The sequence below is a fragment of the Aplidium turbinatum genome, chromosome 4, assembly GCF_918807975.1.
Source record: "Aplidium turbinatum chromosome 4, kaAplTurb1.1, whole genome shotgun sequence".
Lineage (NCBI taxonomy): Eukaryota > Metazoa > Chordata > Ascidiacea > Aplousobranchia > Polyclinidae > Aplidium > Aplidium turbinatum.
Genome location: NC_137475.1, coordinates 38,337,566 through 38,400,413, shown reverse-complemented (window position 1 = coordinate 38,400,413; position 62,848 = coordinate 38,337,566). Strand labels below are relative to the sequence as shown.

The window sequence follows — 62,848 nt, the reverse complement described above, 5'->3', positions numbered from 1 at the left end:
CAGTCGGTTTCAAAAATATTGTGAGTTCCAACATTTACGCGAAAACAATGTTTATTTTTCTTTAGTGATTGCCTACTATGTTTGCCTTTATTTTTGAAAACATTATGTCAAGGTCAGTAAGGCATATGAAACTGAAAGTCAGGTTCATGGAATCATGGTGGTCACATGTTTTAGACCTCAGCCATGTTTGGCATAGATTGTTTTTTGTTGTAACGGTCAAAAATAAAAACAAGCTGAACTAATGTTTTCAAGGTTTGACTTTGCATCAATTTTGCCACCACATTTCTTATCAGTCAGATACTAACTCACGACAGCTCATACCATGTGTTCAGTTCAGTTTTTAGGAGCATGTTTTTGTAATTTGAATGTTGTATTACTGCTTCTTGCTCACTGAGTTTTCGTGATACCAAGATCTTCTAAAAACAATGCAGAACCATATGAAATTCTAGAAGGCTTATATTTGCCTCTGAAGATCGGTTGACTACATTGTCTTCGCTCAAACTTTAAGGAAAAAATGTGCCAACTAAATAGTAAAAAAGCAGTGTGATGATACAAGGTCCTTTGGAGGCATAGCGCACTGAAATTTGTTTTTATAAAATGTTAACTAGAAATGTAGCTTATAATCCAGATTTTCTAAATAGCAACAATACTGTAACTTTTGTTGAATATATGGTTTTAGCAGGCTGTTTTAACATTAAAAAAATGCCTACATCAGTTATAAACAAAAATCTTTGCAGGTGATGTAAAATAAAACCATGATGATATCCGTGATAAGTTGAGGCAAAGAAAAAACTGTGTCATATCATCGGTAAAGTTTGTTTTAACGGGCTGCTGCCTGAAACGATTTAAGGCAAGGTCACTAGAAAAGGAAATATTGAAAGCAGCAAAGCAGGAAAACAAACATTAGAGCAACAGAAACATGGACTTTTCGCACGAGATACGAATGAAGCTGTTGCTAAAAGAGGAGAAGATTCGAGAATTGGAAAGCTTGCTGGAAGAAAAAGATCTTATCATAGAAGATTTAACTGCCAAGTTGGACAAGTTTCAGGTAAGCCACAATACCTGGACTGCCTTAGTCACCAGCGTCATTAATTCGTTTTGAAATTGGATCTGACGTTATTGGTAGCTTTGATTTGTTTCTATAAATCATTGTTTTGTCTTACTGCATAGATGCAGCAAGTAATCGGTTAGTTTGATGTTATTTTCGCTTGAGAGGCCACGCTTGCTGTGAGATATCATCTTTTCACTTAGGCTACACAGGGATTTTCAACTTTTTTCCTATGGTTTACTTTTTACCGGCTGTCTAGGAATGAATTTATTTCCAGCTTTTTCAGATAAGGTTTTGGGCATTTATCATGTAATATATTTTTTCTTTGCTAAATGTACCTTCTTGATAGATCAATACAACTCCAGAGGAGTAAATATCCAATTGGATGAAAACTCTTAGTGAAAATTTAATGACTACACTTAGCAGATGCTTGCATAAAAGTAAACAGGATACAAATTGTCTACTTATTTGCTTACAGCTTGACAATAGATGTATCAAATTCCAAAACCAAGACAAGCACTATAGTTAGCAGCTTCAGTAGGCTACACTGCCAAGTTATTGCAATTGGTTATTCAGACGGAATTGAAGTTTTGAGAAAAAAAATAAGGCCAAAGCAATATTAGCATTTTGAAACGTTAAACAAATTTATGCACACTTGCAATAGAAAAGCAACATTTCGTAAATAAATAGGTCAATTGAGGTAGCAGAGTAGAGTCGTTTTGGTGTGCACATCCCATAGTCTTTGGCTGCAGTGTCTTTGGCGCTTCAACCATTGTTTAAAAATGTCACCACATGAGTGCACTGTTCCATATCCACCACTGATTTTGCTGGCTGGGCAGTCCTTGACGAGGTGATCTACATCCTGAATGCTGGATTTGCGATGTGGGCATGCAGAGCTTCTGACAGTGCCCCATCTATGTAGTGCTTGGGTAGTGCGGGCGTGTTTGCTGATGATCCTATTATCTGGTACCCATTCTTGTCTGTTTGTTGTGTGAAATCCTGGAAGAGCCGTTGTTGGGTCAGTGATGACGTCTTCTCCCTTTGGCAAGTCTGCGTGCCAGTATTGGTTCCATTTATGATCAATTGAGGTTACTTAGACTCTTAGAATAAATAAATCAAATCAACTTTTGCCAAGTGTTGGAGTAGTTGCAGAAAAGTGGAGATTGAAAAAAACATTAATTCTACATTGTTTTGAATACTGAAAAGTTTGGGTGTTCATCCGGAGAAGTATCGTTTCTAACACTTGTTGCAACGTTCACCTGATGAAAGTAAAAGTAAAAGCAACAACAAACATGTTGATTTCTTGCTACACTGACGTTTCGCGCACCATGACAATGCGCATCCTCAGAGCGAATAAGACACAAAATAACATTTACACAGTTATATACTGCAGTGCGGTTGAAGGCAAGAAAAGGTAAAACATACATTATTTTAAAGGTTGGCCAAAAGATGTGTGAGCGGTTACTTTCCACGTTAAATAACGTAAAACTTCCAACATTAAACAACCTGTTTGTTGTTGCTTTTACTGTCACCTACATTGTGTTTTTTCTTTGAAGTTTGATTAAGCTAACAAACTACTAAAATAAACAAATTAGACTAATTCTAGTAAAACTAGCGTGCTGCTCAGCTTACAGCCTCACACGTAACAGTCATGTCGTGGTGACCGCAATTTTTTTTTTCAACGCAGTCAGTCTTCTCAACAACTCCGCAGCATCAAATAACGACTAATTCTCACAATGTTCGACGGACACAAAGGGCGCAAGGGATCAGCGCAGAACCCAACACTGTGAGGCTCAGTGATCCAGCAATGGCAGAAATGGAAACTTTTCCAAAGTCACTTCAGTGAGTTCAATATTACTTTTTTTACAACAACATAAACGTATCGTTCCATCATATCCATAAAAAGTTTAGAAAACGTAGCATAGTGCAGTTTCTTTACAATATCTTCATTTTTTCGATATCATGTTTAGGTAAAACTGAATTGTTTTCATCTTCGTCAAAAGACGGTTTATGGCCTATAGGCTTATAAGATTAAAAATTAAAAACGTTTAAGATCTTACCATATTCGAGACTTTGGCATGGTATGCAAACTGAGTTTTTATTTTCTCTTTGTTGCATTGAAAAGCAATGGAGCTTTTTCAAATCGTCGAAACGAGTTTTTATTATTTTGGGCTGAAAGGTTGAAAGCTGTGCGACATTATGCTTCCACGATGAGTTAAATATTCACTGAATTTAATGAGTTTCGAAGAGAACATTTCTCTGAGGACCAGTGTCAGTTCCTCTGGGTGGTTTAATATATCACCATCGATCTAAATTAGAGTTCTAATGCACATTCTCTTGTCAATTACGTAAAATATTGTCAAGAGATGACATCACGAATTCGGCAGGCCCAGTTCAACAGCATTGGAAGCTCCGCATGCGCATGACATTTTTTTCTCATTTGCAATGAGCGAGTATCAATTTTGCAATGATGTTGAAAGACAGATTACTCTGTGTTCAGTTGCTTTGCAGCATTTTCAATACTTCATGTGAAAGAAGATTTTTACTCAATATTGTATTTAAGTTTTTTGTTCTTAAAATATCTATAAAATTGATAAACAAAAGTTAATAAAACCAGCCAATTGAAAACTACGTAGTTTAGTAGGCTGCTTAGGAGATATGAATAAAAAGTTATCCCAGACAGAAAAATCCGTCTTTTTATATTGATTCAACGTCTGCAGACGTTGAATCTATATAAACATGACGAATTTTGCTGTGTATGATGATGTGTATAACAGAAATCACGGAACTAGTTCTTGTAAATTGCTTGTTTATTGAAATAGGAACTCTCAGGGCCAATCTACACAAAAAATCATTCGTTTTCAGCGTTTGCAAGATTTGTAGACGTTAAATCAACGCAAAAAGCGTTCACTTTTATCCAGAAGCAGTAAGTAGATGTGATCGCAGAAAAGTTTTAAAAATTTTTGAAAAAGTTATGTTTCAACTCAAAATTTTTTGTCTTGGTTTCACTTCGAAGAAAAAGTAATTTAGTTTCGTGTTAGCAAGACAAAACGGATTTCTGTAACATGGTCACGTTCATAAGTGTTCATTACGTAAATTTGTGAATATTTTGAAACACTCAGTTTGGCTTCGATGCAAATATTTTGTCCGAAAGCTCAAATATTTTTTATGAAAATTTCTTTTGTGTTAGCTAAAAATACAATTGTTTCTCACAGTCTCGACTGCAAGCAAAAGCTTTGAGATGATCCAACGCAGAAAGCAATACAGTGATTCAACGTTTGTAGACGTTGTAACAATGGCGGATTTTGCTGTCTGGGGAAGAACTACTTCAGTTCTTTCAACCTAGTTTAATCTTTTATTTCTGTGCAAACACCAGCGTGTGTGCAAGCAAAATTAAGCGGTTTTTAAATCAAAATTTGCGCGAAGACAGGCATTGACTATCACACATCATATTTTTGGAGACAACTCAATTTCCGCAAAATTAACTTAAAAAGTTCTGCAACTCAGGTCTTGACATATTAAAGGCGGAAAAAAGGATTGTCGCTGGACTTCAAACTTATTAGTTTTAACAAGCTTGTGTGTATGCCCAACATGTGTTAGCTGAAAGTTAAAATTGGATGGTGATAAAATCTTTGTTTCCAGACAATAAGCTAAATCGTAACTCTAATAAATATGAAAGGAAGATCTATGGATGTTTTTAGAAAGTTCTTAAAAAAGAACAACTTTTGGCTCCGGGCGTGTAATGGTTTATCTTTTTGCTGCCACAATCGGAAGTCTGTTCGCCACATTTTATGCTAGCTTCGCACAAATGCTAGAACATTGCTTAATGTTTGATGCTTGTCATACTGTAAGAAAGAACACCTGTGCTACAAGTCAAGATAGCAAAATCAGCGCTTTTTGGTTTTCTAACAGTAACAACAACGAGTTCGTGGAGTTGCACTTTAATTTGTTAGAATCTTATCAACTAGAAAAATCACGACCCGTTCCAAAAAGAATTTTATAATTTCAGGTTATTACAAGCTATTAGCGAATCATCATATCAGATTATTTGACTGATATTTCCACACTTGTTATCTGCATAACTTAGTATCTTCTAAATTCGCAAATTTAGTTACTTTTCCCTCAACATGTAGTGTCCTGTAATCGGTGACCTGAACAAGCTCTTGCGTCCGAAACAACAGAACGCCATAAAAAGCTGAAATGTCCTTTAAATCTCTGAGTGATCTGTTCTGCTGTTACCAAAGGAAACACGTGCACTTTTGAAAAAATGGTCTCAATTAATAATTTTAAATTTCATTGAATCTATGACTGTATTGAAACCAATTCGATTGCTCAGCTGCAAATTAAAGCGCCAGGTCTTTCTGTAGCACGCCCGGTTGAGTTTTGTTTTACAAAGGAGCACATACTCGAATTTTTATATTATTTTTAAACTGTTTGTTTAAAATCTTAAGCGAAACGTGTTTTACATGAATTCAGCTTTTAATAATTTCAAAAAAACCACATCAGCTTCACGTACACATGTAACATCCTTCTTCAATGTGAACCTGTATTTTCATGGGCTAATATGAGCGTTTGAAATGTTTATTTGGATTAGGCGTTAATAAAAAAAACTTGACATGTAGTTTACTTTAAACACTACATGGTACATGGGCAGGACAGTATTTTTGTTTATGTGCGGTTTTTGCAAAATGCCGTATTTTTGAATGTGGAGCGTTTGGTGGGTGTAAGATTTTACAAGGAGTTCGTTTTGTCCTCTTCTTGAAGCAAAGATGTTTATCTTGCCACGAACTGTATATTGAATTATCTGTTTCTTTTATTTCAATATATACTGGGTATAGGTTATAGGCTATACAGCAATATTTGTACATGAATGTGTGAACTTGAAAAATATATATTGCAAGTAAATTACAGGCAGCTTCATGAACTTTGAACCGATTTACGTAACAATACCAGGAAAAGCATTTTTTATGTACAACATTTTTTATTACCTACCGAAACGGTTTAAAATGCGGTGCAAAGTTTAACAGACCAGTATAGAATGGTGCCTTTATAAATATTTCAAATTTTAAAATATTTTAATCAGTCTTCTTCTTCTTGCATTTGAGGGGATTTCTCTCGTTGGACACCGGGGCCGGGGGTTTATCCTTTTACCACCCCAGGTGCTCTGTGAGTTGCGGTCTCTGATTGCTGCCATTCGCTTCATAACTTTGAATTACCAGGACTCACCACGAGGAGGTTGGCAACATTCAGTCAAGAAAGCAAAAATAAAATAACGACAAGAGTTTTTATTTTCATTACTTTCAGAAGAACATTGTCAATTAAAGCTTTATCGAAAGTTAAACTTTTTAATTGCAACACTACCATTCATGCATGGATGTTTGGTGTTTGCACATCACTCATTTTGACTAAAAATTTTTGTAGCACTCCTCAACCAACAAAAAAATTTTTCAGTCCTTGCTTTTTCACAAAAAGCATATTTAAAGACGTTAAATCCACACAAAACATAACCGAGTTGGGTCGTCCAGCCAGCGACGGTTGCCGTTTTTACATCGTTTTTAAGTCGAACTATGTCGGTACGATGTAGAAAAGGTGCGTTGCTGACTGTCGCGCTCATGCTTCCAAAGGCTGTTTCTGATGTACTTTTAACTCCAAATCGCTTCCAATCAATGCCAAGATACAATTTTAAACGTTACTTAATGTTGCAGTGACTGTAGGTTAATACCACTGTGGGGTTCAATTGTTTTGTTTTTAATTTTTGATGACATCTACATGGCAAAAATGGTCCATTATGTCATTAAGAAGTCGAAGGATAGGAAATGCAGTCCAGGTTGCCGACTGTACTTCGTTTGCTGCCATGTTCACTTGAAGCAGCTGTGTCTATTTATTCTGGTAGTAAAAAGAAAATTTCTTCGTTGTTTGTTGGTAAAACAGTGCAGAGTGAGGCAAAAGATGAATTTAATTTATTGAAGACTACGGAAAGAAATACTGAACGTCTGCAGCTCTCTAACCTAAAACTTTTAGAATATTTGCAAATGTCAAGCGAATACACGTAAAACGTTTACTAAAATGGATCATGTGTGAATACAGGCGTAGAACGTTGTCTTTTACGAAAGCATTAATGGGTGTGCAGAGATATGAATAAGAATTTCATGCCAAACTAAAATCCCCGCGATTATGTGGAAAACAATCGTGATCATTACAGAATCAAACTTAAAGTGTCGGGCATTAGTCCTATTTTCCGGGCATTTGTCAGGTTCATTAAAACCAGTGTTGGAAACCAGATGGAAAAGATTGGTTAAACGTACTTTATTAGTTTTTAAACTCTAGTCTTTAATTGTTTATTTGAATGTTTTTTTAATCTCTAACTGTTGAGTATACAATAGTTTTCTGAGTGCTAAGGAAAAATAAAAATCTTTGGTATGACCCGACACTCCGACAGGGTATTGAACCTGTGTCTACCGATTTACAAACGAACACTGTGACCAGTGACCACTTCATCTGCTTTCGCTCAATAGTTTTATTACCTTGTTAATTGAGTGCAGTTCACTGAATTGTCCAAGAACCATTTCATGTTAATCGATCATTTCCAAACAGAGTATCATGACAGGCAAATTTTATACCATTTCTAGCGTTACCTATCGCATAGCTGATAACTCTTCATGTAGATGAAAAAAAATTAACCATTAGCCTTGTTCTTGCAATGCATAGCGCTGCAGAAACTTGTTTCTTGCAGTGCATAAACAAAATTTGTAGAAAAAAAGTAGAAATTAACAGTTGGTCATGAGCTGTGAATCATTGTAAATTAAACTGTCCCACGGTATAACTACACGAGGTAATCTGCCAAATCATTCTACAAAAAGTGGCCTGTACTTTTAAACACCAGCAGCTGTGCATTTCACTTGAAGAAGTCAATCACACCTAAAGCTTATTCAATTTCAAACTAAAGAGAAGAGAAAAAATGGCCGGGTTACGTCAACTCCAATGCCTCGTTCGCCAGTACATCACAGAACTGAAAACGAGAGACCTTGTCATCAAATCGCTCAAAGCAGAATTGTTAGAAAAAGTTGAGACTATAAAGCAACAGCAGTCGCAGATCGACAAGTACAGATCAGTCATGAATAAAACTGTAATCGGTGACAGAGGTTACTATCAGTTTCCAACTAACACCTGCATTGAACCATACTTTTTTGGTCATCGTGAAGCAATAAGCAGTTCCTCAATTAGTCCGAAAGAAAAAGAAAGTTGCTACGCTGACGAAGTAGACTCACTTGGAGGAAGTGTCTCTGACGAACCTATCAATGAAACAGGTTTATCAAACAATACAGAAGTCAACTATTCTAAGGACAGCGTACATCACAAACAGCAAGACAGTCAGTTAAAAGAAAATAAAAGCAGCTCTTTCACGCCATCCAGCTTATTTGGGGCCCCGGCGTCTTCGCTTACAACAGCCAAGAACTCAGTGACAGAAAGTTTGAAAACCAAGTGTGCATTCAATCAAACACAGCAAGTACCTAATTTTCAGTACCGATTGCAGTCCTTCTCCGACTTCAAACTTTGTTATCAGAGACGTTCCGAGCCCTCTGTATCAGAAACTCCCAACAAAGAAAGCCGTAAAAATTATTTGGCACCATCCAGGACAGCGTCTTCTTTTCCTTCCATAGATTATACTGATCCAAAAAAGATGGCGTCGATTGACGAGAGACGCAAAGACGAATTATCTCCTCCTCGGGGAAAAGAAAACCAAAAAAGTAGAAAGAAATCTAGCATTCACACTTGGCTGAAGAAACATGCTAAAATAGGAAAGAAAAGTCATAGCAATAATGCCAACAATTGTGTGAGAACCTCTGAGGCCAGTGCCGTTGATAGTACTGCAACAAGTGATTTAGAAAAACGAAAAAACAGTATTTGGAAAAAGGGTTTAGCCTATGTCAGGTCACCAAAAGCTCCATCTTCTAAAGCAACAACCCACAGAATGCCTTCGATGCCAGCACACTCCCAAACAGTACCAAGTCTGTACTCAAATGTATACGATTACCAGCAAACCCCACTGATGACAGCAGTTGCGGTGCAAACATCTTCTTATCTGTCAGGTCATCCTTATCAGCATGATCCTAGGTCCGCCTTTTATGCTGCTGACATCGAGCAAACATACTTTTCCCATTGTCGGGCAGATGCAGCGTACATCCAAAGGTTGAGAGCCGAGCAATATGTAATAGCAAGCATGCAACAAGCAGCTGCTCTTGCTGAGCAATCAAGGGCAGTAGCTAGTTTTACGAATCGAGTTGCTTCAGAGCGAATGAGCAATCCTTGGGACTTTTGCAATGTTGAACCTATGGAGTGCCAAGCGAGTAAGCCGCTCCAAGCTATGGAAATAGATACCCCCACAGAAGAAACGGTGATGCAAGCATCAGACTTCAGTGAATATGCCAGATGCAATGTCACAACAGCGATGCAGAGCAGCGGTGTAAAACTTGCCGCTATAAAAGACGTTAACGCGTGTGTACAAAGCAGCCTTGAAAATTTGGCTGGCTCCTCTTTCAGCATAAACTCAACCAGATCGCTAAAGACTAAACCATCACAATTAGTAAAAAACAAAAATACAACGGAGATTTCCAGAAAGAACGTTTCTTCTCGACAAGATAAACTGCTTGATACTCCGAAGAGAAACCACAAACTTAGCCCGGAGCGTATACACGCCGTACCCACTGCGAACCACAACACTTTGAAAACAGACGTGATTAGCACCGGCGAAAGAAACAAACCGACGAGATTACCCCAAAAAGAAAATCTTCCTCGGTGTGGGAGTCCTGCGTCAATGTGCAAAGCAAAGCATCCTAAACGCCTGAAGCGTAACGCTATCTCTGCTGAGCCCAGTTCCACAAATGCAGCGGCGGTCAACCCTGGGTCTATCAGCAACTTCAACTATCCCAAACCCCTCGAGTAAGCTTATGGCAATGATATAATAACATCACTTTTACATTTAATTAATAATACCGTAGGTCTACATAAAATCAACATAATGTAACTAAGATGTAAGCTAAAAGATACTTATCGTTTGTTGTTGATGCTGCAAGTTAGCATATTTCGAAATCTCTCTCCTTGTCTGCTTATTCAATCTTATCAGTAGGTTGTTGGCCGTCTAGAATACCGTGGCAAATTTTATTACATTTTCTTGAATCACAATGGTGAATGTAGCCTCCACAATGCCGGAATTGCATGCTTGAAAGCATGATAGCCATGGGGAAAATTCCTTTGGAAACACGATCTTAGGTTTGTTGCGGAAGATTCTATCACAGAACCACTACAGCGCTTTTACTTGTAAAATTTGAAAATTAGTGATTTAATCGCAGAAGAAGAAAAGAATGATTTAATCGCAGTAGAAGAAAAGATATTTTTCAAAATTTTATCTGATTATTATCTGTAATTACTGCCTGCATAAACAATCCAGCTTAATTATTAAAGACATTGGGGCCATGTACATTGTTACCTATCAAATATGGGTTGGGTTTATTTATTTTCTAACTGCCCTGGAAACATATTTTAGTGTTTTGGTAACAACGTTTTTTGCTATGAAGTTTGAAAAATATTTACTTATCTAATATAAGAGCAACCATGACCATTAATTACTTCTCTTTTCCTTCCATGAAACTATCTTACCCAGACATTTTTAAACTGCAGAAATCTTGCAATTAATATTGGGTTGGCCCCTACGGCCTCAGCTTAGGAGCAAGGTGATTGATACGATTTGTCAATCTCCATTTGTAACAATAGGCTACAGTATAATGCTAGGTTTTGAGTTTACGTTTCTTAATTTGGGTCTTGTTTGTACCATTTTTTTTTGCTATCTCAGTGCTGAGGTGCGAGTTGGCTTTATGTGTTATGCGCGATTCTAGCTCCAAAAGTAATTTAAGTTCAGTAGAGGTCCAAACGTTTAATGTTATCAATTAATCAAATTGGCCATGGTCTCGTCCACTTTTTAAAAAATCAAACGCAATCCGAAAACCCCGACATGACTTACAACAGTACTGTACTATATACCAGTAAGCGTAGTTTGCATTCTGGATACTGCCTCGTTTTGTTTGATCGTTCCACTTGAAAAATGACTGTTTCTGATGATTGTTCCGTGGCATGAAACTTTATATTTTTTTGATATTCTGACTTTCTTTAGAAATGGAGTTGTGAACTTGGATTCTCGTTATCGCAGTTGTTGAACTCAGTTTATCATGTACTTTGTACTGGGTTGATTTGGGTTTAGGACCCAGTGTTGCCAAGTTTCCTATGTTGACAAGTTATTGATTTAATCAAAAATTTGTTTTTTTTTTCATTACATTTTTTACACTTTCTATGCCACTTTCATTCCCACGAATCGGTGCCTCTGTGAAATCAGTTGTGATTCGGAGTGCAATTACATGCAATCGAATATTTGTTTTGATGAAGCGTTAATGAGCATTTTGTATAAATTGCTTCGTTGCACCATTTATGTCGATTTTACGCGTCATTACGAACCACAGCTAACAAGAGAATATTTATTTTGCAAAGAAGATTCAATTTTACGCGGATATCAAGTTTACTAATTAGGTTTGATGTGTTTATTGCCGGAAACAAAGTTGTATGAAATTATCTTTACATGACGTTAATTCACGCTTTAATAACGTGTTTCAGAACATCTAATCTCATCCGAAAAGCCATCTTGGAGAATGACTTCATGAAACATCTTGAAGATGTGCAAATTGAGGAGATTGTGGAGTGCATGTATCCCGTTGAGTACAGCAAAGGGAGCTGCATCATCAAAGAAGGGGATGAAGGATCTCTTGTGTATGTTTTGGACGGTAAGCTATCTTTATCAATAGATGAAGTTACGTCTTTAACAGCATGATCGTAACTTAAAACAGGAGCCCATGTAAATCAACGACACACCGACTCCAAGACACATGACTAGGGAATTGTGTCCCGAAAGTTTGTGAAAAAACATTGTTACCACAGCGAACCCGCAGCGTTAGGCTGAACATAGATAGTTCAATCTACACTTGTGGAATATCTTCATCGCATTCTTCTATAGGCATACAATCCTGGCTGTTTCTTGTTCTTTTCTAGCGGGGTAAGGGTTATCAACCCGTAGTAGATTTTACCTATGGGTGTAAATGGAATTTAAAAAGATTTAAGTTGCTAATTCTAAAAATGTAAATTGTATGACAAATGCATACACATTCGTTCGAAAACTGTTTTTGGTACAAATTTGTTAAAAATAAATTGAATCTGTCGTTTGTAAATGTAACTTACATGACAAAGCTGAATATGTCTGTTGTGTCGGCTTCGAGCGCACTCACGCAGATTCAAAAGAGCTGCAGCTTCAAAACTTTCATCTCGAATTTAGCGTAACCGCAAACATATTCCTATCGCCATTTTCTCATGAACGATTTTGAAGCACTGCTCAATTGCACTAATCTTGAATGTTTGATCTTGTCTTTAATTCGTTTGCACGTTGTACAGCGGAATCCAATATATTACAACTGAACTATCGTGATCAACTGAGTTGTCATTTGATTTTGGCCACAATGTTGCAATAACTAATATAGCTTGCCAGACAAGGCCGCACAAGTTAAGGCCACGACCTATATAGCCAAAAATAAATAAGTTATTTTTTAATTTCCTCATAAGTTCTTAATGGGTTGTGCTTTTTGGTGAGACTTATGTAAATTATCGGCTCCATGATGTCATCATATAGGCGCGTTTTTTGCATTTTCAGTTTCAGTTTCACATTCAATAGAACAGTTCTTGTATTCCCGTTTGGACCGATTTAATGACGTAACCAAACAATGGCGGTCGAAACTGATCGCATGAAGTTGGCTGGTGTAGCGCATGAAGTTGGCTGGTGTAGCATATTCAACAAAACAAGTCCTACTTCGTCATCAGGGTTAACAAAAAATTTAAATGTATAGAAATTTGTAAGTGATTTTTTTCGCTCGCCAACACTTCAGTAGCAATGTGATTGCGAACCACAAACTTTTTTGGCTGGGTCTGGATAGCCCTGCAGTCTTAGCGTAATACTCCAACAACCATTTAATGAAAGCTATTCGGTTTTCTTTTCAACAATTTTTTTCTGAACAAAACGCTATTGCCTGAATTAAGTGAGTATAAGAAGAGATTGAAACGAGCTCACATGTTATAAAATTAGGCAAAAGTTTGTCAAGTTGCAAAAGCAAGCTTTTGCGAACATTTTTGTTAATTTTTAAAATTCCGCAAAAAAATTATATCAATGAAAGCTTAAACTGTGAAACGTAAAGGAAAATTACTTTGCCTTTCTCTTATCGTTTTTATTGTGGATTAAGGTACCAAGCACACACGAGACGGTAATAAACATTCAATAAACAAACGGCTACCGTAGCTAATACGATTTACTGCTCGCATTATTAAAGCAAAGTAATTTGCATTGAAACACAATCTGATTTGCCTGTTGCAGTCATGCAACAGGTTGTGCGCAGATATACAAAAGATTCGAGTTAATTTGCTATACGGCTGTCAGTTATTACAATCTGCACAACACTTGATCTGGATCATACACTTTGCATCGCTAACTTGTCTTGCTGAATTGGTTACCGATATACGTCATTATTAAAGAGTTTTGTTTGATGGTAAAATTAATGTCAATGTGACAAAAAAATATTATTTTTATTAAGCTTAAAATATTGGTTTTATAAAGCATTTTTAAAGGAAATTTTTAAAGATTGCATTAATGTTTGATACGTGGAATTGAAATAGTGGGTCATGTTGGCTGCATAACTGAGTGATGAGAGCCCTGGTTCAACGTTCCAAAGAGTGCGCTACTAGTGCGCTACTTTGTTGGTACAGTAGAAAGGGCAGAGCCAATTTTTATTAGAATAGCAGCTGAAGTAGCGACGCTACTTTTTTCCCAAGGTAGCGGGGAGGCGAGAAATTTGTGTCAATCGTACTTCCGCTAATTTCCAAAGTAGAAAAAAAAGAATCATTTTTAGAGATTTTCAAAGTAGCGGATGTCCACTTCTGGTTGAAAGATTTCTTGAATGAAAAAAGCAGAGAGTTTCACCCTGAATTGACAAATTCAAGTTTATTGCAGAGCTTTCGTCACACAAGTTTGGCCTCGTCAGTGCTATCATTCTTATTCAAATAGAGTTTTTGCATCTTGTGAGAGAATGCATTACGGGGAAAAACAAATTTCTGTTAAAACTTGTTCGGTTTTTTTAAGTTTCACCAATTTATTGATGACAATCGGACAATAAAATCATCTGCATCTCTATGGCAAGCACTGCTTTTTAACGTTTCAACAATACAAAAACAAGGAAGTTTTAATTCTTTACATTTTGTTGTCTAATTCGTCAAGTAAAACATCTCACTACTTTTTTATAGCTGCAAGAAAGATTACTTTTAATTGCGCGCGATAGAAAGTTTTTTGAGTCAAAACAATTTTGAAGAAATACGGTAAAAGCTTTGGCCTGCATACGTTTTTTATTGTAACTTAACAAATCATCCATTGTACGTCATCCTTGTAAGAGGAAATTCTCACAAAGACGTGCTATGCCAATCTGTTGCAATTTGAGTCTAATTGGCTGGGTTTTTAATTCTTTTTTAGAAGGCACAATTGGTCTTTAAAATTCACCAAGTATGTTTGACATCCTTTCCATGCTTCTTAACCCACCTGGCAGTTTGTCTATTGACGCACTAATATTATGTTTGACAAGCCATATTCCCATAAAAATGCTGTCAAAATTCTTTTAAATAGTTTTTCTTGGTATCATCGTTTGCTGCTGCTATTAAAGCCTGAACAACAATAACGAAGAAGATCGACTCTCAATAACTCAACTCAGAAGAGATGTTTGTAGCAGAAAAACGAAAATGTGTCAAGTCAATAAGTTTCCACACCCTTTTGAGTTGAGCGCATTAGCAGTTGCTGTTGTTGTTTATCTCTGAACTAAATCCGTCGAAGTTCTTAAGCACCTTGTTTTTTCGCTCCAGTTTGTGTTGTCTAAACAAAATCGGACTTTTCTGTATCGTTTACTAGTCAATTTGTCTTTGAGTTTTCATTGTGGCAACGTTGAGAAACAATAGGTTTACATTGCGGATAGTTGCAAGTGTTGAAACGGCTTTTAATATTTTACTTGTGACTTGTGGAAAAATAGTTTCAGACAATGTTATGGCTCGTACCGTAGTCCACTTTTGCATCAGTTTTGCGTTGCCAGACTTCAGTTCAACGTAATATTAACGAATGTTTTAACCAAATGTAACTGGGTGATTAGTTTAATAAGCAAACCTTATAAGGTGACTCAGAGTGGTGTTCATTCCCATCTTTTTTGCGTGGATTATGTGACATCATTTTTCCGTGATATTCCTTCCTCACGTACTTGGTCCAAACACGGTTGTTCTAATAAAGTCTGTTTTGATGTCCGGTATACAAAGCAAACTTGTGGTGTATAGAACGCCACTTAGCTGCAAATACTGAATAACTTTTACAAAAATATGAAAAGCAATTGAACTTTATTTAGACACTCATGGCTTAACTCACTCGTTTGTATATTTTGTCTATTTAGAGGGAAAAGTTGCTGTGACCAAAAACGATTCTCATCTATGCAATATGGGTGAAGGCAAGGTGTTCGGAGAGCTGGCAATCTTGTACAATTGCACTCGTACAGCCACTGTCAAAGGTAAAGCAGTTTTAATTACTACATTTCAATTAACAAGAAAATAATAAAACAGAAGTATTTGACCTTTTGAGAACCAAAATCTGATCTTATAATTATAACAATAGCAGGTATATAGCGCCACATCCGCAGTGCCAACAATGCTCTTGGGCGCTGTGCATGACAATGGCAGTAGAATAATTTTCATTCATCAGTACAATGGAATGTTTTCAAGCGAGTTTTGGGTTTATTTGAAATGGCATTCTTGACTTATGAAGAGTTTTGGGTGTTTGCCTTGAAAGACCAAGTATGCCAATTTACAGAAAAACTTACAGCCTATGGGGTAGGCTAAACTTTGCCCGTTGAAACTTCTAAAATAACCCACATAACCACTTCATCTGGCAAATACCTTCATCACTTCGGGTACGAATCTGATCAGACCTGGTAAAAATGCGTACCAGATAAACAGATAAAAGGGTTGTCTTGGAAGTTGCATTGTGCTATGCCGCATGCAGGGGATTGCAGGGAGTGAGCTACTCACGTGCTTTCATTGTTTTATATCGAGCTCTTTTCCTTGTTTCATCACAATTGATCTTTTAGTATTGTGTCCACCAGACAATACACTGGCCCAATTCTTTTTTTTGTTCTCAACTGAGCGCCAAAAATATTGCAGTTTTGGAGCACAGTCCTATTACAAAGAGTGAAAAGATCTCAATCTCAGTGCATCATACTGCACCTTAATTTCATCACAAAAGTGCTTTTTCAAAAGACAGTGTTAGTAGTTAATAGACAGGCTTGGTCTCTTGATGATTGAGTTTTTATAAACATAAAGGTGTTGAGGCTATGTGCTAAGCACTGCAGTATCTTGTTTAGAACAGGACGACTGCACAAAAAATGTCGGAAGCTATTAAATTCTTCTTAAATATTGCAAGGTTTTGCTTAAACTGAGCTTTCTAGACTTAAAAAATCAAATTTATCACTATTGTTTCAGCTACTACAAGTGTGCGAGTGTGGGCAATAGACAGGCACTGCTTCCAAGCCATTATGATGAGAACTGGGTTAATGAAACATGCTGAATATCTACATTTTTTAAAAACGTAAGCAAAACTCTATAACACAGTGCTGCCATATGAAGATTCAAATTTATGCCTCGGCCTACATCAAGGTTATGTCTTGTTTTTCATAGGTTGTTGAGCCTTACGTTTCGATGTGTCAGTAAAACATTGAAAAAACATAGGCTTGCTTTTTTAATTTTTTTATTAGTTTCTCTTGTGTTTTTACTTGATGTGTACTGTATATTATATTGTAGATTACAACCCAACTGTTCTTTTTTACCATTCTATGCAGTTGAAATAAGACTAGCGCTATCTAAAAGTGCCAGTCATTTGTACTTTCATGGGTGGTGTTTTTATTTCAAAAGCGTTTCGCTCAATGTAAAAAATTGATGGAAATTGGAATTCTTATTATTTTGCAATATCTATAGACAATTAGACATAGTATAATTACTGAATGTTTAAAGCAAAAATTAAACTACTAATAACTTAGTTTTCAACAAAACACCATTGTCTAATCAAAGCCAGAACCTTGTTTTCTTTTGAAAAGTTTTAATCTTGTCATCTATTGTTTTTAGCGTTCCAACTTTTGCAAAACTTAATGAAGGAACTCGCAGAAGAATGGTGGATGTTATGGAAGAGGTACCAGATCATGTTTTCATGTGCATTTCTCATTCTAACATTGTTTTTTAGCCTGAAGCGTTTAATCGTTATTACTCAGCGTGTTTGTAATTGGTTTGATGGATAGTACATTCCAAATCTGTGCAAAAATTTACGCCCAAGTCACGTAAAATAGATGTAATTTTTTTTAAACACGGATGTATGGTAAAGGGCTTGGCTCTCAGCATGGATTAGATCAATGTTATTATCAGAGCCCTGCTAATTAATCCAAGATGTAAGGCATAAACCTGAAGCTTAACGAGTGTTGATGGTGAGGGCTAACTTGTGCAGCTTGCTGCTTTGTAAGTTATGTTTTGCACCAATCTTGTTTATGGCGTTCGAGCTAGTGGCTTTGAGGAGGCCGACTTTACGTGCAGTGCCATTAATTTAATCGTTTAATCGTGTTATGATTTATCATTCTTCAAACTTTCATCATTATAGCTATAAGCAAAGATAGGTGATACTTTCAAAACCGACGTTTTTGATTAAATTTGCACTTTTTATGGAAAGCAAAACAAAACAATGTCATTTTTCGTTTTCTATGCCAAGTACTGTACAGTGGCATTGCTTGCTTTTATTTGTTAAAGCTCACCGAAGTAAGCTTTATGTCAAAATTGTTCCAACTTTTTCACTTAAAAAATCTAGATGAAACTCAGGTAAAATGTTCCAACTATAAACCGTTGTTAGAAAACTAAGCATTTTATTCATTATCTGTATAAATCATGGGTAGATTTTACTATTGGCCATTTTATAAATCAAATATTACTTTGCTGTATTAAAAATTTACGAGCTTGATATTTGCAACCAAAGCTTTGATAGACGTGCAGATACTAACGAAGATTACAAGTAAAATAGTTTCCTTCTTTCTACGAACTAATTATTATTATCCCTTCCAGATAAGAAGGTTGTTGAAGCCAATTATAATATTTCGGTAACGTTTTACGTATTCCGTTTCAGTGCCACTACGGGACTGGTGAATACATCATCCGCCAAGGAGCAATTGGAGACACTTTTTATATCATAAGCAAAGGACATGTGAGTTTGACCGATAACTTCCACTGGCAAAACCATTTTGGTTTGCACTACTCGATATGTTGTTGAATTTTGCAGTGTATTGTAGACTTAAAATCCCAACGATTATTAAACTTACCATAATCATGTTGCCATGAATGTGAATGTTTGATTTGCAAAGAATACTTATTCTACAGTATTCAAATCTACAAGAGGCCAACCTCTCAATTTTAAATGTTGGTTTTTAAGTTTTAAGACCAATTGCGAAACACAATTTTAAGTTAACCATACCAAAACCAAAGTTTTTAGTGCATAAATACTAAACATGTTGCCAAACGTTCGAATAACCTTGTTCGTTTATATTCTACCAAGCTCTGAATTATGTGTGTAGTCAAGGTTTGTGCACCTTTTAGAATTTAGATTGAGATCATAAATAAATGCTCCTGCTTGTGAAATCTAAATTATGTTTGTTTTACTTTTCATTGTTCAATTTAGTGCAAAATTACATTTTCAAGGTGATCAACAATGTTTCTTTGCTGTATTACTTAAATTATATAAAATTATTAGAACAACATTCGTCTGCAAATACACTTACTTCTTTCCATCAAGATTCCAGCTATTTTTGTAATAATTAAAACAAAAAGTTTAGCTATAGCACCTGGAACGTTGACAAAATTTGCAACCAGTCAAAGATGGAATAGGTTTATAATCCTCCTTTAATGGGAGGCAAAAGAATTTGTGTTATCAAAATAATTTGATTGTATTTACTTTCAAAGACTTGAGTTGAAACTCCTCCAACGTTTTGATAAAGCAATAAAACCTCACTGTTTTAACTAAACTATTTATTTTTCTATTATAACCAGGGCGATTTTATTGTAGCCTAAAAAACTCAAAAACGTAACTTTAATTTTGCGAAAAAGTAACCAAAAAGTAACTTTATTCAACGAAAACAAGAAAGAAATAGCAGCATTTCAACATAAAAAAACATCTAAATTAGTTTCAATTTGTGCTCAAATTATAATTACACATTCAAATTACACATATTTTATATTCTCTGGCAGGAAATGTCTGTCAATCAAACACTTTAGCCGTTGCAGAGGAAACAAGTGGCTAAATATAGTTAACACAGCTTGTTTCATCGACAAAATTACTTAATGTTTACGAATATTTCGAGAATACACGCGATATGAACAAGCATGGGCTTGTTCAAACCATCCGTACCATAGTAGAAGATATATTAAAAGTTTTGGCATTACATAGAGTCTAAATTCATCTCTCCAGTAGCAATAAAAGATAAATAAATAGGAGAATTAGGCAAAAAACGTATACAAAATAAAGTGACAAAAAATGAAAAGTAACCTAAAAGCACAAAAAGTGACTTTGGTAACTTTATAGCTTCTTAAATATTGACTCCACAACCATGAAATTTTGGTTCTACATTTCTTTTGTTAATTGGTACAACCAAAAAAAGTAACTTTAATGACAAAAAATCGCCCTAATTATAACTTTATTACTTCATGATATGTAACTGCATGGTAACTGAACTAAGATTTTATTTAGTGCGGTACTTGAAGTAAAGATTCGCATTATCAATCAAATAAATTACACTAAAATTACTTTTAGGTCAATGTTACCAAACGGGTTAATGGTTCCGAAGAGGATATCTTTATTCGGCGTATGACCAAAGGTGAATGGTTTGGAGAAAAAGCTCTTCAAGGGTAAGTATTGTATGCCTGCTTTTTAGCTACAATTTTCAGTAACTTTAAATAACTTTTATTTAGAATTTATTAAAATTTAAACAAGTAAAAAACAACTTATAACACGTACCACAACGTTATTTTTCAATCTGGCTTAACCCGTGACCAGTGACCACGTCAGTGTGGATCTTTTACTTTCATGCTTTGAATTACTTCGCTGGGCCGTGAATTTGGGATTGCTGTCTGAAAAATGGTTTTAATAAATCTACACGGTTTTATTTGCTGTGAAATGGTTTGCATTCTTAACTGATTTAACTTTCGAAACGTCTAACCATCTAACAAACAATTTAAAGGCTTTTCTCACAAATGTGTAGAAAAATATGGTGTAAAATATTACTTCGTTAAAAGCATATTTGTAAAGATTGTGGTAAATGATGTTTATTTCTTATGTAAAGAAAATTGCGAGTGAAGGCTTTTTTGACATTTTTTGTTATATTTATACTTGTAAAAGAAAAACAGTGCAATATGGAGTGTTTCCAAATTTTTTTGGGCGATGGTCTTATGCGTTATTTTTTTAATTACTTGCCGACTTTATTTCTCATTAGTGCTAGACATCTGTAATGTGATTAGCAGTGAATGTCTTTAGTTTTGCTGCACACAAGCTCTTGCAGAAGTTTGTCTGAGTCAAAAAATGACAGCAAACGTTTGCAGCTTTCAAAAACCAAATACTAAATTTTAATTTGCTGTAATTCTGTCGCTCTCAATTTTGCAGTGAAGATTTACGCACTGCAAATGTTATAACTGACGATGTGGAAGGAGTTACTTGCCTGGTGATTGATCGACAGTAAGTGATAGACTTTGTGACAACATATCTCCTGCTGCATATAAAGTTGTTATTTGCGATTGTTTAGTAAAAACAGTGCATTTTTAACCGGATTGTACGTTCTTATGCAAGTTTGGGAGAAACAACCAAGTCTCATTATTTTTTATCACGTTTAACAAAGGATTTAACCACGTGCAATGCATTAGTTTTTTTGATCTGAATAAAGCAGTGGTAGCCTACTGTGTAAGCTTTCGTTCGTAAACAGCATGTCATTAACGAATTAATCATTCTTACCTTTTTTTGGAGTAGACTATAAAAGGAAAGGAAAACTTAAATCTGTTTTCACCAATCACTACTTTTACTTCTAATTTATTAGTTTTCAAGATTTTGCTCAAATTTTTTTTTTAGTTTTTTGCAAAAAAATTTTCTGTTTACTACCCAGAGTTTAGAGAAAACCTATCATTGTTCAATGTTCATAATATGTTGTTGTTAACGAAAGCCAACTATCCACAGATCTTTCAGCCAGTTGATTGGGGATTTAGACAGTGTTCGACACAAAGAATATGACGAAGTTCCTTCTGTAAGGTAAGCTGGTCGTGTAGCTTCAACGCTGTTGAAAAGGGCACCAGAAGTTGATATAAAAGTATATATGACAATCTTAAGTCTAAACCGAAAACTTTTATTGTTACTTCGACTTGTTGATTTTTGTGTTAGATGTCACTAACAAAATATTCTAGTTGCAATTATCTTTAATTTAGCCTAATGGTGAAGGCGTTATGCTGCAGCACGTATGCTGAATATTGAATTCACTTGTGTTATGTGAAAAATATATGTAGTTTGTCTTCTATGTTTACCTGGATATAAAAACCGCACGATTTTCTGAAAACGTGTTTGAATTTTTGCGGCTGTGCGCACATCCGATTCTGCTAATCCCGTTCGACTTTGATGCATATTTATCTACTCACGAAACGAATTCATAGAACAAAAGCCGACCGGTCTTTCTACATTGACCTCAAGCTTGAAGACTTTCAAGCCATTGAGACTTTGGGAGTCGGTGGATTTGGAAGAGTTGAACTGGTGAGATTTTCTATTTGTTAACATTATGAGTAAAATCTAAATGACCTTATTTTGGCATTATGTATGAAATGCAACACAAAAAACATGGCAAAACTGCATGACGCCATAAAGCATTACAGCGTTAAGTGGTTTTGAAGAAGGGAGCGTTCTTCTTAGCTATCAGCACAAGGCTAAGCGCTCAGTGGTGCGATACTGGCGAGCGCAGCCTCATGGGCGAAACAAGGTGTCTATCGCTGTAAATTCTTTATATAATCGGCTGCCGAGAAACATAGCGTTAAGTGATGATGACATAGTTTACCGATTAATTGCAATAAATCTTATCTAAGCTCGGTTAAATAAAGTTGACTAATTTATGTCAGTATCACAGTAATCGCATTGCTGATCAAATAGCTTTGGTTTACCAGCCTCAACTTTTATGGCTAGGTTTGTTTCTTATTTTATCAATCGCTGTTCCAACTAAAATTAAGCTAAAGTAAAAAAGAACTTATTTTATCATGACATCAGCACAGAAGTGATCAATGGTCACTCATCAGTATAGCGGGTATTGCGTTTTCCATTCTGTACTGACAAACGTAGATTTTGCATCGGCAATCGATTGTGAAAGGATTGACAGGAGCAGGCGCGAATCTAAGAGTTTTTTTCGGGGGGGGGGCCAGAAAATTTGAAAATCAATTAAAAAGAAAGAAAAAGCTAAACAGATATGAACAATGATACTACGACATATACGATATGCTAGAAAATAGACATTAAAACAACTATTTTCATCAATTGTGATGCCGAGGGACTAATATCAGCTGTTTAGAAGCATATCAAACCATTTGATGCGGAAACATACAATTTTTCACAAAATTTCGGGGGGGCCCGGGCCTCCTGGGCCCCCCTCCATAAATCCGCGCCCGGACAGGAGAGTACCAACTGTGGCGTCATATTTTGGATCATCAGTATCTCAAAACTTATGAATTTTTTAACGATCGAATCAAACATCAAATATATTTTTGACATATTTCTTTCTACTAGGTGGAGTTAAAAAAAGACACAACCAAAACATACGCTATGAAGGTCTTGAAGAAAAAGCATATAGTTGACACAAGGCAGCAAGAGCACATCAAAAATGAAAAGAAAATAATGATGGATTGCAACAGTGATTTTATAGTGAAGTGAGTGCTGTCATTAACCAATAAAAATACGCAAATTTGAAATAACTGTGTCACAGCATAGCTTAGAATCTTAGATTATGTTTTGAAATCGATTGAGATAACCACATTCTTGATATCATACTTAAAACGGACGCTTAAAACGTTTTAGCAGTTATAAATTTGTTTATGATATACAAATTTTGTCTTTTTAACTTTCATGTCATTTTTATTTCAGAATGTACCAGACCTTCCGTGATACAAAATATATTTATATGTTGCTGGAAGGCTGTTTGGGTGGAGAATTGTGGACTGTTCTGCGTGACAAGTAAATTTTGTTCAAATTAGTTATTAAAATTCCAAGTACGTATTTGACTCGCGCTTGTTGAAATAAGTCAACACCAAAACTGACAATTTTGTGCTGCTTAAGATTAGCCCAATTTTTTATTCCTGTTGTTCATGGAGCTACGTTGAAACTCAAGAGAAAAGTTTAAAAGAACTTTAGTTTTATTTTATGGAAAGTAACGTAACTATTCCGTATTCCTTATTGTTTCACATTAGTTTTTTACTTTATTTTATCCACATTACTTTTTTGTTTTCAGGCGCCATTTTGGTGATTCTGCAGCTCGGTTTTACACAGCTTGTGTAGTGGAGGCATTTCGTTACATGCATTCAAGAGGAATCATATACAGAGATCTAAAACCAGAGAATATATTATTGGATGGCAGAGGATACGCTAAGCTGGTAAATATTTGGATTGACGATAAACTTTTCAATATAAAAACATGAGTTTTAATGAATTTCTAAATATGAGTACAAACCGTATTTAGACAAGACAAAGTTAAGAACATTTTTTTAATCTTTTTTGATATTCCAATGTATTTTTGTGAATAAACAATGTAAATTTAAATTGCGTTTCTAAACAACAACATTTAATTAACATTAAGATACTAAACCTTCGTATTGTATTGTGTTAAGGTCGATTTTGGATTTGCTAAGAGAATCGGATTTAGCATAAAGACATGGACTTTTTGTGGCACTCCTGAATACGTTGCTCCTGAGATTATATTGAACAAAGGCCATGACCTCTCGGCTGACTATTGGTCGTTAGGAATTCTCATGTTCGAGCTTATGACCGGAAGGTAACATCAATTGACTGAACTTTTGAATGAAGCTTGAAACTCATTTTGATGTGTTAAAATAAAACACATACACGTAAAAAGTGAATTTCTTTCATATATTATTTCATAAGATTTCTGTACACATAAGGAACCTCGCAATGAAATATGGTTTTCTCTAAGCCAAATGCATAGCTCAACTTACTATAATTTTACAACACAACCGCTATTAAAACACTTAAGGCATTTAAGCCCACGGTAACACAGCAGTACAGTGACATATAGAGTCCCATGCATAATGCACGTTCACAAAGGTATTATTGACAGAAATAATTCTCTAGGTAACCGTAGATTAAACTCTTCGAGAAGAGAAAAATGCCAATTCTTTGTGTAATGCTTCGGTAATCTCAATTAATGCCTGGCTTGTAAAAGGTTAACTATTATCTTTCTACACTTGAAGAAAGGATATCATTATCTAACAAATTTTTGTTACAACATTTCAAAAAGTTAAAAAGAATTGTGGAAAAAAGAGCACTATTGTATTTGCGCTTGAATAACAATGCTATAATGTTGCGTGTGCAGTATTACAATTTGGCTATTTTATTTTTCAACAACGCTTATTTGTTAAAACGAATTTCGACCTTGTTGTACTGATAAATCCATGATGGCTTGTAGTATAAAAACATTAAAAGGTTACAAAATATTAGCTTGTCTTTGCAATCGATACGAATGGCTGAAAAATACATTAAGCTTGTTCCTGTCTGTTGAATTTATTGTTAGCTCACTAATATAATTGTTAATGGATAAGGTTATTCATGGGTATGTAACTATCCAGAAATCAATCAGATTTTGTTTAGCTAATTTAACCCTTTTCAGCCCCCCGTTTTCTGGTGTCGATCCAATGAAGACTTACAACCAGATCCTCAAAGGAATTGACATGGTGGAATTCTCCAAAAAGATATCGAAGAATGGCCAAAGCTTAATTAGAAAACTTTGCAGGTTTGTACGTAGGCCTAGTTTAGTTTAATAGATTTCAACTTAATCAAGAATATCTCTTAATAAAATCTACAGCAAGCTAAATGTGATGCTCTATCAGTTCAACAATTGCAATTATGCCGTAAAAAGTCCCTGGACACACTTTTTATCTTTCAGTTAATTGTATTTTTATAATCAAGCTGTTTTATTTTGTGTTGATGTTTTCACTCGTGCACATTGATTGCATTCACTGCTCACTGATACGGTATATCATTTATTCAGTAGTTCAAATCGCATACTGTTCATTTCAATCTTCCATTCAATCTTTGGAATGTAAGACAAACTATATTTACCAAGTGAAATAACATTGACTTAGATTAGAAAATCTGCCATTGAAAGAATGATCGCCCACTATTTTTAAAGCCTTTCTGCAGAGAAGAGTATCTTTCCAATTTTAAAAAGACTGAGATTGTGCAATTAAGCTGCGGCTGCAGAAATGTATTTAATTGGGATTACTGTAAAATCTTTTTCCTAAAGCGCTAAAGTAGATAGCTCGTGCTGAGTTTTGGGCGCGTGAATAAACGAGCAAAATTGTAAAATATACGCTTCATTGTGATTTGTTGAAATTGTTCCCTTCTCCTAAAGCTGCTTGCTGCATCCACTTTTGTTTGTGTCCACACAAAACTTGAGCTCCATTGGACGTTTAGCGAGAAAAAGTAGGTGGACTACTTACACCAAATCAAATCATCCTTTTTTGCTTCTTTTTTTGGAAAATAACTATCTGCATTTAAAATGTGATCATACGCAGAGACAATCCTTCTGAAAGATTGGGAAATCAACGCAATGGAATCAAAGACATTCAGAAACACAAATGGTTTGATGGTTTCAATTGGGAAGGTTTGCGTAACAGAACAATGACTCCCCCAATCACTCCAAAGGTAAGCCTTACTTAATACTTCAAAACACTAAACAAACTCGCGTATAACCACAGGATATTTATGATAAACGTCAAACACGAAACCTCGATATTTGTATAGGCTTAACAACTATTATCGTAAAAAGTCATTAGTTGTTCAGTTTGCAAACTCCAATAGAGATTCCTGCTCATCTATGCAAGTTATTGTCAAGTCAATCATTGGTGTCTTGTAGTTTTTATTGAAAAATTATATAATTTTCTTTAAATTTATTTTTTTTTCGAATTTTGCACGCTTTCTTTTATGACGTTGAAACTTTGCAAAAACATGTTTGAATGGCATTTTACTGCAATAAGCAACGAAGCATGTTTCTTACAAACTCTGTTATTTTTGTTCAGGTTGTTGGACCTTCCGATTCCTCCAACTTTGATAAGTTTCCCGAGGACAACGAAGATCCGCCTCCTGATGACCTCACAGGTTGGGACATTGACTTCTAATGACGTCAGCACAACGTCATATCCACAGCATTGAGACTGAAGCGCAAGGAGTGCAACCAGTATGGTCCTGGAGATTCATAGATGGAAATATTTGGAGAGAACTTTGGAATACTTTAAAAAAGCATTAATTTTATTATTTGCAGGTTTTACGCGCACCTAGTCAACAAATTAGTGTTTTTAAAATTGATTCAACGTCTGCATATTTGGAAATGAGCCTGATGTGCTAGGTAGGTTGATGTAAGATGAGCGTATAACCATAAAATGATGATTAAAAAAAATTGTACAGGAATCATATAGCCTACACCACCGTGATGCAGCATATAGATAATTGGAAGATTTTAAAATGCTTTCGTGCTCGGTTTTCATTGCAACAGTGTGCTTTGTTGGTGACATGTCAGTGGACGATGTTTGACTATGAAAAGTCGTACGTTTTTGATTTTTTGCGCATGCTATGTGCTACTAACTTTCTTCATGCTGCACTTTACTTCCATCAAGTTTTGGAAGTCTTAAAATTATGAGCTGTTTTGAAATTTTCAATTGATGTTAGTTGTCGTTTAATGCTATTTGCACTGGGTTTGAAAGTGATTTGTCGAAGAAATCCACATTTTCGACATTCACGTGCATCAAAGTGCAGTCTAGCTGTAGTTAACGTTTTTTACTACAACATGCTTTTCAAACCATTTTTAAGCAATAAGCGTTTTTTAGAAAATAGATATTCTTAATTTTCTTGGAAAGGTAAAGATTGTATTCGTTGTTATTCAAAAATATAGCGTAGCCTACTTGCAAAAGTGCAAACATCAAAAAAATCAAACTTATTTTATAAATGTTTGTCGCACGGAAAAGAATGGCTGCGCATCAAGATAATCAAGTCTTGATCTTGCCAAGCAAGCTGCTTCCCAGACGGTAAAATCCGTCATTTTTACATTGATTCAACGTTTGCAGACGTGAATCGATATAAAAGTGATTTTACCGTCTGACAATTTGCTGCTGCAAAGCAATATAAAGCCGTATGTTGAGATTGCGTGCGATTACGTGCATAAGCTGTAGCGTTTACACCCGCAATTTTGATCTTTATTTTATTATTTTTTGATATATTGCTTTGTGTTCTGGCGCCATTTTTATTGTTGGATGTTTTCTGCTCAGTCGTCTTATTATTATTATTGTTATTATTATAATTGTTATCTACAGTAAAGTGAGATCTAATTAAAGTGAATTTTTGTTTCTGCCAATAACCGTTCTGCGTGCATTGATCTAAAAACGCAAATCAGATCAGATCTAGGCTAACTCAAGTTCTGGAATAGTTCAACTAGTTTATCTGAAAGTTTATACGTTTATCCGTACTTCTGTGTTTGTCGGTGAATGCAGTTTTTGTTTGAGGCAGACAAAGCTACAAGTAGACCAGATCCTTCAGGGATTTATTTTAAAGTGGTTCAAATTTGTTTCTGAAGCCACTCCGCTAAATCAAAAAATAAAAGGTATTTCAGAAATAGTGAACAGATTAAAACATATTCAGTTCTTTTTTTTCTTGTTTTTTTCTGTCATGGCCCCTCCAGCTCTCGAAGCCCGGGGCTCCAAGAGGCTAATTTAAGCCCGGTACTTATGACATAGTTGACTCCCAAAAACAAGATAGCCTACTTTCAAAAATGTACTATAAAGCAAAAAGTTGAAACGTTTTATTTTTTTATTTTGACCACCCTGGAAAGAGTCTAGGCTCCTAAACCACCTTGACTGGCGTGCAAAAACATTCCTAGACCTTTTGCTCTATCTACTACTTGAGACCAAAGTTGTCAGGCCTCTTGACTAAAGTAGAGTCATTGAAGTTGGTTACATTTAATTCGTCATAAGAAAACATTCGGTAAACTTGATAATGGAGCGTGATGATTGTCAATCTATACAGCTTAGTTGGTATGTTGAAACCATTAATGGCATAACATAACAACCAAGCTACATAGATAGACTATCATTAGCTACCACATAAGTGGCGTAAAATCAGACAACAAGTTGTCGAATGTACTTTCGCGAACTTGCTGTTGAAAAGTAGCCTACTTATCATAAAACAATTTTTAAAAATCTTTGCATGCTACTGGCAAAAATTTCAACAGTTTTAAAAGAATTTGGTTTATTTTTAAAAACATAAACATCATACAAAGATGTTTGTGAGATGTCAAGCGAAGAATACACGAGGCTACTTCTTTCACTTGACTGTCATCTTATCAATCAAGAAAATGTTTAAAAAATATAATAGGTTCTTATAATAATTGGAGGTTGGAGGAAGAAAGTTTCGCTTAAGAATCAGCATAAAAAAATTAAAGCATAGACTATTTAAAGTTTTTGTGAAAAACTATTGATTATAATGCTTTGAACCAATTATTCTATGGACAAGCTAAGACATGTAGAGCTTGAATTGAGAGAATAGGTTCGGCTACATGTGCAATCTACATAACACTCAGGGAAGTAATTGGTTACGTAAAGGACATAAATTAGTTTCTATAAGTGAAATGTAAAAACTAAAGATATATTTTTGTGTTTTGCATCAAATACCAAAAATACTTCATGATCATTTCAATTATGATTACACCACGATCTTTCGGCTCAAACATGCTCAATGAAAACAATTCAATATGATTATTGCTCCCGTTGAATTGTTTGTTTGTTTGTCATATCTTTATCCTGTATTGCGGGAAAGCGGACTTGAGCGCTATGCATCGTTGTACGCCTTCCGACGTACACCTGACCCACGCTGCAGCCGACGGCAATGTCTGTTTCCGGTTGTCTACTCTACTTATGACTTAAATTTGGTACTACCCATTACTCAAAATCGATCACTGGGTATAGGCAATTATCGTAAAGTTTCTTGCCCAGAGAAACAATAGCAAGTGCGGGTGGCTGGAGTCGAACATGCAGGCTCTCGACTGCACCTTGCCACTGCACGTATTATCATCAGGTTAACCGATCTTCAAAAGATTTTTTTTTTATTTATCTTAAAACAAGTTTTTTAGCACCCGTTATTAGACCTATGGCAGTGGGATGGCGCAGCGGTAAGGCGCTCGCTTTCCAATCATGCAATCCTGGTTCGACTCCCCGCTAATGCTGGTTGTTGACAAAATACCGCTCACCACTACCCAGGGTGTAATAAATTGGGTAGGAGTGAAGGAAAGGCGGCCGATAGATAGGAACTGGCCACCCTACTCTCGTTAGTGCCGAAGGCTTAGTATAATGAGAACCTCATCTTCTCATCTCCCGATGCTTGGATTTAAGTATGGGACTCACCTTTACCTTTTTTATTAGGCCTACTATTAATCTCACTACTTTACATCGTCATTTTGTGTATGACGTTTCGCTTGTACAGCAGCTTCATGTGAGGTGACTTTGTGCTCAACTATAAAGTGATAACGGCACCTAACGGCACAATGCAGCACCAAGTGGATGAAATAATTCCCCGGTAGCAACACTTCGACAATTATCGGAAACTTTACTTTGCCAAACTTGGTAACAAGCCCTGCGTCAAAAAGCCTCTACAAGTATGCGAAACTGCCAGGAATAACTTATAAGAGAGTTTGTCAATCCAAAAATAAAGACTCAAAAACAAACTATCCAACCAACTTTTGTGATGGTTAGATAATCATATGGGAGTACAGTTAACGTCATAACTTAATATACAGCACCAATTAAAAAAAGTTTTAAAGGCAGTATGTAGCACAATTATAGAACGAAGACGACAAATAAGCCACTTCCTAATCTTCAATTGTGCAAAGATGAAGTAAAATAATCCTCAACAATAAGCCAAGGCCTGTACAAGTGTAGTAATTGTAATTGTAAAACTAAAATCACTCGGCAGCAGTGGCCGAGTGGTTAGCGCGTTAGGCTCGCAGTTAGGCTCGCAGCGCGTTAGGCTCGCAGAGCCTGCATGTTCGACTCCAGCCACCGGCACTTGCTGTTGTTTCTCTGGGCAAGAAACTTTACGATAATTGCCTCTACCCAGTGATCGATTTCGAGTAATGAGTAGTACCAAATTTAAGTCATAAGTAGAGTAGACAACCTGAAACTGACATTGCCGTCGGCTGCAGCGTGGGTCAGGTGTACGTCGGAAGACGTACACCTGACGTCGGAAGACGTACACCGATGCATAGCGCTCAAGTCCGCTTTCCCGCAATACAGGATAAAGATAATAAAACAAGCAAACAAAACAAAATGGAAACCAAATATTGAATCAAGATGATAGAATCACAACATAATTTTTGTGGTAGCCACTTTAACAAGTCGAAATTCTGCCACTAAACTTGACTAGAATGAAACCGCCAACCAATCAGAACATGTTATAAGAGGCTACCGTCCAATTGTGACCCTTCTAGCACTCATCCAGAGAGTTAATGCTTGTTTTGAACTTTATTTGGTAATTACAGAAGAAAAAGAGCAATATCAGTGGTGGGAATCGAACCCACGTAGATGAAATGACTACTTTCTAGCCCTAACTCTAACCCCTAAGCCAACCAGCTGACAAAAACTCCATCACTTAATTTGCTTTCTATCATCTTCTTTTCGCCATTTTTACGTCACTTAAACCGTAGCTTATGATTGGTGGCGGTTTCATTCTAGTCAAGTTTAGTGGCAGAATTTCGACTTGTTAAAGTGGCTACCAATTTTTGTTTTGGAAGCCTGACGCTGCGTGGCAACTGCTATTATGAAAACATAAACGCATGGTGGCACTATAGCTCAAATTTGTAGCAATTACAAAACAAAAGTGAACAAACTTTCTTTGCAAGAAAAATCAATTGTTGAAAATCATTTGAACTCAACAAGATTTGGAAATCCAATCGGGACGCTCGCTTAACATATCAAATCTTTATTCGGTAAGTTTTTCGCAAAAACTTTTAACATTTTTCACTTTGATAGGATATGACTTGTCAAGTCTGCCTGCAACGATTACAGAAGGTAACACATTAACAGAACTAAGCATAAAATAGTAGAAGCAAAAATGTAAGCATGGCAACCTTGTTTGGTCGGTCTACAATTGATTACTCACGAAGAGCCATACTAAACAATTCTAATTGTTTGATGGTTTTAGTTTGGTTTGAATCTTTATCCTCGGACTGACAAAGCCTCTGATGGGTTATTCCAGTCAGATTTGCATACTTGTGAAAGCACTGAACTACTGACGCAAGGCCGGTCAGCAAGATTGACAGAATTAATTTTCCCCTTGTTGTTGAATGTGAATTAATCTACCCACTATTTGCCGCTGAATGGAGAACAATTCTTTAAAAGTGTTGCTCAAGCGCACACCCTTAGAGCCAAACCACCAATCTTGCAGTTTCTTTGTAAGTCGTTCACTTAACCGCCGAGCTAACGGGGCTGACAGTGGTTAATGTTGAAAATATTCATCAGTACAAAAGCATGTTATTAAATTTTGCGTAACATTGTTTTTTTATTTGTTTTTGAAGTTTGGAACGTGATAGCTTCCAAAAACATCATTTCTTTTCCAAACTTTTAGTCTTGTACATTTTAACCGCAACAAGAAATTGCTTTTTTTTCATTCAATGGATTTTCGACGTATTGCATATTTTAAATGGTACTTTCTTGCTTGTTCCGGACACGACACCAACAAAACTAGTGCGGCAATAAAATGGCAAGCAATCGTCCCGATGTTATGCAATAGTTCAAAGCAGAGCACAACGAGCATTGTAATGTTTTTTTGTTTTTTTTCTTTTCCCATCAGCCTGCTGTGCATGTTTGTGGGTTACGTAACTACTGTTATGTAACCACATGTTCCAATGGGGCCTCGCCGACTCACCATCTTGTGCATGTGGCTTAGATTTTTAGACTGCACACCACATTCTCTACCATTGTCCTGTATACCGACTCAAGGATAGACATGTGGACTAACAACGCTTGATGAACACACAATCCATTGGCTGCTGCTCCTGGATATAGGCCTAACAACGTGACCTGTGGCGGCTTCAAACACAAGAAGAAGAAGATGTAACCACTTATAAAGTTTTAATTTTGGTTGAATTTAACACGCCGATTTGCGTTTTTGCCTTTTTAGATACTTTGCAACAATGTAAGAGTATGGTTCTTGAAAAGTAAAGATGAATTTCGAGATAACAGGAAAAGCAAATGAAAAGTTTCAAGCTGTTATTATCGGCTACAACAACGTTTCTGCGGCTATTTTGCAATGTGTATCAACAAACATTTTCACAAAAACGTTCAATTTCTCATATTCTACTATATTATGTTTGGTGAATAACGTATCTGGTATAAAAAAAATGCGGTACTCAAGCTGTCCTATGAACACGAAAACATAGCAAAAACCACGATGGATCTGATATGTGCATGAACAGTTGTTTGAAACTTTATACATTAAAAAGTATAGCCTACTTGCAGCTAGAACGGTCACCGAAACTTTCAAATATGGTTGGGCATGCGATTGCTCCTCCTCATCCTCTCTGTGAGTCTGTGAGCATGACTACGTCCCTGCTTTTACTAGAATATCACTTATCTTATTTTTTAACAAGTTGCAGTGGCCAGGAACCCATATGCTAATCATTAGTTGTTTGCAAGTGGCCAGAGTCGCTGCCGTTTGTTGCAGGATAACGGTCGATGTATCTTTGGGCGTGGATTATTGACTGCCTGGGCCAGTGACCTGCAATCTCAAATGACGTGGGTAGCCGACCAATTATTGGACAATAGCCATTTTGGTACCTAGAGAGAGCGTCAAATAGGAGGAGCTGCAATGAATGCCCATTAAGGCATGACACAGTTAGCCTACATCACTTCATCGTGACACGAAAGCAAATCCAAGCCCATCCTGTTCGAAATGTGCTAAGACGATACGCTGTGACGTCTTTTCTCTGTTCGCGTTGTCGACGTCTTTTTTGCAAGATTTGCAGTGCCTGACCCGAGCTAAGCAAAAGGGTCTTCGTGACGTTGCTATCGGTTTTTGTCGGGGGAGGGGGGTTGACATCGAGACTTCAGCGCAAGGTCATCCAAAATCGTTGATGCTTTGTCTGCAGCAGCAAAACGTTGTTGACGGAAAGATGCCCCTTCAGCAGTTACAAGCAGTTAAGCAGTCGCAAAAAGCAGTTATGCACTTATTAGTTTTTTTCGTCTTTTAAGGCATCGTTTCTACAAACGTCATGTTTTGTTGCCAAGCATGTAGTCTGCTTTATCGTTACCTTTTTTCTGCTACCGCATTCTTGCAAACAACGCCTGAGAAAAAAGGGACCGACAGTTTCTGTGTAGGTCTAATAGTTTTGTTGCGTATTGTAGTGGCTCTCAAAGTTAAGTTATGATTGAAAAGTCACATCTCTTCTAATGTTTCGTATTTATTGTTGCTATATTTTTTTCTTTCAAAATAACTCGGGTATGTTTTGTTTCTGACAAGAGCAATGGGCTGTGTCGAAAAATTTTGTTCTGCTTCGACTTGGTTTCTGCCAGGGATGGGTTTCTACATAGAGCGATATTTAGATAATGTTTCTCAAACCAGTGGCTTTGTTGTTGATCTGTTTATGCAAAAAGCGCTTTTAAATGCCAATTTCTCACTTCAATGCATTGCGGCCACAAGCTGATGTTAATTCAAGACTCAAGAGTGTAGATACTTTGATTCAATTGGTTGCTTCTCAGGCTCCCAGACGCATTAATTAACGTATCATCTTTGCAACCAACACATAAAATTGGCTAGTAAATTTGTAGCGCCATGATGTAATGTTGTAATTCCGCCAAAACACATTTAAATGCTACATTTGTTGTTGGTGCTTGAGTAAATCTTAACTCTATTCACAAACATACGCTGGCTCATATACACGAATATATTTTAATATGTTCATTGACAACTGACTAAAAATAGTTTGATTATGAACGCTCTTCAAATCTGTCTATACACTGATGTCATGGTTTACCGTCTGTGGCTCAAAATAGTTCAATTGCCTCAATATTGCATCGAGTTGTATGCTGCTAAAAGGCCAAATAGACTCATTATTGCGGTACGGTGAAGCAAATTTCTATAACCATAATATTTGCAGCATCACCTTATCACATTCTGATATTTTGGCAGCTGATAACAAGCAATCACAAATCATTTTGTCCTGCCATGAGTACAAAACAATACAGCCTAAAATGCATTTAAGCTTCGCCTCATCAAAAACTAACTTTTAAGAATGTTGAACTGTTAATAGGTCGATCAAATTTATATCCTGTTATTGAAAAACTACACCTTGCGTTGCTGCCACCAAAACTCACTTCAGTGAAAATAAAGTTTCATTTCATTGTGAGTTATGATCATTGTCATTAGTTTTTATCCTTACAAAAATGATGATGTCATATTGTATAGCTGAATATTAGTTTACCAAGTTTTTCACAGTAACCTCAGTGATATATTTGTGCGCACAATGGTCCAGGATATCTTTTTCCAAACTTGTAATTTTAGGTATATAGCCTACTCGTATTTGACCTGTACTTGTTCTTTTGTAACTTGTGTCAAGGCTAGTGCTCAATTTTAAAATACTTTACATTCGCAGAGCAAGACGGTAACCGATTTGGGAGTCGGGACAGGTTAGCCGAATTTTTAAATTAAAACGCAGTCATAGCTTACAAGTTACAAATCAATCTCAACACTTGTGATAACAATCAAATCCAACTCCAAAATTCAGGTCACAAACTCAGAAAATTCGTATCGATATTTAACTGGTTCCGTTTGGAAGTCACCCGGCGGTAAGCTACATCGATTAGCCTAATATTACCTTTCGGGCCCAGTGACATTCTTGTTTAGGTTTAACCATGGCAACCTAAAGGTACGGCCTGATTTGTCACATTTTGCAGAACTTTCCAGATTTTGCTAACTTTGGGCGAATGTTTAAATAAAATTTTCTAAAAATTATATATTTACGCTTTCATTACTGTTTTCCCCGGATGACACAATAGGTTTTAACATCCTCAGATGTTGAAAATTAAAGAAAATTTGATTTCGAAGATTTTAGTCAGACTGTTAATTTTTCAATAACAGCCTGATTTAGCGTTTTCCAACTTACTTTTTCTCATTTGCTACTGTTTCCCCCAAGGCAACAAAAAGCTTTTATATCATTAGGAGACAGCAAAAAGTAAAAAAATCTCAGAAAATGTCAGTCAAACACTAGCAGTAACTGTAATCAAAATCTGCAAAATGTGACAAATCAAGCCGCATCTCCAGTTGGCCATGGTTTTTAACTAAAAAATCCAAACGAGATAATTCAAACTCTTTTCAGCATCAGACTTCACCGGTAAAGAAAAAGCAATGAATCAAAAGCTTTCGAAAGCCAGCAAGTTGTTTGATTATTGAGTTGTAAAGATTTTGTTTAAAAGAAGGTTACATCAGAGTAGGTAGTAATATTATATAAACTCGAATAATTTAGATTCAAAGAAAAGCACATTTCCAGCATTTTTCTTCTGCAGTTGGTTGCAATGCTTGCTTGCTCCTGGCATCTAGGCTACAACTTGGAAACTTTTTTGCTTGTAAATTTCAAGATACTGAAGGAAATAAGAGGTAAAAGCCATGTGTGGTAACGTTCTTGGAAACAACTCGATTCGACTGCTTTAGCTCGATAAATCATTGCGGAGATCTGTCATCGAGAAAACAAATAGCTTTGAGTTGGTCAAGAAAGCAAAAATGTTTTTAAGGGCAAACTGTTTTTTAGTTGTTTTCGATTTCCGAAGATCTCTGGGTTATGGAAATCACTAAACAAGAATTTCAAGTTTTTCAGTAACGCAGTGATCGGTTGGACGTCAGCTGGTACTTGAACCCAAAAATAAATATCACGTTACAATAAAAATTGTCCAGTATGACGTATAGAAACTGTAACAACAAGGTATGACAATAGTGACAGAGTTGGTAAATTATTGACTGTCGGGCGTCAAGTACAGGTAACCTTTCGACCAACGAAGTTATGAATAATTTAGTCAAACAACTAACCGGACGTATTGTGAAATCAACGTTTCTTGAAAACAAATCGACGTGAATTTATTAACCTTCTGTCTAGTTTAGCATTGTTTGCTGCGGCTCAAAAAGATTTCCCACCCACACACGTCGAAATTTGTTATTGGTTTTGTTTACTTTCAGTCTGCATACAAAAAATTACTTGGTAGTCACAAATGGTGCAATTATGCATTGATAAAATAATTTATATATAGCTCATGCGCCGGAGCTCAAACAAAGCAATCGCACATTCTCACGTGATCCCCACCAAGTCTAGGTGGAAACTGCAAGTATTGCAAAATTTAAAACAACATAAACAATTAACAAAGAGCCCAAAATGTACTGTAGACACTAAGCTCATGCTCAGCAAACGTTTCGAAAACCAAACTGTCTTCATTTTTAGTACTATTAGGCCTAATACGAATTCATTTTATCAGCAATAAAGATGAAGACATTTTAGTTTTCCAAACGTTTGCTGAAAATGAGTGCAGTAGCCCACCTACATTTGGAGCCTTATGTTTTTGATTAGATTGGGTAGGAGTTTTAAACATTTTGCTCTTAAAACAATACATTATTTTATTTTTGAAAATTAGCTTTTTTAGACAATTACATTACCCGATTTTGAGTTGTTTGAATAATCATAAAATACTTTAAATTTGGATGGAAAAATGCAATCAGTGCAGGTCAGTCAATTGTGCTTGGACTCAGTAGCTAATAATAAAATCAAGGTCTAGATCTAGAAGACTCCAACTTGTAATTTAACGTTTAATTGGGATTGGTGTAATTTTACTTTAAGTTATGAACGTGATCGAAATGGAAAACGTTTTGGCTTCGATGCCACAACATATCGAATAAGCTAAACTGCATCTGTATAAAATTATTGTCATCGACAGTTGTATCAGTTCCGTTGCAAAACTACACACAGATTATTAGCAATTATACCGTACTACAACGCATTAGGCTACGCTCCCTTTATAGAAAGCGCCACTTAATGCTTTAAACTTTAAAGTTTAGAGTTTAGAAGGCTTGCTTAGAAGTGTTATATTTTATGTGTCATAGCGATTCGGTGAAAGCAACTTTACCCCATCATGTAGTCTAATGGTATTTTCATGAGCCGACTCATACCATTGCTAACCTTGCTGGTGACCTGTTTACGCCTTAATTTGGGCGATGTCTAGTCAAGTTGGTACACATTCATTATTCAAAGGCTTTAAAAGCAATAAAAGCAATTCTCTGGCAAGTTCACAACGCAATAAAATGTCAAAGAAAAATAAATCGAACCAGGCACATTTTAAAACTTATATGCAATGACCGTCCTTTCTTTGAAACAAAGTTATTTCTGATACAATGGCGGAGGACGTTTGGTTTAAAACGGCATTTCTTATCTTGTTTCTATGATGGGCTTCATCAAGTGGGGTCCTTTCAGTCAGCTGGAGTGGGAAAATAAACTTATCATATTACTGACAAGCAATGTCAACAGATTGCGCAAATTTAACGTAGACTATGTATGAATTCGCGAGCATCTTGTTAAATTTACCCAATAAATATTTAATCTGGTCTAGTCTGTTGATCTTTGCTTGAGGTCTAGAATTCAATGTAAGCTTGGGCCTTCATTATTTGCTAAAACAAGAGTTCATCTTTGAAAATAAAATTGCTTTTATCAACTTTGCAAAGTTCAAAATCAAATCTATCCCATCACTTTCACTCGCCTAGTATGCACTGCGCTTTCATCGCATTAAGTACCTAAGACATGGGTAATGTTTTTTGTAGTTATCTGGTTGTAAAAATGCGGCACAGAATACTTATTTTAGAACAAGTAGCTTTGTTGCTAAATCTGTAATATCAGTAGAGTTGACATAGAGGGTCAGGAAAACTTTTAAATCTGGAATTTTTTTCAGGGTTTGGAAAATTGGAATGGAAAGCACGCGGAGTATTCTTAGGAATTTTAATTTAAGAAGAATTGTGTTTGCAGGATTCTAATTGGTAACAACTCCAAGTTATCCTGGCAACGGCGCTGTGCTATATTATCGTACTTCTTTGAAACATTTTAATTGTCTAGAAACCGGTTTTGTGTTCTAAAATCAATATTTTAAAAATATTAGCAAGCATGATTTCATGGCAATTATGTATACAATACCAAAATAAATGCTCTTTCTCTATTATGTGACTTTCTGTGACTTGGTACTTTGTACTTGGTACATTGCTTTATTTTTAATTCATGTTACTTTTGTTCACTATGGATACGAAAGATAAGTTACTGTCTTTATTCTGTGACTTGAGCCCTGGCTGCCATGTTTTAAAAATTTAAAACAAGCAAGGTCGTATTTTTAAATTGTATTGTAACACTGAAAAAACATCGTTATAAAGTCACAGTGAAAGCGAGTAATAAATATACGCAGTGTAGTAAAAATATCGCAAAAAGTTTCGAACATTAAAGATTTTCGGAATAAGCACTTTATCAATTACATTGAACGGTTTCGAAAAACATTTCCAACCATATGTTTGAAGTTTGGTTTTGTGGAAGGGCTAGATGAGAGTTTCCTTTTTTCACGAATGTTTGAAATAAGTTCGTTCACACAATCCACAACTTCGTCATATCCTTCCGCTGCCGAAAGCTCTTGGCATGAGACCCATGGAGGGAATTCTTCCGCTGCTTCTTTGACGTCATCTTCTGAAACGCTTCTCCTTTTCTATAAACAGGACAAACGTTAAGGATGTTCAAATAGTTTTGTCGTTTTTAGAAAAACGTAAAACAAATATTTTAACTTTTTCTAAATGTGTAAAAAATGACGTGCAGTAGAAAAACTGGCTAAATTAATTTTTGATTCATCAAGCTTAGATAAGATCACGCAAAGTTTACGCAGTGGCTAAAACCGTGCGCTTACCATTAAATCGGTCTTATTTCCAAGCAGTAGAATGGGTTTGAATTCATTGGCTATTTTTGTCTTCCAAAATTCACTGGGATTTTTTTGCAAATGTGAGGTGCTGTCGTAGCCGTGATGATGCAATGATTCGCTTGTTGAATAGAATCTGTTGGTCATGGAATTAATCATATTCTTTGCGTAAGTGAATGTGTCCACGTCTCCAACGTCGTACACGAGCATGATGCCATCAGCCCACGCCATATTTTCTTCACTTAATTGGGATTCCATGAATTCGTTGCCTTCCTGAAAGTAAAAAGAAAAATTTGAAACAATGGAAATACTTTTCAAGAATCGATTTGACAGTGAAATTGCAAAACTTGACTCACAAATTTTTTTTTATGATTATTTATGTAAGATAACATCTTTTTAACGTGAAGTGCATAAAGTAGAAAATCCACTTATTATGACTTACCATCTCATTACTTTCGTCCAAGAAAGCTATCGCTTGTGGATGCTTTTCGTCAGAAACGTAGTTGTATGTTTGGTTTTCCCCAGACATGTACTCCCCAATGTAGCGCCGTGTTATGAAGCGAACTGTCAAAGCTGAAGAAAATAGAATAATTAAATAGCTGACCACAGCACAAAAGTATGAGTTAAATGTTGGCCTAGAATCGAATACATAATTGCTATCCTGGTCTTGAGCGTTTGTGTTTTCTTTCTGGAATGCGACCAATGTCATAAGTTACGTAATGCCGAAAACGCCCTCCAATACTTAATTTGATGACCACAGGTTTTCAATTCGTTATCTTTGTCCTGTCTCGAGCACAGATGGTTTACATTCCCCAATTGCGTAACTAACTTCTGAATTGTCAATAGGTAAGCGTTATTTTGTGAAATGAGTAAGATCCTAAGATTGAGGTGGTCTGACATTTTAGTCGATTCACAAATGAATTTATTTTTTCATACACGATTAAAACGCTTCTCATGAGTGCAAGCAAAAGTTTAGATTTAGGCAAAATTTGGCAAAAAACGAAACCCAGTTTCAAGAATTTGTTTAAACGCAAAAATAAACTGAACATAAAAATTCTAAACCTGTACCACTCTATCACTGTGAAAATGTACTCTTTCCTTGCTACAGAATTGTTTATCCGTTTGATACACATTTGTACAACATAGTGGGACATGATTATAAATAGTAAGCAAGAACACTCAGTGCTTAGTACCAGAGCCACGATGGCATGTTGTTGTGCTTTGCAGGAGGGAGCGCTGGTGCCAGTAAATACCAACTCAAAGCTTTTAAAGCGACTACGATAAGGCACAAGACCATAGCGGTGCCAGTGTCAAGAGGCAAGATTACCACTTAGTTGTCAGATAGCAATCTGATAAAACTGATTTGTCATCCTCCACGTAAGCTATTTACATTGCGAAAATTGTAACCGGGAGTTTGCAAATTAAAAAGCTTCTAGTGCTTTTTTAGAGCAAAACTTGTAATTTTCAAAATCATCAAATTGCTTTTGCACAGGCTAATGTTCAATTACCTGATTTTCCAACATTTCTTGCACCAACCACTAAAATATTTATAGGGTAGGATTTGGCGTTATTGGCGGCGGGACTTTTCAATTCTTTTCTTATTTCTTGTGGTGATCTGGACATAATAGAGAACAATTAATTTACAAAAATAACGCAACGACCAGTACCTTGCGTCAGTTCCCATGTGATCATACGGTTACTTAAAGGATGGGACTTTCGTATCATGCTATTTATAAGTAAATTATCAGCTTAGAATTTTAAGTTTTCATTTCAATTAAATTCTAAACAAACGTCTAACATATTTTTTAATACTTTTACTGATAGACCATAAACACAAAACAATTTATTATTGTAAAGAAATTATGTTTGGTACACCATAGCGTATGTACTTGGTACATGCAAGACGTTTAGCCTAAGATGGGAGATTCACACCGAACATACAAAACTGTCTTCAGTGCACACCAGCAACACAATTTTTGGTGTGAATGGTAAAAGGAAACAAACTTGCGCCATTTTTCGTGCGACGTTTTTGTATGCTGAAGACAGTTTAGTATGTCCGGTGTGAATCTCGCTTTAATCTATGCTACAAAAATCTAAGTTCTAACTTTTGTTTGTTTACTCCAATAATGCATTAAATAAAATAGGTCAAATTTCAAGTGCAGTGAGTTACTTACTCTAAAGTGTCGATGATTCCTTCCGACTTTTTTCGTTTTGCCTTTTTGGTATCAGAATCTTTTCTTGGCCTTTGTGATGAAGAGCAGTATTTAATCCTTTCTTCTGCAGGGAAAACGTTTTCACTTCCTTCTAGGCTGGCAGGTCGTTTTTGCTTTTTGGGTGATGGCAGCTTAGTCCCTTGCCGCACTCCCCCAAAAGGTGTAGCGATGGATAGAATTAAATCTTTCAACATTCTGTAATGCAAACAGGCTTGTTAAAATTTTGCTTTCGAAGGCAAATACTTGTATATTGCTGCTTATAATTTAAAATATACATCGTGTCGTTATATGAAATGATGATTAACTTACTTACTGATAACATAAAATCAACCATAACCCAAACAGTTTCTTATTCACCTGGTTGCACTAAGTGGCTGCAATGTGTACTTGAAATGTATGCTTTGAAAACTTATTTCTGAATTCTGCTTTGCTTCTGCTTTTCAATACTCAAGAAACGGTTTGCGCTCAGCAGCAAGCCGATTTCAGTTTTATATCACGAGTGCTCATTTCCATCTTTGAAAGAGCAAAGAAAGAAAAAGGTTGGTTTCTTTTTTTTACGAAACTTTGAGAACGAGTCGCGATTGTGACAATTTTTCACCACTGTCAGAGACTGAAAATGAACGTGTGAGGTACTGCCTCAACGCAAAAAACAAGCAAAACATTACAAATAGCATTCAAAAGACATTGAAGACACTTTCGAATATCTTTCCTCACCTTTACTTTTGTTAAAGTTGTCAAAAAAATGAGAGCTCTTGCCAATCCAGCGTCTGTAACCGTACGTGTTAAAACTAACTCTTCTAATTTTATCTTTAAAATATAGAAAGCATAAAGTCCATCGTGACGTCAACTATTAGGTGCAAAAGGAAGTGATAAGCTATTCAAGCAGGCTGAATAAAGCAACCGCTATATTGCATGACTGTAGGTTAGCTTGAATTCATATATATTTTTATCTTATCTTGTACATTAACTTTTGACACATTGTACATTCATAGCCTATTTAACTAAAAGGTATTGGAAAACCTAAAGATTTCCCTTCATCAATCTGTTGCGAAACGAGAGTGGATTTTTGTTATGTTTTTTGTTGATAGTTGGACATGCAAAAAATGAGGTGATCATAGTATACTATTTTTAGATCACCTAGGTGATTGAACTGTAAAAATATCTTTAAAGTGAATCATATATTGCGAGCGTGCAAATGCGCAAAGCACATCTATATCAAGTGGCACGTCATTAAGCTTTTGTCATATACGTTTTTCAGAAAAGTTTGTTATAAAGTTTGATAATTTTTTTATTTTTTAAAAAAGACTTAATAAAAAGGGCATTTTGAATCTAAATGAGTAATTTTGAATAGAAATCACTTAAAGACGTTCGTTTATTAATTCCTTGATTTTCCAGTTTGAGATATAGCCTATATAGTCTAATTTAAGATCACGGAAAGGCCAAGTAATTCAAATTTGACCCAGTTTCAAAGAAAAATGTTGCGCTTATTTTCCAGTCATTTCCAGAGTTTTATTTGGTAAAGAATATATTCAGTGACCAGAAAGGTATAAGACAATTTTCAGATCAACATCAAGACACAAGTACCGGTCCTCGAATAATTCCAGGAACCTTTCAAGCACCGATAAACAAGCTTGCTCAACTTAAATGGCACAAAGGCAGCAACAAGAAAAACTATATTTCGTGGACCGCATAAGCTACAAACGTTTTGATATCGTTTCAATAAACCAACGATGAAATCAGTTAATAAAACGGTTCTGAATTATTTGATCCAATTATATCAATAAAACTCTCTTCTAAAAATCTTGCATGCTGCACGCTTGCAATATTTCTGAGCAGAGTGAGCACCACTCAAAAGTTGCTGTGCATAAAAATTACTATAATATTCGTAGCATTAGTCATATCAGTTGTTGGATTGTTTTCTGGATTTCAAAGCTGGTTTATCAGAATCGCTCAGAATTTTTGGTAACGGTAGTTTAAAGATACACATATCGTGAAATAAATTTGCAATAAAGCTTTTTTCTTAATTAGTAAATACAAACTTTGACATATTGTAGGTTGTGTAGCACATGGGTGAATGCTCACTAATTCTGGCAAAATTTGTAAAGCAATTTTTTCACTATTTTTGTCTTTGTCTTGGCTTAGTATCTTGACAAATCATAAGCATTTTGTAGTCATTAGTCGTATAAAGATGGAAAAACCGCTCAATCAAAATTATGCTGAGAAAGTCGCTGAGACTTCCATGACCTGAGTATGACAGAATTCGGAGAAATGTGCAGAAGTAGGCCTATGCCAATAAATGCTACAAAATCTGAAGCGAAGAAACGAAATTAAACTCAAACGTTCGTTTATGCGAAGAAAAAAGGTTCGTATTTCCAAATTTGGAAATGATTTTTTGCAAAGCTTTCACTTCGCTACACTCCATGTAAGTGACCTGGATACAACACACAGCCTCACTCAGGGGGTATCCAACACGAGCCTTGAGGGGAGGGATGATTCCAACAAAACACAATGAAGTCTAGGCTTACATTAATCCGACTTTGCAAATGCACCGTGAATAAAATTACTGTTTTGTGTTATAGGGGGGGGGGGGGGGGGGGAGGCAATCACTCCCACCATTCACCACTAATTCCACCTTTACAAAGCTGTGAGAGACTTTCTCATTGCAAAGGCAAACAATCGTAAGTGATCAAACAATTTATGAAATACCGTCTTATCAACTTAGCAACACACGCAGTCACATCAATTTGCATTACTCACATACAATACACTATTCGATAAACTTGAAGCTAAGCATTCCGACGTTGGCTTTGTATTTCTCTCATAGATTTTGTCTTCATTTTTGCTAGAATTGTAGATGCTGTTAATAATTATGCTAAGTACCTTATATTCTTGTTCAAATTGCTTGGCATGAAAATAACTCACATACTGTTTGGTACTTGGTTCACCTCTATAGTCGGTGATAATGTTTTCTCGACAAAAATAATTCCATTTTAACATTAATGTACATTGTACAAACGTATTCTGATACCTGATCGCTATAAATGCAGAAATATTTCATCTGTAAGCTGCATCAGTAGCAACATTTTCAAGCCTACGTGACAAATTGTGATGCAATTTTTACATTTATTGGGTTTGGCAAGCAGGTTACAGGAAGGCAATTTAGTTGATCAACCGTGCGATGGTGCTGCTGCTTTATATTTTTAAAAAACTTCACAGCCCATCTCACGTATACAAATTTTTGTAGGTCGATTAAGTTCAATGAGAAAACTTGATTTATGAAAGCAAAAAAAATTGACAGGATGAAGCTTCGAAAGAGGCTTTTTCAGTCCGACCATAAGGGTTGCCACTTACCACAATAAATTATTCTAAATACTGTGGTCGTTATTTGATTTATTCTAATGTTTATTCACTAATAGTACAGTAGTATGTGACAAGCATAAACTCTAAATTGAAAAAAATTTTATCTACTGAAATGGTAAAGCCGGCTTAAGCTAAGTAACTAATGGTTGATACACTGCCATCTCACTGGGTCACCACCGGAACCACAATCAAATGAAGTGATCGTGACAATGGGATTGGAGCATTGACGAGATGGTCATCAGCCACTAGCCGGCAGTTACACTGTAAAGCTTTTCAACCATGCTAGTGGAATAGGATAGATGTGTTTGTTTAATCTTAAGTGAAGTTACTGCTGTTTTATTTTTAAATCTTACCGGTTTAAAAGTTGGGCATAATTGGATTGAAAAATCAAATTTGTCGTGAATGATCTTCGATGAATGATAAAATAATATTGAATCGTGACATCATTATGTGGTATCGTCGAGCCGATTTGCTGTTAACTGTTTCCACAAGTCATGATCTTTCGCTTTTTCTTTGTTTCACCGATACTGGACGAGTCAGGCCATTGTTTTACAATGTACATCGCCTCCCATGCTCTTCTCTTTCCTCTGTATCTTTTGCTCCCACTATGCTTCAAGGCCAAATGACGTAGCTGGCCCATTGATCCTTTCAACATAGGCTACGTCCCGTAAATTTCATAGTTTTTACTAAATCATTTTCTTATCTGTCTTAATTTTCAATTTTGTTTTTCGTTATGTGTTTTTGTATGATATTTTTAATGTTTTTGTGTGGCAACAGAGTTAAAAGATTTTTATTTCTTTTTGCAGATTTCGTTGGTAAAAGTCCAACTTTCCCTGCCACATAACAAATCTAGTTTCGTAAAGCATGATAGTAATTTCAGCTTTAATTGCATCGGTAAATTTCTTCTTAAAAATTGATTGATATGATCTTTACCTTCACACTGGGAAAGCTTCTATGAGAGCTTAATCCTGGCAGTTTTACATGGGCTACTTGTAGAAGCTTTGAAACACTGACGCAGGCCCGGTCATCACGACTGACAGAGTGGAGTTTCCGCTTGATTGTTGCAATGTTTTTGCCGGGAATTTATTGTGGGATAACAGAATTTAGGAATATTTGTCTTCAAAGAAAGTCTGGTATAAACCTTAGGCTATACTTCTTTTCGCATGAAGCGTATATCACGATGTCAAGTGGGGCGGACCTTTTGAAATATCAGTTAGTTAGTCCTCGAAAGCGAGACTGATATTCTGCATAATAGGCGAATTATTCTACTATTTTGTGTAGAACCTTTTATGATTTTTGTTAAGTAAAATTTTGATTTATTTAAATTGCACAAGACAGCACGAATAAACCAATACTCACTTCATTCATTTAAGCGGCATTATGTTAAAGGTTGTTTATTTTCGTTTAATGACAATGATATATATAGACTAAATTCTATTGATACGTTGATGTATCACATGTTTTTAACGAACTCAATCTTCAACTGCAAATAGTGCTGAATGACTGCGATATTAAAAATACACCAACTGACAAATTATTTGTACTACAAAACCAAACTGTTGCGAATAATGATTTGACAAGCTACAAAAATGCTAAACGTATCATTGCAAACTGGTTTTAGCTCTCAGCTTCTTTCATAACACGATCATTGAATATCACTAATTTTGATGAGCTTTGATAACCTACTTTTTAGCTGATGGTTTTACAGTGAGACAACTTGATAGGTTTTGTGGTGATAGTTGAATTAGGGATACATCAAACGTTGATGTCAAAGTTAACCAGATATCCTAGCACCCTTTTTGACAAAAAATTTCATTTCCAATGCCAAGTTTTATGAACTCAAAATAAATTACCTGTCGCTGATGTTTTATTACTACAGCTTAGGCGACATAGTCTGTTAGCAAAAAAGGAATGTTGCTATTTTTGAAATGGGCTAATTTGCCAGAGAGGAACTGTCAAAAAGTTTAAAGGGTTGTTGCTGGACATTCTTGGCTGAAGCAAGCAGACAAATCACTCAAAAAATTATCAACGATATCCTTAATTACACGCTAGCTATTTGGTCAAATTACGATTTTTCATGGCATTGCAGTTTCCATTATCTTATAACTACCAATAGGAAAGAAGGAAAGAAGCTGCTGCTTGGCTCAGAAGTCGAGATATATGCTTGACAAAAGTTAACACCATATTTGTGCCGTTCCTGGCACACATCGACACACTTTTACGTAAGTCGAGTTATTTTGCGAGCAATGATGATCGCTTCGTGCCGGCAGTGAGGTAGTTTGGAAACGACTTCGCCAAGTTTTTCTAGTTTATTTTCTTTAATCCAGAAATGAAGGAAATACTGTAGTTTATCACGCGAAAAAACTATTAGGAAGTAAAATATTACATAACGAAAGTTCAATGGACGATTTAACCAAAAGTTGATTGAAAAATTAGATAATTATTGTAAACAGCAATTATAATGTACACGACTAAGGGCACATAAACAATAAAAGCATGAAAGTTCTTTGTGGATGGTATTATTTTTCTGAAAAGCTAGGCGCACTCCAGAAATAAGTGTCGCCTTTGAAATAGCAATGTAAGCCTGCCAAGACCAAGGCTAAATTTTACACTTGTCATACAGTTAAAGTAAAATATTGTCTGTGCTGATATGGGCCATACTAAAAATATGATTTGAGTATCTGCTATTATTAATAATTGATTAATTACTGCGTGTTGTGAGCAAGATTGCATTGGATGATGTTGATAATCAAATTGCGTTTTTCCGTGCATTTTTTCTTGCACACAATATTTGCGTAGCAATTTATATTGTGTAAACTCAAACGTTCTGTTCCAGAATTATGCCATGACTTATTACTCTCAAAGTCTTTTCAAGTTTCTCGATTTTTTTAAAGGATGCAAACAGCTTACGACTCGTTTCAGTAGTGCATTGTGAAAATGACGCAACGTAAACTGAATATTGCATTGTTGGTTTGTTTTTGCTTTTAAAGTATAGTCTGCGAATAGTGTTTGGGTGTAAGAAACAAAAAAGTCTACAACGTTTAAAACAAAATTTTCTTTGGTTTTTGTGAAATTTATAATAAACATTATCTCGAACACCTGAAGTAAATATCTCATAGAGCAGCGTTTCCCAATCTGTAGCCCACGGAATCTTTTGGTGTCCATTGGAAGTTTTAAGGTGTCAGTAAACTCCGAGATTGAAAAATATATGAAAGTTTATTCACTCAACTCAAGGTACTTTGCAAAGTTTTCACTTATGTAAATTACTTAGGTGTTTGTGGGCTGTAAGATTTTTTGAAAGAGACCAGTGACTGCCTGGACTGTTTTCAGAATATGAAATTGTTGGTTGGTTTTGAATCTTTATCCTCGGACTGACAAAGCCTTGATAGGTTATTCCTGGTAGTATCGCATACTTGTAGAGGCTCTTGACGCAGGGCCGGTTAGTGAGATTGACAGAGTGAAGTTTCCGATTGTTGAAGTGTTGTTGTCAGAGAATTATTCCATTCACTAGGTGCCGTTGAATGGAGAGCAATCCTGAAATGCGTTGCTCAAGCGCACACCCTGAGTGTCGAACCAGCGCCGCGTGATCTTGAGCCGGGCGCGTAACCACTGAGCTAACGGGGCGGAGAAATGTTGTTACAATGTCTCTGGTTCAGAACTGAATAATGCTCACTGTCTAGTTTACAGTCAAACGTTATAATTGTGGGACCAGAGTCGATATACAAGGCCGTACTTTAGTAGGTGGTCAACTGGTCATGGTGGCTACAAAAACTTTTGAAACCTTTGGAGGAAAAGACATGTTATAAAATATCATTGCTAATGGTAACGATATCAATTTACTGCATGTTTTGACCTGATGGTAGCCTACTAATAACAGTCTAGACGAAGCGGATATTTTTATATCAAATAATGCTAAATAAAAATCTCATTAAACGAAAGTGCAGACTGCTACTATATTACCAGGTGTCGTTAACCGGGTGACAGCCTGGTAATTGCGCAAAACTACCGCACTGGTGGGCGTGTTGCGAATTCATCAGAAATTCAAATACAAGTCAGAAAGGAAAATTCATCTGAAGAGATTTACCTTTTGACCTGCCTTAAATTATAGCCCTGACATTGCTAATTGTGTCTGAGCAGCTTGCCAGACAAATCAACGTACTTACCCAGAAGACTTAGTTCTTCTTAACTGCCTAGTTCTTGTATGCAAACTATTACTTTCTTTGTTTCAAATTCATGATTTAACAGACTTGCGGTCAAGTCGTGCTTAAACTGCGATGGTCAAGTCGAGACCAAATCCGTGCTCACACTTACAATAAAGTCAAACATCTGTTGATCTATGTCTGAATTTTTTATTTTTTTATTTGTCGTATCCAGACTTACACCCAGTGGTGATTTATATTAAGGGGATGGAAAGACAAGGAAGCCAATCTTTGTGTCCACCTTCAGGCATGGGTTTAAGTGTCCTGACACAGACACAACCGCATGCTCTTGAGCGGCGTCGAACCGGCTCTCTTTCGATTGCCGTTCCGTGGCTTTCACCACTCGGCTATGCAGCCGACGCTAGCAGCTTCTTTCTAATGCAGCCTCGGCTATGCAACTTTCTATTGTCACATATGAAGTAAAAAAAATGACATTGGGTTTGCATGACGCAATATGACACATGCGCACTAAAAGCAATTGCTTCAGTTTAATTTTTGATCAATTTTACGTCTTTTATTCTTGATTGTCTTGAAAGAGATTAATCAGCAAAAAAAAAAAAACTTTTTGGTTGTTTGCAACAATACAAGTTTGGTTGTACAGTACAGTGTTATGCTATTCTACATTTCTGTTACGTAAACTTTTGATAACTTTAACTTGTAAAGCAGTTAGCTCAAAAACGAGAATGCAAGAATTAGATATTAGCCTATGCCCGCCTTAAAGGAGAAGCCGAATGCTATGGCGGGAAGTAGTGAATAAAATTTTTACAATGGAAAGAAGACATTCGAAGGAATTTTCCAAGAATAAAGTTTTGCTGAGGTCAAGCACGTTGAAAATTGTTTCGTCTGCTATGCTGTGGAACCACTCTCGGAACATGATGCAGGATGTGCGCATGTGTACAACGGATAGACTACATAGGGTATTTTAGTTTTTGCCTGTATTTATGATGTAACCGAATTTAATGACGTGATTTAGAATAATTTGAATTAAGGGTCAAATGCGCAGTAGCCTAAGACTGATTCTTATTTTCATGAGACGCTTCATCACTAGCTCAAATTAAACTGAATGGCCTAACTACCGGCGTATTTTATGAAATCGAACACAGCTTTTATAAAGGTCATACCATGATAACGGTTTAGACAGCGACGGACAAACATGCTTTGCATAAAAAAGTTCGTATTGTTTTCTTTGTACAGCAGAAATGTCGAAGGTAAAGACCTTTAAACACATCTGAGACATCGTTAACTTAACTTTATTTACGCTTATCGCATAGTTATTAATAAAGTTGGAGTTATTACAGAGTCATCTACTGTCCAAAAGCAAGACTAAGCTTACCAGTGGTTGGTTTTGCTTCTACAACTAAAAAAAAAAATGATTTAAAGGTTTACGTTTTGTGACCTGTGTTTCACATTGACAATGTGTAATAAGTACAGTAAACTTGATATCTGCATATTTTTCAATAATATTACCGCGATTATATTTTGTTGCTCTAAAGCTGCTAAGGTTTGTAGCGGCTACAGTTTTACCTTGTTTTTTTTTTGTTTTTTTGTATCGTATTCATGGTAGGCCTACCTTTTTAAAAACACTCTCGGCGTGATACGCCTTGACCAGGAATCGATCCTTAACTTACCAAAACCTGGTTCAAAAAGCTGACCAGCCCTCCACTGAAATGGTATCTGCTGTATTTTCACTGCTCCAGTTGGTGCAGATTGTGCTCAGAAAACGAACACAAAAAAGGAAACAAAAAAATGTTGCTCATTTAGGGATGGATTACTTTAGAATTTTTTTGATAAAGCTTTCAATCTATTTGTACTGCTCTAGTTGTTTGGTTAATATCTCATATATGATGCATTTTCTCACCAAGCAGTGTAATTTCTGTTTGGTTTTCGTTGCGATTTTATTTTTAGCATTGAATGGTAGTTATAACTACTGGAAATGTTCGTTATGTAAATTTGCATGAATTGCAAAATTTAAATGGTTTGTATGAACTGTGAAAATTAACTGCTTTAACAAAATCCCCGATAGCTCAGCAGTTACACGTCAGCTTCAAGACCAAGCGGCGCTGGTTCGGCTCTCGGGGTGTGCGCTCGAGCAACGCATACAAGGACTGCTCTCCATTCAGCGGCACATAGTCGATGGAATAATTTCCCGGCAACAACACTACAGCAACCATTGGGAACTCCACTCTGTCAATCTCAGTAACTGGGTTGAGACCACACCAAGATTACTCAAATACTCCCTTTAGCGAGGAAAATATTTTGTTGTCAAATAATATGTTTTAATCAGCAATGAAACTGCACTAGATTGCCTTGTAGACACCTCGTAAAAACAAGCAGGTTGTTGTACCAGAAAGTAGTAAAAGAGATGTTGAACTGCCTTATGTCAAATTAAAATATTTGTCATTATTCTCACTTTTTTCCAAATACACAAATTCTTGCAAATTTTTCTGTTTTAAAATGTAAGCTACTGTGCATTTGGCTAAAGGTTATTGCATGCTCAATCATTGAGCTTAGGGGAATGAAAAAAAGATAAGATTTCATCACAACATTAAGGCACTCTGCATCTGCACTAACTTGCAGAACCGTCTTTCTTGCAGCAACTTCGCTCACAAAATTTATTACACCCCGGGTAAAGGTGAACGACGCTTTCAACAACCAACATAAGCAGGGTGTCGAACCAGGTTTGCATTTTTGGAAAGCCAACGCTGTATTCGCTGCGCCATCCCACCGCCATCTCCAAAAAATATATTAATTTTATGAGTCTTACTTACAAGTCTAACTTACAAATCTTACAACTACATGTCTAACTTACATCTTAGTCTGCTGATCAGTCTTACCTTACTTACTTACTTACTTACTTACTTACTTACTTACTTACTTACTTACTTACTTACTTACTTACTTACTTACTTACTTACTTACTTACTTACTTACTTACTTACTTACTTACTTACTTACTTACTTACTTACTTACTTACTTACTTACTAGTCTTGTCTTACTTACTTAGCTTGCAAGTCTTGTCTCGACAGTCGTGCATTTAAAAACATACAGTAATATTTAAGTGCTTTGAACTTCAATCTAACCATCTTTCTTCCAAATGGCTTCAATCTGAAACAGTTGTACCCACATTATTGCCAATGCAAGTTGCCGGCAAAACCCAGGTATGTATGCATCTGCAACAAATATTTCAATTATATTTCTCTGTCAATATTGTTGATGTTGAATAGAATAAAAAGTATGCCCAGAATAAATGTTTAAACTATACAAAATGCGATAGGTTACACCAAGCCAACGGTAGATGAAGGGGAAGGGGGGCAAATGGGGCTATCTCCCCTCTCAAAAACACAAACAAAAATTTGTAGTGTATTTTCAAGGTCAGATTAATGTAGACCTACACATGATTGTGTTTTTTTGACTTCTCCCTCCCCCCCCCCCAATGCTACTTGCTGAATCAACCCCTGCACAAAATCGTCATAAATCACAAATCGATGAAAATAACTTTATTTGCGTAATTGCTGTTTTTCACACACTAGCTTCAAGTGTTGATTCATTGCTGAACTCTCCTTTTACGGTATGGAAATAGTTAATGAATGATTGATGATTTTTGGTACATAAGTCTCAATTATATAACCTCAGCAGCGTGGGAGTAGGACTGTAGGAGTAGCCTACTACATGTAAGTTCAAACTCGCGAAAAACGCCTTTCGAGGTGATCTCAGTATTTGCTTTGTGGCAACAAGCGTCATGGTTCACTGAAAGGATACGCTTTATTGCAAAAACTGACAAAACCAATCCAATGACATGTACTAAGCAGCGCGGAAATTATAGGTTATAATATGATAGATAGACAGAGAGGATATTTCGATGGATAAAAAAATTAAAGTTAATCAAAAGATTAGTGTTGCCAGATAGAGAATAAACAATAAACATGCTGGTCAACATGTCATTATTATTTCAGACCATGGAAGAAATAGCAAAATTGCAAGAAGAACGTTTTCGCTAACATTTAAAAACATTAGAAAAAGTTAACTCAAGTGGTTGGTTTTAAATCTTTATCCTCGGACTGTCAATACCTCTGATAGGTTATTTTTGGCAGTTTTGCATACCGGCACTTAAAAAGGCTGTGAACCAATGACGTAAGGCCGGTGAAAATGATTGTAAATGCAATAAGCACAAGAAAGGACGGATCCAGCAAGTAGCCTTGAAGGGAATGACTTCAACAAAAAACAATGATATTTGGTTTACATTAATCTAACCTTTGGCCTACATCTTGAATAAAGTTATGTTTTGTGTTTTAAGGGATACAATTGCTCTAATAGTTCCCCTTCCCTCCTTTTGAATCCGCCACTGCGTGCAAGTGAGTTGTTTCTCCCGTTATGTCTATATTCCCACAAGTAATGCCAATAACATTTTTAAAGCTGTAGATACTGCAGGTCAAAAGAAACCGCATCCAGATTAAGCTGGACGAAATGAGGAACAGTTTATAAAATATTTGGATTACCTCATTAAACACACAATGCAATGTAGACCGAAAAGTGCTGCTGTGTGTGATTAGTATGAGTTTCAGTACAGACAGCAGTCGAGAATGATACACACATCAAGGATAGAATTGCAAAAGAACGTGATACTTGAAACCAAGAGATGCAGGAAAAGATTGCTCATGTTTAGCCGGAAACGTTGCTTTCAAAGGAATAAATGCCAAGAAAAAAATAGTTACTGACAGTATCTCTTCTAGTGAAAGCGACACGGACATAGAAATTCTGTAAAACGATAGTTTGAAAAAAAACTGCAAAATCAGAAAAAGATGAAACAAACTTACATGACAGTTAAATCATTGAAAAGTCAAAAAAACATTTTTTGTATTAGCTTATTCGAGTAAATAATTTGATTAATGGAAAATTTAAAAAAAAACACCAAAATTTTTGGCTGAATTAGCGCCAAAATATTACGGGTGACATCGACCGTTGAGAGGAGAATTTGAGCCCCGTACCAATGATTCTCGGACCCAACATCAAAACTTTTTAAAAAAACACACTACCATATATTTAAAAAATACGTGTTTGTTTCTCCAAGTTCCCATGTCTCTTGAGAAGTTTACCGGGCCCCTGAAATCATTCCAGCCAGGGTCCAAAACTACCTCCTGTCAACGTTACTGTGCGTGACTCTTGGTAAACTAATTATTGAGTGCAGACTGCAGACAATTTTTTTATCATTTTTTAGCTCTGTACTGTAAAACAGGGGTCGGCAACCTTTTTCGCACTGCGGATGGATTTAAGACAAGCAATATTTTACGAACTGGCCTTCGATAAAACACAATGTATGATGCATGCACATTGCACAATTACACATGTAATACAACTCACTCACTCACCATAACGCTGAAAGTCCTGGGCTTGTTTTGCAGCAATCTGTTCTCATCTAGGGATTATGGTAATCAATGACACCCGCAATTTTCTCTTTAAATTCTTTAAATTTTTTTGCAATTTTGGTTGCAATTTGGTCTTGATTTTGCACGGCCCGGTAACAAATTACTCATGGACCGGCAACGAGCCGCGCCCTGGTGGTTACTAACTCCTACTGTAAAGGGGGAAAAAAAGAAAACTGTGTTCTGTTTAATAATAATGGATAACTAATAATTGTCAATAACTGCGGATAATTTATTTGATAATTGTAAGATATGTTAATCTATCAGCTGTTTGTCATCTACATAATGCGGTCGGTGTGGTGAGTTGAATTACTTTACTTTTTTCTATTTGATATTGATTTTTGCCCTTCAGTTTACCACTGCATAAGATTTCTCAACTCGTTTGAGTCAGTGAACCCCCAGGCTGATGTTTTAATTTTTTTAGAACCTTAAGTGCCATAACCAACTTTAAAAAGTACGAAAACTTCCACAATCATTTAATGCATGACTTCACCAGACGGGCAACTATCCAGCGTTTGCAGTGAGTGGGTGCAGTGGAGTAAGAGCTGGAAAATTAACCTAAAGCATTTTTTGTAAAGTGCTGAGTTTAGTTTGAACGTATTTGACCCAGTTTAACCGGTGTACAAGATGAAGTGCCAGCGCTGACAAATCGTTAGCATTTGTGTTTTGTATTCAACATTACAATTGGAAACAGGGAGGCCTTTTCACATATCGTTATCTTACTTCCTCCACTGCTACAACACTGGGCTACTATTTTGTAAATCTGTTTTCAGACTTTTGAATTCGCTTATCGCTGACAACCTTGTCGCATGTTGGAATGGTGTTAGATAAGGCACAGAACAGCGCAAAACGTTTTGTACCGTTGTAAGACGATCTCTCTGACTTGCATTTCTCACTACTCTGCAACAAATCATTCTTTTGGCACTACTACATAAGCTAAGCATAATAGCAATGTAACTTTAAATTCGGTCAGACATTGTCAATTACGGTTTAGACACCGTTTTTAGAAACCAAATAAAGTTTTCTTATTGCTTTACTAATCGGCAGCAAAAGTATTGTGTTTCTCGGCAGTCGAGTGTAGCAAGAATTGACAGCACATGTGTTTGGAAAAGTCCGGATGGCTAGTGTAGGGGCTACACCGGTATGGTTAGCGAAACACAATGCTGGCTGTTCAATAGTAAGTAGTCAAGTAGTGCCGAAGCCAGGCGGATCGCTCCTTCTCAACAGCAAAAGTATAAATTAACAGAAAAATCTTGTCTACCCTTTCGATGAGTTACAGTGATCCTTTGAGAGTTCATGGACTCCCGGAGGAGAATTCTATCATAAAACATTTTGTTTAATTCGCAAATGACGATAAATGCTTAATGTAAGCTTAATGGAATAGTAATATCCGCTGAAAGCAAGTGGGCTTTCTTTTTACTGGCAAGTCGAGACCATGATAAAGCCTGAGCTGTGACAAAGAGAAAAATATATCAAACAGGTAGAGAAGCATTAATTCGAAAGTAAATTTTAGTTGAAAATTATGTGCTTGGTCAAAACTAATCTTCGTGTACTGATGAACGTTAGGATTTGAATACGTGATAGGCTACTGAAACTCCAACAACACAGACAGTTTTAAATGTCTCCCATGTATCCTCTCCTTTTATTTAACAATAGTTTTGTTGCACTCCAAATTTTACTTCTTTTTTTGTTGAAATGGTTTTCGAGGTCCGCTTATAATCTAGCCTTGTTTTTAATTTTACTGGACCCCTTGCAACCGTGGTTTAAAAACTACTTCCCTAACGCATAAGACATACTTTACCTTATACCTTTGTTACCACTGAAATAAGCCAATTTAATTGTCATCTTAATGCTGTTGTATGACGTATGAGTAATGTTTTCAAACACTGATAGGCGCGTTACGAATTCTTACCTTCCTTAAATCGCTGGTGATATGAAACAAACAACAGATAGCTTCAGAGTCAGTTGTCTATTATCAAATTAGCTATGTTAGTTAATCAAGACAGTATGCTACTAGTTGCTGTTTTCTGTCCACTGCGTGGTATTTTGAAAATGAATCAGGTGATTATACGTTGGTGTGGCCAGAGTAAATAACCATGTTTGCAATGATGTCGCATGGTTCTTTGTCACTCTCGTTTGCAGTCTGTTGTCACATAATGACAAAAAGTAAACCGTCATATGGACTGTATACAGTGTATAGGTTAGGTAGTATTGGCGAAGCTATGAGTAAACATGAGAATGTTGTAAACTTTGTTTACATGCATTAGGTTTTAGGTTTAGGCTACTTACTTTTGGTTGCAGTTGAAGACTTGAGTGAAGTGGTCGACTCACAGTTTTGAAATATTGAGACAAAGGCTAGCTAAAATTGTGTATTTCTTCGGAAAACTTTATTTCGTAAATTGTTTGATGCTCGTACTTATACAATATTGCCTAATTCAATGCGTAGGTTGGTACAGCTTTGAAATCTTTTACATTCCTTTTCTTAAAAAACTTTCCTTCTTGACTTTAATAGTTCTTAATCATAAGTCTTTAATTTTGCTCAAGAACAGGCTGCTAAAATGCGATTTAAGATGCGTTTTTAATCGACAATGCGTTCAAAAATTATTTTTAATGTGATCTTTGTCAACAATTTTACTAAAGTTATTATCGTTAGTGGTGCCCCGTGTATTGAACATAAGAAAGTTACACGACATGATCAAATGTAAACATTTACTAAAGGAGTTTGTGTTGTTTGGTTATATCCTCTAAATTTATAACAAATAGTAAAAAAATTACATCTGTTACGTTGCAGCGGTAGGCAGCTGCTGTGTCACAACATTCCAGTAACAAGAAAGACGCGCAGAGGGTGACAAACAAAGGCAAAGGTTCACAGGAGAACGTTTAGGCTAGCCTGACGTCAGCTGAAGGGTGAAGGCGAAAGTTGATTTTGACTTACCCTACTATTTCTAAAATAGACAATTGAGAATCTTAAGCTAATGAAGGTGAAGAGATTAAATACAACACCCAACAGGTATTAAATTGTTGACCTGTGTAATCATTTTGAAAACCAACGTTTTAATTTGTTCTGTGCTCAGCAACACAAAACTAATTAAGTTTTGAAGTTTTATTGGCAACCTATAAAGTTCAAGTCCTGTAGTTTGCATGAACAATAACTGCACTCAAGTGATTTGTGTCAAACGCAATAAAAAATTTATGACAAATAACTCATTTGAATAGGAACGATCCTTTTTATGCAAACATTCCTAATGAACCGAACTGAAAAAGCGGCCATCGCAACCAATCACACAGTGAACTCTCCGAACAAACAACAACTGCTCAGTCCAGGGCTGCACCCACGACGGCAACGTCTTAACGTTTTAAGACCTGCAAACATTTTGCTGATATGATTAAAAAAGCAAGATGTGAATGAAGATGCTTACGTCATACTATAATGTGCTAATTGGTGACACGAGCAATTGATCCCTTTTAAAACTTAAAAAGTAATGTTATTTGCTATCATTATTTTCTTTTGTTGTGGCAACCGCAAAGCGCATTTTCAGGGAGGTGTTGTTGCCATTTCTTTATTTTTCAACATTTTTTTATAATTTTATTGTAGTTTACGCGTTTCAGAATTTCGATAGTCAAAATTTTAAGTTAGTTGTGCTGTATTATTTCGAACTGCGCAGTGACCGTCCAAAGTTTTCAAGTCAACCAACCACCGTATTGAAAAGATAAGCTACTAGACAATTTACAAATATTGCATAAGAAGTTGCTAATATGGTCCGTGTTAGCCCAATTTTCTTAGTTTGTAGCTGTGATTTCAGTTTTATATATTTTTACAAGATTTTTTTATTTTATTTTTGTACATTCTTCAAAAAGATACAAGAGATGTGCTTCGAATTTCAGATGGTGTGTTGTTCCAAGTCGTTGTTTTTATGCACTGTGTTGAACTTTGGTAGTTCCGCATCATTGGAAGAGATGATAATCTAGAAGAAAAGTAAGGAGCAGGTTAAATATACAGAGTAGTAGGAAGTAATACTACTTGCTCGGCAGTCGAGTGTAGCAAGAATGACTGCAATAATTGCCCACAACGGTTTTGTGGCTGCTATAATTAGCATTGCTTCGCTAATTCAGGCCACAATGGGTTTCGATCGGAATGAAAATCATTTACTCATTCTTTCGTCTGTGTTTTGTTGAAGTGTTCAACTTAAACTGTCTTCAACTGAAGGCTCTTCAAATCTTTGGTCTACTTGTAGTTCCTAAGTCTTTATTTTGTCTTGGAAAAATTTTGCTTACCAAGATGCCTTGCGTAACGGTAGGTGACGTGAAACCCATACATTTCTCATTAGCTGTTTGATGTTGTTATGAAATAATAATAATTAACCAGTTGTGCCAAGCAAAGGCAGGTTTTTGCCACCCTCTCTACTGTTTATTAGCAAGTGCTTAGTTATTGTGTTGCTAACCAGGAAGAATGCCATTTTCTACTGATCTTGTAATTACAAACAGTTAAGTAATTTGAAAACTAATATTTGAAAAGGAAGCAAGATTAATAGCTTAATTAAACTTCGCTTTGATACTTTTGTCACCGCAGTGTCTTAGGTTTGGAGTCGATTGGTTTCTGTTTGTTGCTTTAGCGTTCACTCTGGTTTGCTTAAACTTTGTTTAGTTTGTGATGTAGTTAAATATTACATAAGCTTCAAATGGAGGAACTGGTAGGTTTTCACGCTATGGTATAGTGACTATGCTCACAGGAGACAGTGTTCAGTCAAGAGACAGACAGGGTCGAAGTCCGGTCCATCGTCTCAAGGGCATACAGACAGTAGCGTTGACAGGAAGGTTCTGGGATATACTTTTGGTCCCGGGTTGGGATGATTTTAGAGGCTCGTAACCTTTTCAATGGGCCCTTGGTACTTTTCAATGCAATATCATTAAAGAACCACACGATCAACAACGTTGAATTTTTTTGATTTTTTCTAAAACTTACATAAATATAAAGTATTTATTCCGCTTTAAATGACGTTGCTATTGTTTATAGTCTTAGAAATATGACATGATTTTCATGTCATACTCTGATATTTTAGCTTGCTATCAGCTAGCTCTTTTGTTTTCAAATTGTACGAATTAATAAGATGACTGAGCGCCGTCGTGCTTGGAACTGCGACGCAGCTATCTCATGAATTGGCTTTGTTGTAAAGCATTCAACCGTATGATTCCGCTTTTTGTTTGCAAACTTGAGTTTTCAGTTGCTTTTATTAATCTTTTAATTACATCTGAGTTTCTTTCAAATTATCATACGATAAATCATGTTAAAAAAACGTCATTTTACATTTGTTTCCGACTTATAAAGAGCATTAGGAAAATTCTTAACAAAAATCAGTTTATCTCATAAAACAAACCGACTGATGTAGTAAGTTATTTTGTTGATTTCTTGTCGGAAAGCAACAAGGAGTGAGTTCTTGACCAGTCAATTAACAAAAATCAGTTTATCTCATAAAACAAACCGACTGATGTAGTAAGTTTTTTTGTTGATTTCTTGTCGGAAAGCAACAAGGAGTGAGTTCTTGACCAGTCAATTAACAAAAATCAGTTTATCTCATAAAACAAACCGACTGATGTAGTAAGTTTTTTTGTTGATTTCTTGTCGGAAAGCAACAAGGAGTGAGTTCTTGACCAGTCAATTAACAAAAATCAGTTTATCTCATAAAACAAACCGACTGATGTAGTAAGTTTTTTTGTTGATTTCTTGTCGGAAAGCAACAAGGAGTGAGTTCTTGACCAGTCAATTAACAAAAATCAGTTTATCTCATAAAACAAACCGACTGATGTAGTAAGTTTTTTTGTTGATTTCTTGTCGGAAAGCAACAAGGAGTGAGTTCTTGACCAGCCAATAAACTTCTCCATGCACCGGTACACTTACAGTATATTCACATAAATATTTATGGATGTTGTTGAAATTTTTTTTATAAAAACGAGAGGTTGAAGGATACTGCAAAGAACTTGATATCGGGTATCTAAACTGCTCTGCTTTTGAGGAAAAAACACGCGCAGCTAAATTGCTGTGCTTTGGCAAACAGTGCACATATTGTATCAGCACTGAATCTTTACCTATATGGTAATTTTGCAGTTGCTTGAGAGATTACAAAATTATTTTTTCTCTACGAGGATCCAAATAAGGTTTTGATAGATCTCAGCAGAAGCACTATTAGGACAAACATGGCCACCTAAAGATGACCATGGGACAAACTAAATAATTTCAAACTTTTATTTAAATTCAAGGAAAATGAAGGGGTGTACCAGCAAACATCTATAAGATTGGCCCATGATACCAGAGAAGGATCCACAGAGGATACAAACTGATATGAATGAATCAACAAGTGAATAAAAAAATAACAGGTGATTGTTATGTCCTAGCTCAGTTGCAAATTCTTGTCTTTTTTTCTAGTTTTTATTTTTAACAAATTCCTGTCATTCCTTGGCACAAATTCTCTCAAAAAAAATCGCACCTTCTAATAGGCTGTAAAATTACGTTTCGCTGAAGTCCGAAATTAAAAATTAAATGCAGTCTCATTGTCTCACAACAATCACTCAAGCTTCAAATCATCATCTCAACCAACACTTCAAGACAACTGTCCACTTTCACTTTACTACGCTGAAGAGATCGGAAGATCGAAACACTGGCCTTTGTCCGTAGTTACTTTTCATAATGTCTTTTTAGACATTCTTTTTGGGTCAATAATGTCTTTTTAGACATTACTTTTAAAGAAATAAAAAAGAGTCAAAAGGCATGGAAATTTCACTCTGTGTGGAGCTACATGTACTTGAGAGGTTAACTGTTATTTTTTTATTCACTTTTTTATTTAAATGTTGGTCTTCAAAAGCTTATTTTCACAAAGGCTTACCTCAAAACGGTGTAAGCCTATATCTTTTTCTCAAAAAGATATGTCATTTGGAGCAGAGTTGTTTCTTCGCTTGAAAAAAACCTGAAATCAATGCCTCGTTTTTGTAACGTATAGTAACGTAATCTATCAGTCAGCAACTCTTGTGTTTTTGTTTTCGAATACATTTCCGTGACAAAAGATTGGATTTTGTAATAACGCCATCAACTGGGAAGTCGCATTTTCTGACTGCATCTAAAACGTGATACCATGCTCAGCAATTTTTCCAAAGAATTGTTGCACAATATGCTAAATTGCAATATTTTGATACGGAACCTTTTCCTTGTCTCATAAAGCTCATTAAAAACAAGGAAAAAACGATTTTCATCGTTTGGCACAAAAGTATGTATATTGATTGGTCTAAAAGGAGGGAAACCCTTGTGTAGACAAAAACACAGGAACCAGAAAGCCAGTAAGAGTATTTACAACCTTACAATTTGTTAATACTGTAACTTCACACACCGACTATCACTGCGGGGAAATGAAATGAAAACAATAAAATGCGTTACACATCTATTGTTTATCTCCCTTCTTGCCTCACCAACTTTGTAAGATGCGCAAACCACTTTTTTGCATTGTTGTTTGACTCTTTGTATGGAATTTCCTTGTTTATTTCTAAAGAATCTAAAATCGTCAAAATAAAAATTTCTTTTCTTTTTTGTGGTATGTGTTTAGCCATAGTTCGACAGGTGAAAGTATTGATGTGATTTTACCTTGTTTTTTTTTTATGATAGCCTACAATGGAAATCTTCCCCTAGTCTACGTAAGTGCATATTGTTTACTTGCTCATGTTTGTGTTGTTGTCTCATTGTAGCTTTCAAAGTTTAAAAGACTACAGCTTTTCTTAAGATATTTGGATTTTAAGAAAATCTATAAATAAAAATAAGGCGTTTATTGTCTACTCTAAAGTCATTACAAGGTTTGCAAGTCTGCACTATGTCTGCTGTTGAATGCATAAACGAAGCGACTTAGTGTTTGATCAGAAAATGAAGTATCTTCTGACAGGTGTCAAACCCACAACAATGCTTGATATGAACGACTCGGTTACATGTCTTGTAATGCAAAGAAATTTATTCTCACACGAGTCAGTTCAATCATATATTGCTAAAATCGATTTCGATCAGCTAGAAGCTAGATCATCTTCAGTTAAGCTAAGCTTATTCAAATAGAACTATTTAAAGATTTGAACTATTTTGAGATTTCTATTTGAATAAGCTTAGCTTAACTGAAGATGATCTAGCTTCTAGC

The 62,848-nt window shown here is 35.9% G+C and overlaps 2 protein-coding genes across 2 annotated transcripts; one reads left to right on the top strand and one right to left on the bottom strand.

The window, feature by feature from the left end:
• Positions 1-2,840: 2,840 nt before the first annotated feature.
• On the top strand, positions 2,841-27,882 carry LOC145769481 (cGMP-dependent protein kinase 1-like). Its single transcript, XM_082581126.1, has 17 exons — positions 2,841-2,890; positions 11,711-11,877; positions 15,610-15,723; positions 16,691-16,796; positions 17,330-17,393; positions 18,369-18,446; positions 20,046-20,140; positions 20,892-20,963; positions 21,456-21,527; positions 21,923-22,019; positions 23,037-23,176; positions 23,391-23,480; positions 23,755-23,896; positions 24,131-24,294; positions 25,147-25,269; positions 26,054-26,183; positions 26,558-27,882. Exons 1-17 carry the CDS (start codon positions 2,856-2,858, stop codon positions 26,654-26,656), a joined length of 1,788 nt encoding a protein of 595 aa, XP_082437252.1. The 5' UTR covers positions 2,841-2,855; the 3' UTR covers positions 26,657-27,882.
• Positions 27,883-38,937: 11,055 nt separating this feature from the next.
• On the bottom strand, positions 38,938-42,158 carry LOC145769650 (ras-related and estrogen-regulated growth inhibitor-like protein). The gene is made up of 6 exons (XM_082581318.1): positions 42,064-42,158; positions 41,668-41,901; positions 41,002-41,108; positions 39,936-40,066; positions 39,485-39,766; positions 38,938-39,289 (listed from the first exon to the last, which is right to left on the bottom strand). Exons 2-6 carry the CDS (start codon positions 41,898-41,900, stop codon positions 39,062-39,064), a joined length of 981 nt encoding a protein of 326 aa, XP_082437444.1. The 5' UTR covers position 41,901; positions 42,064-42,158; the 3' UTR covers positions 38,938-39,061.
• Between the last annotated feature and the right edge of the window lie 20,690 nt (positions 42,159-62,848).

Bases quoted from the DNA above. Each gene is read 5' to 3' on its own strand.
- LOC145769650 (XM_082581318.1), bottom strand. From the start codon at position 41,900: ATGTTGAAAGATTTAATTCTATCCATCGCTACACCTTTTGGGGGAGTG. The intron at 39,767-39,935 runs GTAAGTCATAAT...TTTTACTTTCAG, and splicing joins TGGACGAAAGTAATGAGATG to GAAGGCAACGAATTCATGGA. The intron at 39,290-39,484 runs GTAAGCGCACGG...TCCTGTTTATAG, and splicing joins GAAATAAGACCGATTTAATG to AAAAGGAGAAGCGTTTCAGA.
- LOC145769481 (XM_082581126.1), top strand. From the start codon at position 2,856: ATGGCAGAAATGGAAACTTTTCCAAAGTCACTTCA. The intron at 23,177-23,390 runs GTGAGTGCTGTC...TTTTTATTTCAG, and splicing joins AACAGTGATTTTATAGTGAA to AATGTACCAGACCTTCCGTG. The intron at 26,184-26,557 runs GTAAGCCTTACT...ATTTTTGTTCAG, and splicing joins CTCCCCCAATCACTCCAAAG to GTTGTTGGACCTTCCGATTC.